This window comes from Oncorhynchus clarkii, chromosome 19 (assembly GCF_045791955.1).
Source record: "Oncorhynchus clarkii lewisi isolate Uvic-CL-2024 chromosome 19, UVic_Ocla_1.0, whole genome shotgun sequence".
NCBI classification, from domain to species: domain Eukaryota; kingdom Metazoa; phylum Chordata; class Actinopteri; order Salmoniformes; family Salmonidae; genus Oncorhynchus; species Oncorhynchus clarkii.
In genome coordinates this window covers 25,043,319-25,115,407 of record NC_092165.1, presented here as the reverse complement: position 1 = coordinate 25,115,407, position 72,089 = coordinate 25,043,319, and the positions used below count along the sequence as shown (strand labels likewise).

At 43.6% G+C, this 72,089-nt stretch overlaps 2 protein-coding genes across 9 annotated transcripts in view; both read left to right on the top strand.

Annotated features, from left to right (window-relative positions):
- LOC139374956 (forkhead box N3) overlaps positions 1 to 3,330 on the top strand; it is a 111,583-nt gene extending 108,253 nt beyond the window's left edge. For all 5 annotated transcript variants that reach the window (XM_071116233.1, XM_071116234.1, XM_071116236.1 and 2 more), the window contains exon 6: positions 1 to 3,330. This exon is cut by the window's left edge and continues 1,390 nt beyond it. The gene's annotated coding sequence lies outside the window, so the exon portion shown is untranslated.
- A 14,280-nt stretch (positions 3,331 to 17,610) lies between these two features.
- On the top strand, positions 17,611 to 69,680 carry LOC139374955 (stonin 2). 4 transcript variants are annotated; one of them, XM_071116228.1, is made up of 9 exons: positions 17,611 to 17,693; positions 23,971 to 24,160; positions 32,445 to 32,594; positions 35,912 to 36,121; positions 58,787 to 60,228; positions 62,277 to 62,609; positions 62,708 to 62,930; positions 64,800 to 65,002; positions 66,267 to 69,680. In XM_071116228.1, exons 2-9 carry the CDS (start codon positions 24,070 to 24,072, stop codon positions 66,354 to 66,356), a joined length of 2,742 nt encoding a protein of 913 aa, XP_070972329.1. In that variant the 5' UTR covers positions 17,611 to 17,693; positions 23,971 to 24,069; the 3' UTR covers positions 66,357 to 69,680. The 4 variants fall into 4 exon arrangements, with proteins under 4 accessions (XP_070972329.1, XP_070972330.1, XP_070972331.1 ...); XM_071116229.1 differs by lacking the exon at positions 32,445 to 32,594 and having other exon boundaries at positions 17,631 to 17,693; positions 66,267 to 69,671; XM_071116230.1 differs by lacking the exon at positions 35,912 to 36,121 and having other exon boundaries at positions 17,631 to 17,693; positions 66,267 to 69,671.
- Positions 69,681 to 72,089: the final 2,409 nt, after the last annotated feature.

Sequence of the window (72,089 nt, the reverse complement as noted above, 5' to 3'; positions counted from 1 at the left end):
TTCAAAAACAATGGCATTCTAATTTGCCTTAGAACTTCCGGTGCTAAAAAGGCGGCTATAAAAAAATATATATATAAAACCAAGTTTGCCAGCTCTGTCTTGTCTGTGTGCAAGGAAGCTGCCACAGAAAAAATGTTCCATGAAATTCTGGGAAATTGTTAGCTTTAGTGACTATTAGCCTAGCCAACCCCATAGAAGAGACACTCATCAGTAGCGTAGCCAAGCTCATAGAAGTAACACTAGGTAGTCAGTTTATGTGTGTCAGTGTTGGGACAGTGCCAAAGAGAAACTCTTGGTCAGCCCAGTGATGATGGTAGCACTTCCTTAGCTAACTGTCCTTCTGACCGCTAATCACATTTAGCCACCAGCGCTAGCTAGCGTGCCAATACGGAGGGGACAGTTATGTTTTCACCTTAATGGTTGACTGTAGGACTGTAAGTGGGATGAAGGACACTGGTACAAGTTAGATGTAGGAAAGGCTTAGTTTTTTTGACAGGGTGTTCTCTAAATGTAAACTAATTTAGTTCGCTAAAAGCCATAAGCTAATAGTCTAGCAAGCGCTTATCGGAGAGGGAAATAACTGACAATATGTCAAGATAACCTCAAAACTGCCTGTGTCCTTTTATGAAAGCAATCAACGTGAATCATTGAGTTATAATCCAGTGACATGATGTAGTGATATTTTTCCTGTGGCACAAACACCTGAATACCTTCATTGGTTGGAAAGGAAATGATGCTATGGAACCTGCCAATTATATTTTGTGTGAGAAGAATAATGATATGACTGTAGAGTTGTTAATTTTTGTGTTTTTTTCTGTTGTGTGTGTTTACTTACCCACTCTCATGACGTAATAAAGCAATTTCATCCAGTCAGGATAACACTGTATAAAAAGTTAAACTAGATTTTGATTTTCTTTTGAAGCAATGTAGCCAGCAGGATTTTTCCAAATCGTGTTGCATGGGTTCTGTAAAGAAAAAGAGAAAAAACTGTTTTCTATTCAGACAAAGTTCATGTTAGGTAAATAATGTATTTAGCATGAAGCATGAATTATTTTCATATAAGTATCCTAGCGAACAAAAAGGTTCTGCCTCAAGGTTCTGCGCCCATAGGTGTGGAATCCTTCTCTGTTGTTTTGTCTTTTTCTTTTTGACTTGATGATTTGTTTCCTGTCGTCCTTACTCATCTTTGTTTTAACAGTGGGCTTTGAAAAAATACAGTAATAACATCTTGTTCAGGGACAAAAAAACGGTCTGTGGGGCAAATCTCTTTCTGCAATATGAGGATAACTCGCTCCACCCGTGGATACAGGGCTAGATAGCAACTCCCTTCATCCATAGTTGACAAAACCAGAATGTCCCAGTGTTTGTATGTAGTCGCTAGATGGCCATGCTAGAAAAGACAACATTTTAAAAACTTATTGGCATGAAGATCAGTTATTTGTGGACTGAAAGCACCAAACTTTCAGCGTACCTCTGTCCTCTCCAGCATGGCCGTATAGTGACCACTGTGTCTGATGGGTTCTCCCTGATGGCTGAATGTTGGAGCCCATGTGATAAAAGAGAGGTTAGGTAGTGAGTGTCAGTCTTCTGTTCCCCTTCTCTGTGCCTGTTCTTCCATCACCTCTTTCTTTTTTAAGGTTTTAGCCGTCTTTGATATTTCAGGGTCTTCCATTTTTCAATGACACACGCGTTTAACCGAGTAAGTGTTTTTATGTTGTTGTTGTTTTGGGTTTATTTTGTGTCCCTCGCTGTGTTTTTGCCATTTCTACTCTAGCAACTCTTCAGGTCTTGTTGTCAGTATTATTAGGCAGGCTACCATAGACTCGTTGCACATGAAAGTAACACAAAGTAAATGGCACAGTACGATGGCAAGATAAATACAAACTCTATAGTGCATATGTTCACATTATCTCGCCAGATTGCACTAAGATATTAAAATAAAGATATTGTCTAAGTTCAGTGCCAAAGCCTGTAATAATTCCTTATCTACCTGAAATAGAGGACACACATATTTGATCTGTATGTCAAGACAAAAAATGACCAGTGAGCTGTAGCATTTCTATCAGATACCCTTTCTGCGTTATGTGCTACTGATTTTTGTTGAAACTTACCACATTACTTTGAATTTTTTTGTGCTACCGATCATTGCTCATTGGGATGATTTTCATTTATTAGTTGAATATAACACCCAATATCTCATAGTGCACGACTCTTGACCAGAGCTAACCCAGAGCTAACTAACCCAATGTGGCTCTGGTCAAAAGTAGAGCGCTATATGGGAAATAAGGTATCATTTGAAGGAGTCCTTATTTGCCCTGGATTAAGATGAGGTGATGAGCTTCTGTCAACTAGACTGCTTTCGTGTGTCAATCAATGTATCTTCAACTGATAAATATATGATATGATTTATTCCCATTGTTTGTTACGTTATCCTTTGAGGAATACTGCCTTCCTTGGACGGTAACAGTCACTCAATAACTCGTCCTCCAATCACAATCCTTCAGGTGCCACAATGTCGGAGGAGGACGACGTGTTCTCAAAATATTGAATATGAATTATTATTAATGAACTGTCAAAATTAGCCTGGCAAATAATGATATATTGATGAGTCAAAAAAAAGTGTTTCTTTGTTTCATTGTGTTTTTTGTTGATATTTTGTTTGGTTTCTGTCTGTTCAACTGCCATTTTTCAGTTTATTGTTTTGGAGGGGTTTTCTGAGGAGGAGGAGGAGGAGGAGGAGGAGAAGAAAGAGCAGTGGATCGTCAGTTTCAAGTTATTTGTAGTACACTTCACCTTGTAATCATGGAAACTGCATGGTACCTTATGGCACTTATGGCACAAATTCCAATAGAATCGGCTACTATTTGGTCTCGAAGGATCCGTAGTTGTGCTAATCGCTGAAACGACTGCCAGCAATTTCGTTATACCACTATTATTGGTAACAAAGAAACAAAATACCAAAAAGTCACCATGTAGTTTCTATGTAAATAACAGGCAGGTGGTGTTCTGTAAAAACATGCTACCGATCATTTCTGTGTCCTGTTTTTGAACCATGTAGTCTTGATGGCATGACCTTACAGCTGATCTGTTAATATGGAGACCGACCTCCGTAGGTGCGCTCTGTATTTCCTTGACGTGTATTCACATTGCCAAAGACCAACTACTTCATCAATTCATGTAAATATCACCTTGTCCATTACTATGACGAAAGTATGTTTGTTTAAAAAAAAATGGTTTTGTTTTTCCGAAGAAAACAAAAAGCTAACATAAAGTTTCTGTGTTGTATTGTCTTCCAGTTGCAATAAAAGAAAACCGCATTGCAAAAAGTTACTCCTGTGATCATGTTTCTTCACTGTTCCAGTGTCTATGCGGCTTCACACTTTTCAGTGTTAAATTGACATTGTAAAGCATGATTATTTGCATAATTCCCAGTGTGCTTTGCCTTTTGATTGAATTGTAGATGCCACCCGTGACTGTATTTGTTAGTGACATATGTTCATACAAATATTTACACATGTTAGGTTTGCTGAAAATAAACGCAGTTGACAATGAGAGGACATTTCTTTTTTTGCTAAGTTTACATGGATGTTGCATTTATTCATTTCCAGTCCTATGGCGTTCACCAAGTGTGAGCCTACGCGAATATGATATCATTAAGATACATTATTTAAGACGATACAATAAATACAGTCAGTGGCGGTCAGGACAGGTGGGGCAGAGCAATTTATATATAAACTCAGCAACAACAAAAAAAAGTCCTGTCACTGTCAACTGTGTTTATTTCCAGCAAAATTAACATGTGTAAATATTTGTATGAACATAACAAAATTCAACAACTGAGACATAAACTGAAGAAGTTCCACAGACATGTGACTAACAGAAATGGAATAATGTGTCCCTGAACAAAGGTGGGGGAGTCAAAATCAAAACTAAAAGTCAGTATCTGGTGTGGCCACCAGATGCACCAAATACTGCAGTGCATCTCCACCTCATGGACTGCACCAGATTTGCCAGTTCTTGCTGTGAGATGTTACCCCACTCTTCCACCAAGGCACCTGCAAGTTTCCAGACATTTCTGGGGGGAATGGCCCTTGCCCTCACCCTCCGATCCAACAGGTCCCAGACGTGCTCAATGGGATTGAGATCCGGGCTTTTCGCTGGCCATGGCAGAACACTGACATTCCTGTCTTGCAGGAAACCCCGCATGTAACGAGCAGTATGGCTGGTGGCATTGTCATGCTGGAGGGTCATGTCAGGATGAGCCTGCAGGAAGGGTACCACATGAGGGAGGAAGATGTCTTCCCTGTAACGCACAGCGTTGAGATTGCCTGCAATGACAACAAGCTCAGTCCGATGATGCTGTGACACACCGCCCCAGACCATGACGGACCCTCCACCTCCATATCGATCCCGCTCCAGAGTACAGGCCTCGGTGTAACGCACATTCCTTCGACGATAAACGCAAATCCGACCATCACCCCTGGTGAGACAAAACCGCGACTCATCAGTGAAGAGCACTTTTTGCCAGTCCTGGCTGGTCCAGCGACAGTGATGTCTGGTGAGGACCTGCCTTACAACAGGCCAACAAGCCCTCAGTTCAGCCTCTCTCAGCTTATTGCGGACAGTCTGAGCACTGATGGAGGTATTGTGCGTTCCTGGTGTAACTCGGGCAGTTGTTGTTGCCATCCTGTACCTGTCCCGCAGTTGTGATGTTCGGCTGTACCGATTCTGTGCAGGTGTTGTTACATGTGGTCTGCCACTGCGAGGACGATCAGCTGTCCGTCCCGTCTCCCTGTAGCACTGTCTTAGGCATCTCACAGTACAGACATTGCAAATTATTGCCCTGGACACATCTACAGTCCTCATGCCTCATTGCAGCACGCCTAAGGCATGTTCACGCAGATGAGCGGGGACCCTGGGCATCTTTCTTTTGGTGTTTTTCAGAGTCAGTAGAACGGCCTCTTTAGTGTCCTAAGTTTTCATAACTGTGACCTTAATTGCCTACCGTCTGTAAGCTGTTAGTGCCTTAACGACCGTTCCACTGGTGCATGTTCATGAATTGTTTATGGTTCATTGAACAAGCATGGGAAACAGCATTTAAACCCTTTACAATGAAGATCTGTGAAGTTATTTCAATTTTTACAAATTAGCTTTGAAAGACAGGGTCCTGAAAATGTGATGTTTCTTTTTTTGCTGAGTTTATATAATTGTTTGGCTGTGTGCTTATGGTCATTGTCCTGTTGGAAGGTGAACCTTCGGCCCAATCTGAGGTCCTGAGCACTCTGGAGCAGGTTTTTATCAAGGATCTCTCTGTACTTTGCTCTGTTACTCTTTCCCTCGATCCTGACTAGTCCCCCAGTCTCTGCCGCTGAAAAACATCCCCACAGCATGACGCTGCCACCACCATGCTTCACTTTAGGGAAGGTGCCAGGTTTCCTTCAGACGTGACGCTTGGTATTCAGGCCAAAGAATTCAATCTTGGTTTCATCAGGTCTGAGAGTTCTTTAGGTGCCTTTTGGCAAACTCCAATCGGGCTCTGATGTGCCTTTTGCTGAGGAGTGGCTTCCGTCTGGACACTCTACCATAAAGGCTTGATTGGTGGAGTGCTGCAGAGATGGTTGTCCTTCTGGAAGGTTCTCCCAGCTCCACAGAGGAACTCTGGAGCTCTGTCAGAGTGACCATCGGGTTCTTGGTCACCTCCTAGACCAAGGCCCTTCTCCTCTGATTGCTCAGTTTGGCTAAGCAGGCAGCTCTAGGGAAGAGTCTTGGTGGTTCCAAACTTCTTCCATTTAAGAATGATTGATGCCACTGTGTTCTTGGGGACCTTCAATGCTGCAGGAATGTTTTGGTATCCTTCCCCAGATCTGTGCCTCGACACAATCCTGTCTCGGAGCACTACAGACAATTCCTTTGACCTTATGGCTTGGTTTTTGCTCTGACACGCACTATCAACTGTGGGACCTTATGTAGACAGGTGTGCACTTTTCCAAATCATGTCCAATCAATTGAATTTACCACAGGTGGACTATAATCAAGTTGTTGAAACATCTCAAGGATGATAAATTTAAACAGGATGCACCTGAGCTCAATTTCGAGTCCCATAGCAAAGGGTCTGAGTACTTATGTAAATAAGGTATTTATGTTTACTTGTTTGTAATACATTTGCTAAAATTGTTTTCACTTTGTCATTCTGAGGTATTGTCTGAATACTTTCTAAATCACTGTTTAGGCCTTATTTTGAGGGCCTAGTTTACCCCTATAAAGTGGCCTGAAATGAATGATTTTACAGGCCACATGAGGCCTGCAAGTCACATGCTGGCTTGCAAAGTGATGTGTAATTCCTATTGAAATCCAACCAGAGTTGGGATATCCAACATTTGGCATTTCTATTCACCTGCATTCATGATTGTCTACCAGGGTTGGGAAGGCTAAGATTTTAGACTACCTAAACTAAAGCATCTAAACTGGATGTAACGGGTGCAATAAGTCCAAGTAACAGAATAATTTATGTTAATTATATTTGAGTAGCATAAGATTAATTAATCAATCAATGTACATTCAAAACAGATTTTGAAACAAACAATTTAAAAAAATCTACCTGCAATAGAGAATGATGGGAAATATGATAGTTGTCATTTTGGTTCAAGTCTGGTTTTTAACACTGTCGTTCTTTTACACCAATGATCGTTAATTTAACACTTACAGAGTTCACTTAACTCCTGGATAAACTCTACAGTAATAATGGCAAAAACACAGCGAGAGACATAAAATGAACCCAAAACAACAGCGTCATGAAAACACTTCCTCGGAAAAACTCTTGCATCATCAATCAACACTAGGTAACACTGGCCAATTGGTTGTGCCTTTATGTGTTTTCCACCCTTCAGTCCTACATTTTAGTGTCAGTTTCCCAGACTGTGGAAAGAGAAGATGGGAAGAGGAAAGAAGAACAAGGACAGGAGGAAGAGCGTAGAAGAGGAAGGGAGAGATAAGAGGTGAAGGGGGTGGTATGTACTCATTGTCTGATACACTGGGTATCACACAGTTCGCTATGGACCCGCTCCTGTAGAGGAAGAGAGGAAAAGGACAGGGAGGGAAGAGGAGAACAAGAGTATGCTTCTCTGTGTACACATGTTTTGAGACACAGTGGGTCTCTCACACTGTGTGACATGTTTTCTCCAGCCCCATAACTCACAGCCTGTTTGTGTTGCACTGCACACTGTGGACACACTAATTACAGACCAACAGTCCTAATCATAGACCACTATAAATCTCTCTCTCTCTCTCTCTCTCTCTCACTCTCTTCCTCTGCACACTTTCTCTCCTTTTCTCTCACTTTCTCTCCCTCTCTTACCCATGCGCCACACCCTCTACCAACCTCCATTTTTATGCAACAGCAGCAATAAAGGAAGGAAAGAAAGTGCATTTAACCAGTCGCTGTTCTACCACTCTCTAATATTTGGCTCCATGCATGGTTCTCCACCATGGTAGCCCAACCTATCATCCAACCTGGTTGTTGACTGTTTGTTCTGTCTGTTGGGCTCTTTTTACGTGTTGTCTGGGAAAAATCGATATAAATGCTCATGTTAAACAAGTAAACTTCTCATTGAGAATTCATTTTTATTTTACAATAGCAACCTAGCAGTACAATAGACCTGCAAACAGAATATTTGGAATATATCATTCATGTTTTTTTGTTAAGTGATCATCTGTCCACTTTCTGACAGTCAACCTCTGTGTCCAAAATCGCACCCTATTCCCTTTGTACTGCACTACTTTTGACCAGACCCCTATGTGGCTAACCAAATGAGGCTCTGGTGAAAAGCAGTGCACTATACACTGAATAGGGTGCGATTTCAGTATTCCAGACGAGCCGCTGACCAGTGTAATACTTCCTGCATGGTGATGTCATCCCATAGGCCCTGTCCTTCCCGAGAACGCTTGATTGGACACAGGTCACCGCCACCGACATGCTATCTGACACCAGTCCAATCGCTAATGACGTGTTGCTTGACTTTGATGATGGGGAAAGAAACAAGAGGTGGCGATCATTTGGGCTTATGTCTTACTTTCTTCCTGGTGCTCTGCTTGGCCTGGCTCTGCTCAGTTGTCATGGATACAAAACACTTGTTTCTGAGAAGGGTGGGGAAAGGTGACAACTGGTGAACATTACTCAAACGCTCAGCTATCACTGTTAACTCCTACCTGAAATGCCATGTTGACATTAAAGGGGTATGTTATGGTTTGAGTTAGTATCATCTCAGATGTCGTCTTTATTGCTGCTCCCTACACAGATGAGGATGGGGTTTTAAGTGGATACGTGTGTCTGCGTGCGCGCGCGTGTGTGTGTGTGTGATGCCAGATGTCTCATTGTTCACGCCAACACCCCACAATCCTTCACTACTGAGAACCCACACGGGAATCACCCCACTGCTTTCTCCCGTTGTTGCCAAGGTAGCATAGAAATGGAGGTGTTCATTACATCAACGAATCAATAACCCCCCTCAGATAGAAACACATACACACCCCAATCCGCAGACACCAGATAATAACCTGACAAATCCGTGCCCGTCCCCCTAATGCGTCCCAGGGTCCCTGTAACTCAGACACAAATACAGCAGCATTACATGAAAGCCCCAGTATTAGGCTGCCTGTGTTTGAATACATTTGCAAGTCTCCCTATCTGTGGGAAGAGGGCTTGATTTGCATGGGGCTGCAGGCTAGGGGGATTTGAGAAAAGATTGAAGGCTTTGGTGGCAGCCTTGAGGAACGTGCCATGACTTCATGTAAGGACACCGACTGGAGTCTGGGAGGGAAGGGAGGGTGTGTAATGGATGCTTCAGTACTGGCACTGTGTCACTGTAACTAGACAAGAGGCTTGTAGTGCAAAACAGGGGTGGGCAACTCTGGTCCTGGGGGGCTAAAGAAGGTACTGGCTTTTGTTTCAATAAATCAAAGTGTCATGGTCTTCACTTCGGGTGTGTTAGAGCAAGGCCTGCATACAAAAGCCTGAATACATTGAGCTGTGACTCCAGTGTACCCCTAAGGTTGTAAAAAGACAGTTGGTGTCTTCACATTGTGCCCTAAAAACATCACAATACACTATCTATGTTTGTTTACAGTTTGTTTTCGCTGCCATGGCCTGGCCCTGAAAGCTTTTCTGTTTGTGTGTGCGCGCTTGTGTGTGTGCGAGTGTGGTACTTGCATCTGTGTGTCTGTGCATGTGTGTCTGTACGTGCCTGTGTGTGTGGGTGTGTATGGTGTGAATCACGTTGAGGAATGTGACTGCATGGAGACAGAAGGTAATGAAGCTGGCATTCCATGCAGCCACTGCTGACAAAGCACCTGCAAATGCCAACCTATGTTACTCCCATTCCCTCGCTCTCGCTCTCGCGCTCTCTCTCTCTCTCTCTCTCTCTCTCTCTTCCTCTCTTTGCCTCGCTCTTTCTTCTCTCTCTCTTTCTCTTTCTCTCTCTCTTGCTCTCTGTCTCTCTCCCCCTCCATTACAAATGAGGCTGCAGTAAAGTTAATGTTCTGTGTCGGAGCGTCTAACTGCAGGTAACCCACTTAGCTTTCCGCTGAGCTAATGCCCTTGATCTTTCATTAGGAGTCTACCTACGGCACCTAGGGGAGAGGAGGAGCAGCCGAGCGAGGGATGAGACAGAGAGAGAGAAAGAAAGAAGGGGAGGGGGGAGAGCCCTTCCATACTCCTCTGCGTTTATTTTTCTACACCCTAGTAGTACTCATTCTCTTAACGGTATTAAAACTTTTGTCTTGAGCTTTCACTGTACCTATCTATATGTGCTATGGTAAGAGATGTGTGTGTTGACAGGGAGAAACTTCCTGGTGTTAATGATTGTTTTGTACGACAACACACTTTGTTTTGGTAGCAACCAACGTCCTGAAACCTGTTCAGTGGGCATGAAAGCTGTGTACCGGTAAAGGTGCCAACGATGTCCCCGTGTGTTCTCGTTGGTTACATAAACGGGAATGTTCTTATAACACAGTCACTACTACATAACAGTAATGATCCCTGTGACATCTGGATAGGTGTGGGGAGTAACTGGTAACATGTAATTAGTTACATGTAATCTGATTACTATTTTTTTAAACTGTAATCAGTTACCAGCTAAAATATTGTCATTATATTACCAATACTTTTGAAAAACTTGATGATTACTTCTGGATGACTTTTAAATTCAGAAAAGATGTTTGCGGAAAAAAATCATGATGACACCTTTCTGCTTTCTCAATGACATTCATTTCAGCATTAGGCACAAGTTTAAGTTTGTTCCATTTGAGCGAGTCTGACCACAAGTCAGAGACAGGTTTGGGTAGGTTACTTTCTAAATGTAATCCATTACAGTTACTAATTACCTGTCCAAAATTGTAATCAGTAACGTCATTTTTGGATGACCCAAATGTATGTAATTTGTTGCTTTTGGATTACTTTCCCCTAAAGAGGCATTAGAAGAAGACAAAAGGACTCATCAAACGCATTTGATGTATCATTATAGTGGTCTCTGACACGCTCAGGTGGAAGAAATTAAACTTGCACCTTTTTTCAATGCTGAAATTAATGTAATTGAGAAAACAGAAAAGTTAATTTTTTAAAACTTGGCATGTCAATTAAGAACAAATGTTTATTCACAAGGACGGCCTACCCCGCCCAAACCCTAACCCGGACGACCCTTGGCCAATAATGCGCCGCCCTATGTGACTCCCAATCACGGCTGGTTGTGATACAGCCTGGAATCAAACCAGGGTATGTAGTGGAGCCTCTAGCACTGAAATGCAGTGCCTCAGACTGCTGCGCCCCTTGGGAGCCAATTTATTTTTGTTGTTGTTGCAAACATCCTTTATGATTTAAAAAATAATCCAAGGAGTAATCATCTAGTTTTTCAAAAGTATCTATAATCTGATTACAATATTTTTGCTGGTAACGTAGCTAAATACCGTCACAGTTTTTTTGTTATCCAATTACATGTAACTGATTACATGTAAAAGTCTGTGCATTCCCGCCCGCGCCCACGCACGTGTGTGTTTGTATGAGGATAAAGGTATATGAGAAGACAATAGTGGTCACATCTAACACAACTTTAACTGTAAAGATGGCAGACAGCTGGTGTCCCTCGTAGGCAGCGGCAATGTCACTTTACAGGATTTTGAGAAACGACTTAGTCTCACCGGCTGTCCATAGGTTACATAGTATGCGTCCCAAATGGCACCCTATTCCCTTAAATAGCACACTACTTTTGAACAGGGCCCATGAGGCCGAGCAGGGCCCATAGAGCACTGGTGAAAAGTAGAGCACTACACGGGAAATAGGTTGCCACTGTACAGCAGTGGAGGCTGGTGGGGGGAGCTATTGGAGGACGGGCTCATTGTAATGGCTGTTATGGAAAAAATGGAAATGAGTCAAACACGTGGTTTCCATATGTTTGATGTGTTTGATACCTTTCCATTGATTCCATTCCAGCCATTACAATGAACCAATCCTCCTGTAGCTTCTCCCATCAGCCTCCACTGGTATACAGTATGTACAGTACATTTACAAGTGCATGTCTAGCAATGAGCTAATCAAGCAGCAACTTGGTAGATGTTGCCCTCAGGCATACATGGACTTTAGAATCTCAGATCAGCCTGTACTGCACCAATTTAAACTTCAGAAACCATGAGGAGAAACAGAAATCTGAGCATAGATCAGTATGAATTCTACTCCTCCCGCGGATGCTAACCATTTAAGGCACTAGATATCTAGCTTTGCCAGAGCAACTTGATCTTATTTAGTGTCGTGTAAGGAGCCAAAATTAATCTTAGTGGGTGGTCTCCTCCATTGAGTGTGTGTGTGTCTCTGTGTTGCTGTCTCTGTCTCCCTCCCTCTGTGTGTGTGTGTGTGTGTGTGTGTGTGTGTGTGTGTGTGTGTGTGTGTGTGTGTGTGTGTGTGTGTGTGTGTGTGTGTGTGTGTGTGTGTGTGTGTGTGTGTGTGTGTCTGTGTCTCTGTGTGTGTGTGTGTGTGTGTGTGTGTGTGTGTGTGTGTGTGTTTGTGTGTGTACTTGTTTGGCAGTGAGAGAAGGGGAAGTCACCCCTGAGCTCTTGCCTCTGTTCATGGTGGTAAATGTAGATTGCGTCTTCTGGCAGATAGGCTAACCTTGAGGGGCTCACCTGGGAGGCACAACACAGACAAAGAGAGGAGATTTAGTGTGTGTGTGTACATGCATGTGTGTATGTGCGTGCTTATGCACGAGCGTGGGTGCGTGTGTATCCAGGACTGTCATTTTCTCCACCAGTTTAAAGGCTGAGGGTGGAAATAGGTTTGCTCTCCCTTTCATGTGGATAGATAGATAGTAAGTGGTTCCCTGTAGACGTAAATCAAGTTCAAGTAAAGGGGGTCATTTTCTCCCTCCCTCTCTCTCTCTCTCTCTCTCTCTCTCTCTGTATGTCTCTCTCTCCCTCCCTTCCCCTCTCTCTCTCTCTCTCTCTCTCTCCCTCTCTCTCTCTCTCTCTCTCTCACATTCTCTCTATGATACCTGATGCATGCTTTTATCTGTCTCTTCCCTTCCACCTTCATGAGTCTCCATCCCATTTTTTTCTGTCCCTCCCTCCCTTTTCCTTATTTAACCCTCTTTGCCCATGCACAGCATCTATATCCACTTCCTCTCAAACAATAGTCTTGCAATATAGCTTTATTCAGTGGGGGAAAGGGGCAAGTGTCAATCGACATACAATTAATACATAACGGGAAAGATTTCCATGACTCTGGCGCTATCTACTGGCAAATGAGGAATGCACTCAATATTGCTGTTGAGTCCTTAATTTCAAACCCACCAGGTGCCTCTAAATATCTACTGAATTTGTCAGTAGACCTATGCTACTAATTTATGAAAAACACATCTAACAGCCTTATCGCACTGTCAATTGTGGCTCGGTGAAATACATACAAAATACATTTTGACAAAGGAAAAAAGGATGTTTAAAATATTTTGACATAGGGCAAAGTACATGAGGTCTGGGAATTTAACAAAAGGAAACACTGGCCTATAGGCTACATTTTAATCAGAAACTCACTTTATAGCAAAATAAAGACACCACAGTGACAATGAAACAGTACGATAATACACTACATGGCCAAAAGTATGTGGACACCTGCTCGAACATCTCATTCCCGAAATCATGGACATTAATATAGAGTTGGTCCCCCCTTTGCTGCCTCCTTTCTTCTGGCAAAGCTTTGCTGCGGGGTCTTGCTTTCATTCAGCCACAAGAGCATTAGTGAGGTCGGGCACCGATGTTTGGCGATTAGGCCTGGTTCTCAGTTGGCGTTCCAATTATTCTCAAATGTGTTCGATGGGGTTGAAGTCAGGGCTCTGTGCAGGCCAGTCAAGTTCTTCCAGACTGATCTTGACAAACTATTTCTGTATGGACCTCACTTTGTGCACGGGGGCATTGTCATGCTGAAACAGGAAAGAGCTTTCCCCAAACTGTTGCCACAAAGTTGGAAGCACAGAATCATCTAGAATGTCATTGTATGCTGTAGCTTAACATTTCCCTTCACTGGAACTAAGGGGCTGAGCCCGAACCATGAAAAACAGCCCCAGACCATTATTTATCCTCCACCAAACTTTACAGTTGGCATTATGCATTCGGGCAGGCAGCGTTCTCCTGCGTTCTCCAAACCCATATTCGTCTGTCGGACTGCCAGATGGTGAAGCGTGATTCATCACTCCAGAGATCGTGTTTCCACTGCTCCAGAGTCCAATGACATCAAGCTTTACACCCCTCCAGCCGACGCTTTCCATTGCGCATGGTGATTTTAGGCTTGTGTGCAGCAGCTCGGCCATGGAAACCCATTTCATGAAGCTCCCAATGAACAGTTATCAAATCAAATCAAATCATACTTTTCACATACACATGGTTAGCAGATGCTAATGTGAGTGTGGGTGAAATGCTTGTGCTTCTAGTTCCGACAATGCAGTAATATCTAACAAGTAATCTAACAATTCCACAACAACTACCTAATACACACAAATCTAAAGGGGTGAATGAGAATATGTACTTATAAATATATTGATGAGCAATGGCCGAGCGGCTTAGGAAAGGTGCAATAAATCAAATCAAATCAAAGTTTATTTTTCACGTGCGCCAAATACAACAGTGAAATGCTTACTTAAGGCTCTAACCAACAGTGCATTTTTTTTAAGTATTAGGTGAACAATAGGTAAGTAAAGAAATAAAAACAACAGCAAAAAGACAGTGAAAAATAACAGTAGCGAGGCTATATACAATAGCGAGGCTATGACAGTAGTGAGGCTACATACAGGCACCGGTTAATCGGGCTGATTGAGGTAGTATGTACATGTAGATATGGTTAAAGTGACTATGCATCCATGATAAACAGAGAGTAGCAGTAGCATAAAAGAGGGGTTGGCGGGTGGGTGGGGGCGGGACACAATGCAGACAGCCTGGTTAGCCAATGTGCGGGGGAACTGGTTGGTCAGGCTAATTGAGGTAGTATGTAAATGAATGTATAGTTAAAGTGACTATACATATATGATGAACAGAGAGTAGCAGCAGCATAAAAGAGGGGTTGGGGGACACACAATGCAAATAGCCCGGTAGCCATTTGATTACCTGTTCAGGAGTCTTATGGCTTGGGGGTGAAAACTGTTGAGAAGCCTTTTTGTCCTAGACTTGGCACTCTGGTACCGCTTGCCATGCAGTAGTAGAGAGAACAGTCTATGACTGGGGTGGCTGGGATCTTTGACAATTTTTAGAGCCTTCCTCTGACACCGCCTGGTGTAGAGGTCCTGGATGGCAGGCAGCTTAGCCCCAGTGATGTACTGGGCCATTCGCACTACCCTCTGCAGTGCCTTGCAGTCGGAGGCCCAGCAGTTGCCATACCAGGCAGTGATGCAACCAGTGATGCTCTCGATGTTGCAGCTGTAGAACCTTTTGAGGATCTAAGGACCCATGGCAAATCTTTTAAGTTTCCTAAGGGGGAATAGGCTTTGTCCTGCCCTCTTCACGACTGCCTTGGTGTGTTTGGACCATTCTAGTTTGTTGGTGATGTGGACACCAAGGAACTTGAAACTCTCAACCTGCTCCACTACAGCCCCGTCGATGAGTATGGGGGCGTGCTCGGTCCTCCTTTTCCTGTAGTTCACAATCATCTCCTTAGTCTTGATCACGTTGAGGGATATGTTGTTAGGTTGCACCACCCGGCCAGGTTTCTGACCTCCTCCCTATAGGCTGTCTCGTCGTTGTCGGTGATCATTCCTACCACCGTTGCGTCATCTGCACACTTAATGACGGTGTTGGAGTCGTGCCTGGCCATGCAGTCGTGGGTGAACAGGGAGTACAGGAGGGGACTGAGCACATGTAACTGATGTGAAATGGCTAGCTAGTTAGCGGGGTGCGCGCTAATAGCGTTTCAATTGGTGACGTCACTCGCTCTGAGACCTTGAAGTAGTTGTTCCCCTTGCCCTGCAAGGGCCGCGGCTTTCGTGGAGCGCTGGGTAACGATGCTTCGGGGGTGGCTGTTGTCTATGCGTGCAGAGGGCCCCTGGTTCAAGCCCAGGTAGGGGAGAGGAGAGGGACGAAAGCTATACTGTTACATTGATGCTGTTGACCCGGATCACTGGTTGCTGTGGAAAAGGAGGAGGTCAAAAGGGGGGTGAGTTTAACCGATGTGAAATGGTTAGCGGGGTGCGCACTAGTAGCGTTTCAATTGGTGACCTCAATCTGAGACCTTGAAGTAGTTGTTCCCCTTGCTCAGCAAGGGCTGTGGCTTTTGTGGAGCGATGGGTAACGATGCTTCGAGGGTGGCTGTTGTCTATGTGTGCTGAGGGTCCCTGGTTCGAGCCCAGATAGGGGCTAAGAGAGGGATGGAAGCACCCCTGAGGGGCTCCTCTGTTGAGGATCAGCATGGCAGATGTGTTGTTACCTATCCTCACCACCTGGGGGCGGCCCGTCAGGTAGTCCAGGATCCAGTTGCAGAGGGAGGTGTTTGGTCCCAGGATCCTTAGCTTAGTGATGAGCTTTGAGGGTACTATGGTGTTGAAAGCTGAGCTGTAGTTAATGAATAGCATTCTCACGTAGGTGTTCCTTTTGTCCAGGTGGGAAAGGGCAGAGTGGAGTGCAATAGAGATTGCATCATCTGTGGATCTGTTTGGGCGGTATGCAAATTAGAGCGGGTCTAGGGTTTCTGGGATAATGGTGTTGATGTGAGCCATTACCAGCATTTCAAAGCACTTCATGGCTACGGACGTGAGTGCTATGGGTCTGTAGTCATTTAGGGAGGTTGCCTTCGTGTTCTTGGGCACAGGTTGCCTTCGTGTTCTATGGTGGTCTGCTTGAAACATGTTGTTATTACAGACTCAATCAGGGACATGTTGAAAATGTCCGTGATAGATGGTATAAAGTACAGTATGCACATATGATATGAGTGATGTAAGATATGTAAACATTATTAAAATGGCATTATTTAAAGTGGCATTGTTTAAAGTGACTAGTGATCCATTTATTAAAGTGGCCAGTGATTGGGTCTCAATGTAGGCAGCAGCCTCACTGAGTTAGTGATTGCTGTTTAGCAGTCTGATGGCCTTGAGATAGAAGCTGTTTTTCAGGCTCTTGGTCCCAGCTTTGATGCACCTGTACTGACCTCACCTTCTGGATGGTAGCGGTGTGAAGTGGCCCGGGTGGTTGTTGTCCTTGATGATCTTGTTGGCCTTCCTGTGACATCGGGTGCAGTAGCTGTCATGGAGGGCAGGTAGTTGTGCACGCCGAGGAACTTAAAAACGTTCCACCTTCTCCACTGCTGTCCCTTCGATGTGGATAGGGGGGTGCGCCACCTGCTGTTTCCTGAAGTCCACGATCATCTCCTTTGTTTTGTTGATGTTGAGTGAGAGGTTGTTTTCCTGACACCACACTCCAAGTGCCCTGCTGTCTCTACGTTGTTGATAATCAAGCACACTACTGTTGTGTCGTCTACTAACTTGATGATTGAGTTGGAGGCGTGCATGGTCACGCAGTAGTGGGTTAACAGGGAGTACAGGAGGGGGCTGAGCACGCACCCATGTGGGGCCCCAGTGTTGCGGGTCAAGTTCTTGTGGTAACGTTGCTTCCAGTGGCAATTTGGAACTCACCTTGGTTCCAGAGGCAGTTTGGAACTCAGTAGTGAGTGTTGCAACCGAAGACAGACACCCTAAGCACTTCAGCACTTGGCTATCACGTTCTGTGAGCTTGTGTGGCCTACCACTTCCTAGCCAAGCTGTTGTTGCTCCTAGACATTTTCACTTCCCAGTAACAGCACTTGCAGCTGACCAGCCGGCTCTAGACGGGCATAAATGTTTCTCTATGGAGATTGCATTATATGCATGTCAGCAACGTGTGCTGCAATAGCCAAATCCACTAATTTGAATAGGGTGTCCACATACTTTTCGCCATGAAGTGTATAATAATGACTTCCTCTTCACACAGATAAAAAAATAAAATAATAGGTGTTTTATTGTTCACGTCGACGTGTGAGTATTTCACGTTAGGCGATTGACCAATCACAAGCCGCGAGGGCAGCGCATGGTGCGTGCCCAATCCTTCCGCGTCACCGGTCTCACTCTCCAGGTCTCGTTCTGGTCGACAGTCTGGCTCACTGGAACACGGAGAGACTGCAGCGCATATAACACCAAACAATATCGGTACGTAACATTGAATTATTTGTTTATCCCAAACCATTTTATATCACCTTTCCATGTAAGGCTACCGGGCTACGTTGTTGCCAAGTGTTGCTCTTTCTCGAAGTTAGCAGAGGCTCTGATTCGTTGTGTGTCTGTGATACAATGTTGCGTGCAAGTGCGACAGGGCAAATCGGGTCGGTCAGTTGATCAACAGGTTGTTGCAGAGAAAGCCAACTGCCGTGAGTGTCGATCGAGAATCTGTCCGTAACCTGGTTGGAGAGTGCGAGGAAGTTATTATTCTGTGCCAAGACTGTGGGCAAACTTGAGTCTCTTGATCAATGCTTGCAGGATTCTGTCAATAGTTGCAGAGGAGTAGCCTAAAGCATGTATTGGGTTATGGCCGCTAAATACATCCCACACTAACTGGTCTATATAGTCAATGGAATACACCAGACTACTTAGCCTACAGTTTAAATTGTGGAAATAGTAGGTTACGGTGATACATTGCCATAGCTCTCCTACATTGCGTTACCCTTATATGCCAACACAGGTAGAAAGTAGTCTGAAGCAAAGTAAACAGACTCACATACAGACCAACTGTAGTAGTGCTAGTTATTTACCATGTCCCTGTGACTTTATGTCAACATTGTGCCAGCAGTATGTTTACATAGCGGAGGGGGGTAGGGAGCATGCCACAGCAGAAATGATGAGGAGGGGGGTTCGGGGTCACTGCCGAATGCTATCACAACTATGTGACAGACTTACTGATGGAAGTGTGTGTGTGTGTTTAGACACTACCCCCACACAAACATATGGTTGACAGTGCATGTCTGGACCCTTGGCCTGGCAGTGGTGTGTGTGTCTCGGCTGGGCGCTGAGTCAGGGTTTGGAAAGCGCCCAGGGTTAGAACAATCCACCCCTCTGTTCTCCTCCTTCGTTGACTCCCTATATCCCTCTCTCCTTACCTATCCCTTCATACTCTCACCCCTCTATCCCTACTTTCACTCACATCTCTAATCCCTTGCACTCTATATCATCTGTATCATCACTCCTTCCCCTTATCCCTTCATTTACCCATTCCTTTCATTGCATATTAAATTATAGAAGACCCACCCCATCCAGCCATTTATACTGCATTCATTTCAATGGCCATGAAGGAACACAGAGCACAGGAGAGGAATCACTGAAGACAATTAAACCATAGCCATCTGTTGGATTTACATGGTTGTTTTGGTTAGGGTTCATGTCTACTTGCAAAAAATGTAGCCTACCCTTTTTGGCAAACAGATTTGAAGAGGCTTCCCAAGGAGAGACAGTCTTGTAGACCATTAGATATTTTTCAAGAATCAAAGTTCGGTCTAACCGTGTGTCGTCATTCATTGCGTAATTATTTTGGGTCAAAGACAGAATAGTAGAATAGGATATGAGTTGACATGAGTACAGTTTTGAATGCTTCACTACCTACCTGCCCAATGAGCTGAGAGAGCTGCCGAAGAGCAGTGGGCTAGTCTCTTACAATCACCTTGATCTCTTCAGTTATCTCTCTCCCTCTCTCTCTCTCTCTCTGTGTGTGTGTGCACGCGCGCAATTGTTACTGTTAGGCTACTACTCCGTTTCTCAGATATGACACCTTCTTTGTCACATCGAAATCATGCAAATAAGCATCAATTGTGTATTGTGGTGGATTTGGAACCATAGTGTCTTTTTGGAGTAAGTGTGAGGGTGTGGGCTTGATTGAAACCAAGCCTGGATGTTTGGTCTAGGCCAAATACACTGTCAGTTATCATTAGAGACGGGGTGTGTACTTGGTCTGTGAAGCAGACTGTTGGAGGGAGAGAGAATCCACCAGAGAGAGGAAGAGGAAGGAGCTGGAGAAAGAGGAGAGATATTGGCAGAACAGATGTGCATGGAAGGATACAACCAGCCATCCTCCAGAGAAAATGAGCGGGGGGGGGGGAATAGAAATGGAATGAGTCAGTAATGTTTATCGGGCAGTTACAGAGACTGTGTTTCCTTTTAACGTTTCCTGTCACTGTCGTCCCGCCCCCCCCCCCCCCCCCCCCTTCTCTTTATCCCCCTCTTCCACCCTGTATCTTTCTCCTACTCTCTCGCTTTGTTTCTCTCCACCTTGCTCTCTTGTATTTCTGCTGCCTCTTCCTGTCTTCTCCCCCCTCTCTCCTCTCACTTTTCTTTCCTTTGGAGTGTAATATGGAAAAACTGTATGTGATGGTTTTCGGCCGAATATGTATTTTCCTCTCTCCTGACCTTTCCTGACATTTTGAAGACTTATCTGTGACCTTTGCGGTGCATATCCGATGTGAATCCTCTATTACACACACTGTGACTGTGCCCTGGTACAAAAATATGTTTCCTCGCTATCCCCAGTATTACAGTGGGAACTTAGTGGACTTCTAGTATTTAAAGAGCAGGAAAACTCCCATGCTCTTGTTAATGAGGATTTTGATTTTGGGATTCGCAGGAAAACATGATTTCATATCCGGTGAAAGTGTTTCCTAAGTAGTGGGATGGGGTTGGGGGGGACAGGACAAACAGGTTGATTGTGTCCAACTCAAACGGGGTTAGGGATATTTCGTTTGAAAGGTTTTAGGTGGTTCACATCAGTAATGGTTAGGGAGCCACTGCTCCAGCAGACACACTGTGTATTTTGGATTTATTATGGATCCCCATTAGTTGTTGTCAAGGCAGCAGCTACTGTTCCTGGAGTGCAGCAAAATTAAGGCATTTATATACAATTTAAAAAACATTACATGAGATTAGATAACAGATTTCATAACACATTACGTGTGTGCCCTCAGGCCACTGCTCTACTACCACACACAGTATCTATAACACAAAATCCGTGCGTATGTTATCGTGTGTGTGTATGCGTGTGTGTCTTCACGGTACCCGCTATTGTGTAATGTGTATTTTTATCTATTTTTTAAAAATCTGATTTTACTGCTTACATGAGTTACTTGGTGTGGAACAGCATTTCATGAAGTCATTGCTCTATATAGTGCCTCCCATAGTCTGTTTTGGACTTTGGGACTGTGAAGAGAACTCTGGTGACATGTCTTGTGGGGTATGCATGGGTGTCTGAGCTGTGTGCCAGTAGTTTAAACAGACAGCTCAGTGCATTCAACATGTCAATACTTCTCACAAATAGTAACGAAGTCAATCTCTCCTCTACTTTGACACAGGAGAGATTGACATGCATATTATTAATGTTAGTTCTCTGTGTACGTTTAAGAGCCAGCCTTGCTGCCCTGGGAACCACACATGCGGAGATCATCCGTTCACCTACTCTGCGTCTCACAAGACTTGTCGGTTGGAATCAAAAATCTCAAATTTGGACTCATCAGACCAAAGGACAGATTTCCACCGACCCGTACACAGAGAACTAACATTAATAATGTCCATTGCTCATGTTTCTTGGCCCAAGCAAGTCTCTTCTTCTTATTGGTGTCCTTTAGTAGTGGTTTCTTTGCAGAAATTTGACCATGAAGGCTTGATTCACGCAGTCTCCTCTGAACAGTTGATGTTGAGATGTGTCTGTTACTTGAACTCTGTGAAGCATTTATTTGGGCTGCAATTTCTTAGGCTGGTAACTCAAATGAACTTATCCTCTGCAGCAGAGGTAACTCTGGGTCTTCCATTCCTGTGGCGGCCCTCATGAGAGCCAGTTTCATCGTAGCGCTTGATGGTTTTTGCGACTGCACCTTGAAAGTTCTTGAAATGTTCTGCATTGACTGACCTTCATGTCTTAAAGTAATGATAGACTGTCGTTTCACTTTGCTTATTTGAGCTGTTCATAGCTGTAATATGGACTTGGTCTTTTACCAAATAGGTCTTCTGTATCCCACCCCTACCTTGTCACAACACAACTGATTGGCTCAAACGCATTAAGAAGGAAATAAATTTCACAAATTAACTTTTAACAAGGCACACCTGTTAATTGAAATCCATTCCAGGTGACTACCTCATGAAGCTGGTTGAGAGAATGCCAAGAGTGTGCAAAGCTGTCATCAAGGCATCTGAAATATAAAATATATTTTGATTTGTTTAACACTTTTTTTGGTTACTACATGATTCCATATGCGCTATTGTCTTCACTATTATTCTACAATGTAGAAAATAACTCTTTAATGAGTAGGTGTGTCCAGACTTTTGACTGGTACTATACATTTTTCCACCAGCAGATTATGATTGATAATCTAATATGCTCCACTTAACTCAAACAAAACATCTCCCACAATCTTTTTATTATCAATTTGTCTCAGCCAATCATCAGTCATTTGTGGTGATTGCTGAATGCCCTTCCCTATAAGTGTGCTGAAAATATGTGTTTACTTTGAAATGACATTGTATCTGGTCATTCTTGGGTAGTGGAATTACTTTTGATTTCTTCCAGGCCTGAGGGCACACACTTTCTTGTAGGTTTAGATAGAATAGATGGCCAATAGGAGTGTCAATATTGTCTGATCCCATCCTCAATAATTTTCCATCCAAGTTGTCAGACCCAGGTGGCTTGTCATTATTGATAGACAGTAATATTGTTTTACACCTCTTACACACGAATTTTGCGGAATTCAAAATTGCAATGCTTGTCTTTCATAATTTGATCAGTTATGCATGGATGTGTAGGTAGTTGGCAATATCAGTGGGGTTTGATGAATAAGCCATCTGATTCAATGAATGATGCAGCCGAGTTCTCCTTTGATGAATGATGCAGCCGAGTGCTCCAAAAACTTTTACTATCATTCTTTATATAATTTATATTTGTTTCATAGTACAGTTTCTTCTTATTTTTGTTCTGTTTAGTCACATAATTTCACATTTTACAGTATGTTTGCCAATTGGCTGTGCAGCCCGACTTATCTGCCATTCCTTTGGTCTCATCCTTCTCAACCATCTTTCCATTCCTCATCAATCCACAGGGATTGAACCGTTTTTAGTAATCGTATTAATGGGTGCATGCTTATTATTAACTGGAATAAGCCATTTCAGAAATGTGTCAAGTGCAGCGTCTGGTTGCTGTTCATTACACACCACAGACCAGCAAATATTCTTTACATCTTCCACATATAATATGTTTTGTAGTGATTCCTATGACCTCTTATACTCTATCTTAGGCCAGGCGTTGGAACTTTGGTTTTCCTAGATATGACTACTATATTATGATCAATACATCCAATGGATTGTGATACTGTTTTTAGAGCAGATTTCTGCAACATTAGTAAAGATGTGATCAATACATGTGGATGATTTCATTCCTGTGCTGTTTATAAATACCCTGATAGATTGACTGACAATCTGATCCAGGTTGCAGGCACTGGTTACAGTTTGAAGCTTTTTCTTCCAGATACCGACTGTTCGCATTTGGTCGTCTATAGCAGCTTCCCAAAATAATGGGCTTTAGGTGTGGCAGGTAAAACTGTAGCCATATTTCTTCAACAGCATTAGAAGTTAAGAACTTAACTCAATGGGAACTGAAGTGGTTAAGTACTCATAAGAGCAGGAAACAACCACTTTAGAATCAAGGTTTTGGATTCTGTGGAAACCAACTTATTTCATAGCCAGCATCATGGTTACGTCAGATCTGTGGGCTCAGGGGCTGGTAGACTAGGGTTGAGGTCTGGGACTGGCAACCAGGGGCTGGAGAGCTGAGGCTTCCCGGATTTCAAAAGTTCCTGACACAGACACACTGACAGTGTCTTCCTGTCCTGAAGAGCACGACCCCCCATAAATAGAATGGACACGTATTGTCAACAGCTCGATGCCGACTTTTGTTATGGTGAACTGAATGCTCAGTCTGTCTCTGCTGGTTAGTCAACAGAGAGTCAGTCTATAGCATGCATCCCAAATGGCACCCTCTTCCCTATATAGTGCACTATGTAGGGAAGATGCTGCCATAGACTTCCAGAAAGTGTCTGTGTTGTGTTTGAGTGCAGCACATGGGAAGGGGAGTTTGCTGTCTTGTGGGTGAGACCAACATTGAATCTTTACCAAGAGTAGCTTATCAAACCAATATGCTTGTTGTCCTGTAGTTGGTGTCTAAGCAACTTTATTACAGGACTGCCTCTGGTACACACACTTCAAATGCTTAAACAGTCTGCTATGACTCCTAGGTGTCACACCTGATGTGTTTGAATGCAGCTGAGGGTTTCTTGGTTCTCAAACAAACCTTGGTCCTCAGACCTGTGTCAGCAGCAGGTGGCTGCCAAGATTGTGCTTCAGTTTATCATTCCTCCATGTTAACTCTCTCTCTCTTTGTCTCTCTCTTTTGTCTCCTCCTCAGCGTGTCCAGTTGTGCATGGATGCAGACAGGTTTGAGGGCAGGAACTAGTGGAATCTAGTGGAGTGTATATATACACACACACACACACACACACAAACCATGGCCACTGCCAGCAGAGTGGGCTCGGGAAGAGCTGGTTGGGTGGCGTTTGCAGATGAAGCCTTCGGGACGAGCACAGAGCATCAAGCAGGTACGAGTGATATTGTGAAAGTCATTTAAATCCTATACTGTAGGATGAAGTTTTTTTAATGTCATCATTTTATGCATAAATACAATTAAGCACATATTTACCTGGCAAGGAGATGTCGGGGTCAGCACGCTAACAGACTGTACGTCAATAACACACTTAGTGAATTTGGCAGGTATCCTTTAGATCCCTGAACACAACTCTGGACCATGACGCCAGTTCCACTGCATTTTTTCATTGTTCCCTTCCAATCAGGGACTTATTTAGACCTTTGACACCAGGTGTGTGCAATTAATTATCAGGTAGAACAGAAAACCAGCAGGCTCTGGACCTCGTAGGGTACGAGTTGAGTACCCCTGCTTTAGATTCCCCTGAGGACCTTTGCCGGTGTGTATGGATGTGTGTTAGGGTTGGGTGGTATTCAGATTTCCTTACCTTCATACCGGGATATACGGTATTACAGCAGTGCACACAAGGGGCCCTATTTCTTTCTTATGCTATCAAAGTACTAGCAAATTCCCATTGTGGATGCTATCTAGCAAGCGCAAGCAAGCATAACCTATTTAAAAGGTCAGACAACCTAGCTTAAAACGTTATACAAGGCTACTCACAATTGATCCAGTAGGGAATTGATTGTCTCTGCTCTAACCAAGAAGCGTGATCTTGTAAGCTAGCCACCTATAGCTAGCAAGTTAGCAAACCAAATTCATAGCTGGAGCCCTGAGCTACAGAAAATATGTTTTACACATCTTAAATAGTTAACTTATACGTTATAAGATATTTAGCTGGCAAACATTAATAGGGAATTTCAAGTGTAACTTGTTCACCTCTTGTGGATCCTCACGATTCTTCCATTTGCTCCATGTGCTCTTCGAAGTGCATATTTTCCTTTCAAGAGGATTCAACACGTATCTAGATCGATACGATACAGGTACGATACCTTTTAGTTTGAAAAGATTCGGTGTGATTTGGTTTGATTAGAGAACGACTCAATGCGATTTGGTTCAATGCGATGCACTAAGTTTTGTTGCTTAACTTGTCTGGGATATGTGGGACGGTAGCGTCCCACCTCATCAACAGCCAGTGAAATTGCATGGCGCCAAATTCAAAACAACAGAAATCCCATAATTAAAATTCCTCAAACATACAAGTATTTTACACCATTTTAAAGATAAACTTCTTGTATATCCAGCCACAGTGTCCGATTTCAAATAGGCTCTACGGCGAAAGCACACCAAACGATTATGTTAGGTCAGCACCTAGTCACAGAAAACTATACAGCCATTTTCCAGCCAGTGAGAGGGCTCACAAAAATCAGAAATAGTGATTAAATTAATCACTAACCTTTGATGATCTTCATCAGATGGCACTCACAGGAGTTCATGTTACACAATAAATGTTTGTTTTGTTCGATAAAGTTAATCTTTATGTCCAAAAACATCATTTGAAATTGGTGTGTTATGATCAGAAATGCATTGCCTCAAACAAACATCCGATTAACTTCTTAAGTCGACCCCCTACTTTTTCGAACATTCTGTTAAAAATCGCGCAACATTTCAGCGTCCTGCTACTCATGCCAGGAATATAGTATATGCATATGATTAGTATGTGTGGATATAAAACACTCTGAAGTTTCTAAAACTGGTTAAATAATGTCTGTGACTATAACAGAACGTGAACAGCAAGCGAAATCCCAAGAAAAACCTGGTCACAAAAACCACAGAAAAGTATTAATCCGCCAGTCTCTGAATTGTTTATTGCAAGCAAAAATATATAGCCGGGAGCTTGCAGTTCCTACAACTTCCGGGTTGTCATTTTCGTTGACAAAAATCCTTTGTGTAATGACAAATAGATCCTTCATTTCGTCCAGCATACAGCAAGAGATTTTTGGAAGAGAGAGAAAGGACGTTTTCTTGAGTAGCTGCTATTGAATACAGATCGCCCAGTGATCAATTTGATTGATTATTAACGTTTACAAATACCTAAAGTTGGGTTACAAAAGTAGGTTGAAGTGTTTTGTCAAAGAATATAGGCAAGTTATATAATTTTAAAAAATGACGTTGCGTTTTGGAACGGAGCTTTTTCCTGAACCAGACAGGCTATACAAATGGATATTTTGGGCATACATGGACGGATTTAATCGGGAAAAAGACCCAATTGTGATGTTTATGGAACATATAGGAGTGCCAACAAAGAATATCATCAAAGGTAATGAATGTTTTATATTTTATTTCTGCGTTTTGTGTAGCGCCGGCTACGCTAATTATTTTGTTTACGTCCCCTTCAGGTATTTTGGGGTGTTGCATGCTATCAGATAATAGCTTCTCATGCTTTCGCCGAAAAGCATTTTAAAAATCTGACTTGTTGGCTAGATTCACAATGAGTGTAGCTTTAATTCAATACCCTGCATGTGTGTTTTAATGAACGTTTGAGTTTTAACGAGTACATTTAGCATTTAGCGTAGCGCATTTGCATTTCCAGGTGTCTAGATGAGACGTCTGCGTCTCAGGTGGGAGTAAGAGGTTAAAGTGCAGAGAGCCACATCAAATTACAAAAATACTCATAATAAACATTGATAAAAGATACAAATGATATGCATGGAAATATAGATCAACTTCTCCTTAATGCAACCTCTGTGTCAGATTTCAAAAAGGCTTTACGGCGAAAGCACACCTTGCGATTATGTTAGGTCAGCGCTAGTCACAGAAAGACATCCAGCCATTTTCCGAAGGAGAGGTGTCAGAAAAGTCAGAAATAGCGTTATAAATATTAACTTACCTTTGATGATCTTGATCTGAATGCACTCCCAGGAATCCCAGTTCCACAATAAATGTTTGTTTTGTTCGATGAAGTCCATCATTTATTTTCTAATTACCTCCTTTTTGTTCGCGTTTAGCCCAGTAATTCAAATGCATAATGCGAGATCACTTGTTCAGACAAAATGTCAAAAAAGTTATTTTACAGTTCATAGATACTTGTCAAACAATGTATAGAATCAATCTTTAGGATGTTTTTATCATAAATCTTCAATAATGTTCCAACCGGAGAATTCCATTGTCTTTAGAAATGCAATGGAACGCAACTACTGCTCATAGGCGCGTGCGTGATCAGCTCATGGCACTCTGCCAGACCTCTGGCTCAAACAGCTCTCATTCTCTCCTCCTTCACAGTAGAAGCCTCAAACAAGGTTCTAAAGACTGTTGACATCTAGTGGAAGCCTTAGGAAGTGCAATATGACCCCATAGACACTGTATATTTGATAGGCAATGACTTGAAAAACCACAGACTTCAGATTTCCCACTTCCTGGTTGGATTTTTTCTCAGGTTTTTGCCTGCCATATGAGTTCGGTTATACTCACAGACATCATTCAAACAGTTTTAGAAACTTCAGAGTTTTTTTCTATCCAAATCTAATTATATGCATATTCTCGCTTTTGGGCCTGAGTAGCAGGCAGTTTACTCTGGGCACATTATTATCCAAGCTACTCAATACTGCCCCCCAGTCCCAAAGAAGTTAAACACATTAATTTTCCATTCTAAATTAAAATCTGCTGCTTATGATTCTCATGAGATGGGCCTTTCTGTGCTGGATCTATCTGATCTGACTTCTCTCTCTCGTGTGTCTCTGTGTGCCTGCCTCCCTCCCATATGAGAGACTAGCAGAGAGAGACTAACACCCCACTACCAATATCAGATTAGGGGTGGGGGGCAATTTCACCCCATCTCCAAATCAAATGTTTTTTCCTCTCGCTTCAGCCATGCAGTGCGCCTCACAAAAGTGACTGCTGTCCTCATTCTGAAATTATTACATTTACCCGGTATATCAAAGTAAAATATGTTGTAAGCCCTGTTCAGCAGGTACTGTACAGCCAGATGAGTTGCCTCTTATTTTATTCCGGTAAAACAACATTTTCAACAGCACGTAGAGTGCCTTCAGAAAGTTTTCAAACCCCCTGACTTTTTCCACACTTTGTGTTACAGCTTGAATTTAAAATGGATTAAATTTATATTTTGTGTCACTGGCCTACACACAATACCGCATAATGTCTAAGTGGAATTATGTTTTGACACATTTTTTCAAATTAATAAAAAATGAAAAGCTGAAATGTCTTGAGTTAATAAGTATTCAACCCCTTTGTTATGGCAAGCCTTATTAAGTTCAGGCGTAAGAATTTGCTTAACAAGTCACATAATTAGTTGCATGGACTCACTATGTGTGCAATGATGGTGTTTAACATGATTTTTGAATGACTACCTCATCTCTTTACCCCACACATACAATTATCTGTAAGGTCCCTCAGTCGAGCAGTGAATTTCAGACACCGATTCAACTACAAAGACCAGGGAGGGTTTTCCATGCCTCATATAAAAAAAACAGACATCGAATATCCCTTTGAGTATGGTGAAGCTGTTAATTACACTTTGAATGGTTAATCAATACACCCTGTCATTACGAAGATACAGGCATCCTTCTGAACTCAGTTGGTGAAGAGGAAGGAAACCGCTCAGGGATTTCACCTTGAGACCAAATTAAAACAGAGTTTAATGGGTGTGATAGGATAAAACTGAGGATGGATCAACAACATTGTAGTTGCTCCACAATACTAACCTAAATGACAGAGTGAAAAGAAGGAACCATATACAGAATAAAAATATTCCAAAACACGCATCTTGTTTTGCAATAAGGTGCTAAAGTAAAACTGCAGCAAATGTGGCAAAGAAATGTACTTTATACCCTGAATACAAAGCGGTATGTTTGGGGCAAATCCAACACATCACTGAGTACCACTCTTGATATTTTCAAGCATGCATCGTGTTATGGGTGTGCTAGAGTTTTTTTGGGGGAGCGATACAAAGAAACTGGTAGCGCTAAGCACAGTCAAAATCATAGCGGAAAACCTGGTTCAGTCTGCTTTTCAGTAGACACTGGGATACATTTACCTTTTAGCAGGACAATAATCCAAAACACAAGGCCAAATATACACAGGAGTTGTTTACAAATACTACATAGAATGTTCTTGAGTGGCCAAGTTACAGTTTTGACTTAAATCAGCTTGAAAATATCTGGCAAGGCTGGAAAATGGGTGTCTAGCAATGATCAACAACTACTTTGACAGAGCTTGAAGAATTTGGAAAAATTATGTGCAAATATTGTACAATCAGGTGTGCAAAGCTCTTAGACTTACCCAGAAAGACGCACAGCTGTAATCACTGCCAAAGGTGATTCTAACATGTCTTGACTCAGGGGTGTGAATACTTATGTAAATTAGATATTTCTGTATTTAATTTTGAATACATTTGCAAATTATTCTAATAACCTGTTTTCACTTTGTCATTATGGGGTATTGTGTGTAGAATGATGAGAGAAAAAAATGATTGAATCCATTTTTAATTCCGAATGGTATATCGCCCAAACCTAGTGTGATGAGTTGGCCTAAATGGATAAGGCTAAATTGATATGTTTCTAACAGAATAAATATTGTAATGAAATAGCAGGGAGCAGGTCTCGAACCCTCGACCTTCTAGCCCGAGGTGCGGCGCGCTATCGACTGTGCCGCAAAAGCATGCTTGTGCGGCTGAGTCGATTTCCGCGCTTATAAACCCACGGTCGTTATACTATGGAAAGCATATGCATAACCATGGTAGCCATTAAAAGGGAACAGTTTGGAGATTATGGGAAAATTATTAGACTAAAAATGAGGACCCAACAGTTCACCAGACAAAATATTTAATCCAAACATTGCACTGTTGATATTCTGTGCATTTTACATTTATTGGAATGTGCATTTTACATTTATTGGGGTACTTAGGGTAGGTGCCACATGAGACAAAATGTTTTAAAGGGTTTGAGTGAGAGGTCTAACTGGTATCTCCAAGTGGCCACCACCTCTGAAGTGTGCACAGCTCCTAAGTACATTCAATGCACGTTTATGACTCAAAGAAGCAGGGGTTGGGGTTTCGTTCCACTGTTCAACATAAAGTTCTGAACCAGTTCGAACCCACAAAAAAGTAACGGTTTATATCGTTCCTTTCTGTTCCTTTTTAACCTGTGAAGTCAATTATTATTATTATTTTTTACATTGAGCTCATTAAATGACTTCACCAATCAGTGTTGATAGAGCAGGAAAGCTAGTTGTTTACATGCATGATGGATAGGCAAGTGCAGCCTATGGCGTGAGATGCGAAATATTTTGCGTATGGGGAGATAGCGAGAGAGAGTTGAGGATGCTTGAAGTGCTGGGCATCTTGTTATGACAAGCATTATATGAATTAGGTCCACAGGATTAACCTAGGAGTGGCTTCTATTGAGAAGCCTCTCCTAGGTTAAGCTAGGTTGAGCTAGCTAGCGAATACGCTTGAGCTAATACGCTTGAGCTAGCTAACACGCTTGAGCTAGCTAACATGCTTGAGCTAGCTAGCTAACACGCTTGAGCTAGCTAGCTAACACGCTTGAGCTAGCTAGCTAACACGCTTGAGCTAGCTAGTTAACGCGCTTGAGCTAGCTGGATAACACGCTTGAGCGAGCTAACAAATGATGGCAGGGGAGGGTCAACAATTTATAGAGGGGGTCTAATGGGTGGGGAGTGACTAATGGGTGTGTTTCCCTGTGAGTCCTGCTTTTTATTTTACATCCATGGGAATTTAGACGTTTTTTGATTCTCTGAACAGCATATTGTTAGAATTAACTGAATTCCAACTGGTTATTGGGACAAACATGATTGCCATTCTGGTTGGTGGAGTGCTGCAGAGATGGTTGTCCTTCTGGAAGGTTCTCCCATCTCCACAGATAAATTAGGGAGCTCTGTCAGTGACCATCGGGTTCTTGGTCACCTCCCTTACCAAGGCCCTTCTCCCCTGATTGCTCAGTTTGGCAGGTCAGCCAGCTCGAGGAAGTCTTAATGGTTCCAAACTTCTTCCATTTAAGAATGGAGGCCACTGTGATCTTCAATGGTACATAAATGTTTTGGTAACCTTCCCCAGATCTGTGCCTCGACATAATCCTGTCTCAGAGCTCTAAGGACAATTCCTTTGAACTCATGGCTTGGTTTTTGCTCTGACATGCACTGTCAACTGTGGGACCTTAGACAGGCCTTTCCAAATCATGTCCAATCAATTGAATTTACCACAGGTAGACTCCAATCAAGTTGTAGAAACATTGGAAACAGGATGCATCTGAAGTAAATTTCGAGCCTCATTTTGAGTCTGAATACATATGTAAATAAAACATTTTATTTTACATTTATTTTTAAATCCTTAACCTGTTTTCGCTTCATCATTATGGGGTATTGTTGATGAGGATTAAAAAAAAAACAATTTTAGAATAAGGCTGTAACAAAATGTGGAAATAATGTGGGAATACTTTCCGAATGAACTGTATACCATGGCTTTAATTTAACTCATTTGATGGTAGAAATGTGTTCAACATCCACTGAAGTAGCTAGCAAGTTTACTAGATAGGACAGTAGTTGTCTTGGCAACCAAACAAACAGTCCTGCTAGTTTAGCTAACCAACCATCAGGCCAAGCTTCCTATTATGAAAATTGAAATTAACAATGCCAATAATGTTTTCAATTTGACATTTACTTGCAAAAGCAGCTCAAACATAGAACATGTAAGAATAAACTATATCCATATATTTTTCTACTGTGCAAATACACTCTGCGTCATAGGGAAATGATTTACACTCTAGGTGTACACTCTTTAAGCCAATCAGAAATGAATATTCAACAAAGCCATTGTATACAACAAAGCCCCCCCCCCCCGATTTTTTTTTTTTCAGAACAAATCATGTGGTCAATTAAAAAAAAAAATGTTAATGTGACACTGTATATTACATGAGTTTTATTATATGGAAATGTGACGTGCACATTTGGACTCACAGGTGTTTGGCTTGCTTGTATGACATCAACACAATATTTATTGTAGTCCTCTTAATTTACAGCATTTCCCTCACTCAGACGACAAAACATTTGCAGAAGTTGCCCAATTAGCAGGAGGATGGGGGCAACTTCTTGTAACGAGTGGTGCTCAAGTTCAGAAGACTGTCAGTCAAAACCCATACAGAGCTGTGAAGCGGAGGCCCTGAGCTCTGACATTATGTATAGCATGTTACTGGTACAGCCACTACATTCCAATTTAGGTGCTTATTAGTGTCCAAACCTGCCATTTTCAACCCGTATACGGGATGTAAAGGGTTAAACGAGGAATAGGGCAGAAATGTTGTCATAGAAAGACATTCCCTTGGTTCATTGTGTGTGTGTGTGTGTGTGTGTGTGTGACACATTAGATGTGGACAGCAGCTTGCAGAGGCCTAGCCCCGCCCCTTCTGAGAACTCTTCCAGTGTCGAGCTGTTAGCCCCTCCCCCTCAGCAGAACGCATGGGTCTTATTCGAAGAGAAGCCCTGGCCCTCGCCCAATCCGCAGTCGCAGGTAAAAGGTAATTACTCGCTCACTCGCTTTCTAGCTCTGTAGAATTCTGTACATTGTGAAAGGGACTCTCGCATACTCTGTATACTTGCAAAAATAACCTTTATTAAAAGTACACAGGTTTTGGTCACAGGTTCCCCCTATCATGATGATTTGGTCACCTCCTATTTCTCCTTCTGTTCTTCCTCTTTCCTACCGTCCCTCTTGTCTCCATCCATGCTTTGATCTCCTCCACGGTTTTCTTCTCCTCTGTTGTTTTTGCTTTGTTTCTCCCAGTCATCTTCGTCTTAACACGAATGTCTCCCTCCTCTTCGCTCTCCTTCATCTCCACCTCCCTCTGTGTTCACTCGTCCTACTCCTTGGTATTTATCGCTGCTTTCCTTCCTTCTCCACCCTCCTCTACTCTCTCCTCCTCTTCACCTCTGGCGTCTCCCTTGAAAACGACAGACCAAGATAGGCGTCTGTTGTCTATCCAGTGCAGTAGAGTATGCTGGGTAATGGCACCATACTCGATGGCTGCCACCCAGGAGTGTACAGAATGTGTTGCTCTCTCTGCTGGTCTCTGAAGTGGTGCACTAACACACACTAACACGACACAGTCAGCACCAACATACACCAAGGCTGAAAAGTAGCCATTATACCACACATACCCACATGGGGGTGGGGAGGAAAGGGTGAATCAGGGAAATTGATTGAAATCTCCAAATATTTGACCTTTAGAAAATTGAAAAACATGTCTTTTTGTATAGTGTACACGACCAACGTTAAAATCACAGAATCGTAATTGCAACAAAACATTTTAACCAAAGTTTAATAATTTTTTTGTGGTTGTTTATGGAGGTCATTCTTGATGACCAAAACTGCATTTAAACTAGCAGACAATCATCATTGGTATTGGGGGTATCTATGCCCCATACTCATTTGTAAAAGTCTTAGTTAACAAAGAGTAGATACTCCCATTGAGTCATTAGAACACTAGCTAACTGCATGTAACTGAACATTTTCTGGGGGGCTTGGTCATTACCTAATGCAGCAGCTATGACTGAAGCCAAACGAGCGTTGTCTTGGGGGTTGGTTTAATGTGTGTGTCTCTTGTGTGTGTTCACACATGGAAAGCGTTTATACTTTCAGTCGCTCACCCTTTCACACCGAAAAAAAATGTAAACTCAACACGCAACAATTTCAAAGATTTTACAGATTTACAGTTCAGGAAATCAGTCAGTTGAAATAAATAAATTAGGCCTTAATCATGGATTTCACATGACTGGGAATTCAGATCTGGATCTGTTGGTCACAGATACCTTAACAAAACAAAAAATAGGGACGTGGATCAGAAAACCAGTCAATATCTGGTGTGACCACCATTTGCCTCAGGCAGCACAACACATCTCCTTCGCATAGAGTTGATCAGGCTGTTGATTATTGCCTGTGGAATGTTGTCCCACTCCTCTTTAATATCTGTGTGAAGTTGCTGGATATTAGCGGGAACTGGAACACGCTGCCGCACATGTCGATCCAGAGCTTACCACAATTGCTCAATGTGTGACATGTCTGGTGAGTATGCAGGCCATGGAAGAACTGGGACATTTTCAGCTTCCAGGAATTGTCTACCTCTGCTTGTGACATGAGGCTGTGCATTATCATGCTGATACGTGAGGTGATGGCGGCGGTTGAATGGCACGACAATGGGCCTCAGGATGTCGTCATGGTATCTCGGTGCATTCAATATGCCATTGATAAAATGCAATTGTGTTCGTTGTCCCTAGCTTATGCCTGCCCATACCATAACCCCACCGCCAACATGGGGCAGTCTGTTCACAACGTTGACATCAGCAATCCGCGCGCCCACACGACGCCATGCATGCCGTCTGGCCGGTACTGTTGAAAGCTGGCATTCATCTGTGAAGAGCACACTTCTCCAGTGTGCCAGTGGCCAGCGAAGGTGAGCATTTGCCCACTGAAGTTAGTTATGACGGCAAACTGCAGTCCGGTCATGGTGAAGTTGACGAGTACCCAGATGAGCTTCCCTCAGACGGTTTTTGACAGTTGTGCAGACATTCTTTGGTTGTGAAAACCCACAGTTGTCCGGGGGGGCTGGTCTCAGATGATCATGCCGGTGGAGAAGCTGGATGTGGAGGTCCTGGGCTGGCGTGGTTACACTTGGTTTGCGATTGTCAGTCCGGTTGGACGTACTGCCAAATTCTCTAAAAGGACGTTGTAGGCAGTTTATGGTAGAGAAATTAAAATGAATTCCTCTGGCAACAGCTCTGGTGAACATTCCTGCAGTCAGTATGTAAAATTGCACACCCCCTCAAGACTTGATATGCCACACCTGTCAGGTGGATGGATTATCTTGGCAAAGGAGAAACGCTCACTAACAGGGTGTAAACATTTGTGCGCAACATTTGAGAGAAATACGCTTTTTGTGCTTATGGAACATTTCTGTGATCTTTTATTTCAGCTCATGAAACGTGGGACCAACACTTTACATATTGCGTTTATATTTTTGTTCATTATAAAATCGTTCCATACTCCAAGTCAATATTTACGTCTTAAGAAGGTATGCCCCTCTTATTATATAGCCTGGTCAGAAATCCCGATCTACGGTTTGCAATGCTCCCACGTAGGGAAATAGGGCCTGGAAGAAGAGCCCAGTGGCTTCAGGCTTCTCGGCGTGTGAAATGTGGGGAACCGGTGTCCAAGTACGCTACACGTAGCTAGCTATGTGTGTGGAAAACATTTCATCACAGGTAAGACATTTAACTTGTTTAGTATAGTCTGTAACTCCACTCACTACTTGTAGCTATATAGTCTGTTTGTGTTGTTGGTCTTGGCTAGCTCAATGTTCCGGCCGGTAGCTAGCTAGCACTCACTCGTGGCAGCTCGCACCGCCATAAATGGGGCATAAGGGAAGCCCTACAATATTATGTTTGCCTAAGTAGTGAGGAGGCTCGGGAGCAGGCCATGTTGAAAGGTCATCTGTAGACATGTTGTACTTTTCTTACATTTTGAAATGGACTAAAACAAGCAGACAATGTTTTTCTGAACTTTGTTTTCTGTTATGAGGAATCTCCTTTATATGAATCCGTATTTCTAAGGCATTCTGGTAGATTTTGTTATTATTGTAGGTTCAAGTACAGATAAATACATGGCCCTCCCATATTAATTACAGACGTGTTAATTAAAAACTCCACAGCCAATGATCAACAGCAAAGGGGGTTGAGTGACACTCCTATACATTGGTTTATTTATTTGGTAAAAAAAAAAGTATAGTGTTTGCGTGTTTATGATAGTGTGTGTAACCATGTGTCTCTGCCTCTTTGTCAGGTACTTCTAGACACAGTGTCTGTTCCACGGCCAGTTTCTGGAGTGCCGTCCCGCCCTCAGAGAGCAGCTGGACCCAATCAGAACCAGGCTCAGTCTGGACCACACAATCAGGGAAGAGCTCTGTGAGCATGGGGGCGTCATCTTGTGATCTTCCCTCCCTAAACGCAGAGGAACGGCACAATGAGTCGTCATCCCGACCCCAGTCACCCAGTGAGTATGCGCACACACACACACACACACACACACACACTCATATTGTGTGTATGTTTTGTTGGGAAATAGTTAGTTATTGGGAAAGAGTACTTGGCCTCTAAGCCTCTCAGGTGTGCTACAGAAAGGAAGTGGGCAATGGTAGTCATAGATTTCTGCCTACTTAAATTATTAGATAAGGTACACACACACACACACACACACACACATACATTGCGCTTACAAGACCACACCTTCCTCTGACTCTCTCCCTGTCTGTGACTCAGCTCAATTGCTTTCAGCCACTCCCTCCGTCAGAAACAGAGAAGGGGAAGGGAGAGAAGAGGTAAGGAGAGGGGAATGAATTTAGAGGAGAGCAGAGTCCAGCGGCCTGCTCCCTAAGGATGAGGGAGCTTAGAAGGAAGTTTGGTAGGGATGAGGAGGACATGACTTATACTGTGTGGGACAGAGAGAAGCTGCCTTAGATATACATGTTTTTCTATCCACGTTGAATTGATTTCCTACAGCAAGTCACACAGAAAAGTGAAGTAAAGCATGTGTTGGAACCGCTAGGAATAGTGTTTGAGGAAATGTTCTATGTGTTTAGGGATGTGGTCTGTTCTTGCTTGTATATTTCAACAGAAAAGAGAGAGACTAAGGGAGAAATCTCAGGCTGATGGGACACGCACGCGCAAGTTTCCATAGAGACAGGGTTAGAGGGGACAGAGTCTTGGCGAGTTGAATATTTCTCTTGATGAGATAAATGGGCTTGTCCTCATAGCCGGTCTCTCTCTCTCTCTCTCTCTCTCACTCACTCACTCACTCACTCACTCACTCACTCACTCACTCACTCACTCACTCACTCACTCACTCACTCACTCACTCACTCACTCACTCACTCACTCACTCACACACACACACATACACACGAATGCTGTTAATTAAATGCAGCGCACCATTCAATACCATAGTGCCCTCGAAGCTCATCACTTAGCGAAGGACCCTGGGATTAAACACCTCCCTCTGCAACTGGATCCTGGACTTCCTGACGGGCCTCCCCTAGCTGGTGAGGGTAGGCAACAGCATATCTGCCACGCTGACCCTCAACTCAGGGGCCCCTGAGGGGTGTGTGCATAGTCCTCTCCTGTACTCCCTGTTCACCTACGACTCAAACCCCATTAAGTTTGCCAATGGCGGTAGGCCTGATCACAGTGAGACAGCCTACAGGCAGGAGGTCGGAGACCTGGCAATATGGTGCCAGGACAACAACCTCTCCCTTAACGTCAGCAAGACAAAGGAGCTGATTGTGGACTACAGGAAATGGAGAGCCGAGCAATATTTGCTATTTATTTGCTATTTTTCTTACATTTTAACTCTGCATTGTTTGGAAAGGGCTTGTATGAGGCCAGTGGTGACTTTAAAACAGTTATAGTTTAATGGCTGTGATAGGATAAAACTGAGGATGGATCAACAACATTGTAGTTACTCCACAATACTAACCTAAATGACAGAGTGAAAAGAAGGAACAAAAGAAGGAATAAAAAATATTCCAAAACATGCATCCTTTTTTGCAGTAAGACGCTAAAGTAAATCTGCAACAAATGTGGCAAAGAAATTAACTTAATGTCCTGAATACAAAGCGCTATGTTTGGGGCAAATCCAACACATCACTGAGTACCACTTTTCATATTTTCAAGCATGGTGGTGGCTTCATCATTTTATGGGTATCCTTGTCACTGGGGTGGACTAGTTTTTTTTAGGATAAAAAGAAACAGAATAACACTAAACACAGGCAAAATCCTAGCGGAATACCTGATTCGGTCTGCTTTCCAACAGACACGGGGAGAAAAATTCCCCTTTCAGCAGGACAATATTGTAAAAAAACAATGCCAAATATATGGACTTGCTTACCAAGATGACGTTGAATGTTCTTGGGTGGCCTAGTTACAGTTTCGACTTAAATCGTCTTGAAAATCTATGGCATGCCTTCAAAATGGCTGTCTCGCAATGATCAACAACCAACTCGACAGAGCTTGAAGAATTTTAGAAAGAATAATGTGCAAATATTGTACCATCAGGTGTACAAAGCTCTTAGACTTACCCAGAAAGACTCACAGCTCTAATCGCTGCCAAGGGTGATTCTAGCATGTATTGACTCAGGAGTGTGAATACTTATGTAAATGAGATATTTCTGTATTTAATTTTCAATAAAGTTGCACACAAAAAGAATACATGTTTTCACTTTGTCATTATGGGGTATTGTGTGTAGGTGGGTAAGAGAAATACTTAATACATTTTGAATTCAAGGCTGTAACACAACAAAATGTGGAATAAGTCAAGGGGTATGACTACTTTCTGAAGCCACTAAGTATTCAATCTTTCTCTCACTCACCCTCTTTCTCTCACTCTTTCATGATATGTTCATTTTCTCTTCTGTCCCCCTCTGTCGCTCCCTTTTTTCCATTAATCCTTCCATAACTAAGCAGTAGTGTTAACAGGAAGTGGATTTGTCTGTTGATATGATTATTGTGAATACCCGTCTGGAGCACTAGAGACTCCCAACGTGGGGCTGGCTGTGTCTCAATAGTCTCCTCTCATGGTCTCCTTTCCTTTTAATAGACTGAGATGAGGAGAGAAAAACATTTGATTATTGAGATACAACTTTAATGTTGACTGAGAAGTTCTATATTATATGGAACAGACTGCCTTATCTTCTGTCTCTTCTCTGGAGTAACCTAGTCCTAGTATACGAGACAAGGGAAAGAAACACACACAGACACACACATTCCCAGCAAGAGGGGAAGGAAGCGTTGAAGTGGCTGCTTCTTCTTTCTTAATGAGGGGTTGTGACAGAACTTCTGTTGTTTTGGAGGGAAGGTTGGTATTTATGGTGGAAATTGGACAGTGGGAGAGGTGTGTGTATATCTCTGTCATTCTAAAATGCGCTACACTAGTAATAATGTGTGTGTGTGTGTGTGTGTGTTCAGCTGTGCTTGTCAGTTCAGCTAGGAAGGCAGCCTTAACAGGGAGAGACATAGTAGAGGAGACTAGAGATGCACAGTCTGGCTCACACTCACTCAATCACTTACTCACTACCACAATGGTTTGGGGCGAGTTCCAACATGAAAATATAGGTTGTCCCGTTACACCGAATCCACCACCCCTCCCCTTTAATTACCTTTTCCCTAGAGCACTATTTATTTTTTATTTAACCTTTTATTTAACCAGTAAGGGCGTCCTGGGCAAGATAGGCAGCACCAAGTCATTACACAATTACAGACAGACAACATGAAAAACTACAAGTAATCCAGTAAGAACAGTAGAATTCACAAGAGTATAACAAAATCATAAACCAGCAAATTATAAACATTGACTGGTCAGGGAATCAGCCTCAAAATCCTTCGTCTGTGATTTAAAAACACCAATCGGGACAAGTTCTTCCAGTTTAAAAGTATTGTGTAAGGCGTTCCAAGCCGATGGCGCAGAGTACATAAAAGCCCTTTTACCAAATTCAGTACGGACGTTTGGAACAGTTAGCAGGATAAAGTCCTGCGAAAGAAGAGATTACCCATCACATTTCTGAACAATAAAAATGCCCAAGTAAAATGGTAGTAAACCCAAAATTGCTTTGTAAATAAAAGTATACCAGTGACTGAGCCTACGAGTGACTAGAGAAGGCCAGCCAACCCTGGTATACAAAGTGCAGTGGTGCATAAGGGTTTTGCAGTTTAAAATAAATCTCAATGTGCCATGGTAAAGGGTGTCAATTGTTCTCAAACACTGAGCGAAAGCATTCATATATAAAATATCCCCATAGTCTAGTAAAGGCATACATGTAGCTGATACTAGCCTCCTTCTGGCTTCAAAAAGAAAAACAGGTCTAATTCCTAAAATAAAATCCCAACTTCAATTTTTTTGTAAGTTGTTGAATATGCAATTTAAAGAGGCCGTCATCAATTAAAATTCCAAGATATTTATGATGTTACAGTCTCAATCTCATTGCCCTGACAGATAGTAATAGGTGAAAGGTTCAGAGATCTATTTCTTTCTTTAGAAAACACCATTAGTTGAGTTTTGTCAGTATTGAGTATAAGCTTCAATTGACACAAGGTATGTTGAACAGTAGAAAAAGCAGTTTGGAAAGATTTTGTGACACACGAGGCACAACAATAAATAACAATATCATCAGCATAAAAGTGAAGTTGTGCATTTTGCAAATTTTTGTCTAAATTATTATATAAATAGTGAATAAGAGGGGACCAAGTACAGAGCCCTGGGGCACACGATTACAGACAGACAATTTAGCAGACATGAGCCCATCAACTTGAGTGCACTGAGTTCTATCAGACAGATAGTTAGCAAACCATGCAACTGCATGCTCTGAAAGACTTACACCCGACAATCTCTGCCTTAGTATAGCATGATCAACTGTATCAAAAGCCTTAGAGAGATTAATAAAAAGTGAGACACAGTGCTGTTTTTTGTCAAGGGCTTCAGTGATATCATTTAAAACCTTAATGGCTGCTGTAATTGTGCTATGCTTCTTCCTGAAGTCCGATCGGTATATTGATAAAATAGAGTTAGTGTATAAAAACTCTTTTAGCTGTTTACTCACAAGATTTTCATGTATTTTCACCAGGGGTGACGGCTTTTGAGATTGGGCTATAATAATTTAAAGAGTTGGATCTCCCCCTTTTTAAAAATACTGATTTCCAGATCTTTGGAATTTCATTACATTCCAGGTTCAGATTTGAACAGATATGTAAGTGGTTCAGCTATGAAAACAGCTGCCAGATTTAAAAAGCAGGGATCCAAAAGATCAGGAGCTGCAGGCTTTCTCTGATTTAAGGATTTCAGGGCTATATGTACCTCCTGCACTGAGAATGGCAAAAAGCTATATATCAGCGCAACAATCAGAACGGTCTCTCATTGTGTGTGATGGCAAATGTTCTCTGTGCTGTAATAAACACCTAACATAACGCTTCCTTTTGACTAGAGCTCAGAAAAATGACTTGTGTCATGCAAGAAGTAGATGTCCTAACCGACTTGCCAAAACTATAGTTTGTTAACAAGAAATTTGTAGTGTGAGAGTGGTTGAAAAATTAGTTTTAATGACTCCAACCTAAGTGTATGTAAACTTCCGACTTGAACTGTGTGTGTGTGTGTGTGTGTGTGTGTGTGTGTGTGTGTGTGTGTGTGTGTGTGTGTGTGTGTGTATATATATATATATATATATATATATATATATATATATATATATATATATATATATATATATATATATATATATATATATATATATATACTGCTCAAAAAAATAAAGGGAACACTAAAATAACATCCTAGATCTGAATGAATGAAATATTCTTATTAAACACTTTTTTCTTTACATAGTTGAATATGCTGACAACAAAATCACACAAAAATTATCAATGGAAATCAAATTTATCAACCCATGGAGGTCTGGATTTGGAGTCACACTCAAAATTAAAGTGGAAAACCACACTACAGGCTGATCCAACTTTGATGTAATGTCCTTAAAACAAGTCAAAATGGGGCTCAGTAGTGTGTGTGGCTGCCACGTGCCTGTATGACCTCCCTACAACGCCTGGGCATAATCTTGATGAGGTGGCGGATGGTCTCCTGAGGGATCTCCTCCCAGACCTGGACTAAAGCATCCGCCAACTCCTGGACAGTCTGTGGTGCAAGACATGATGTCCCAGATGTGCTCAATTGGATTCAGGTCTGGGGAACGGGCGGGCCAGTCCATAGCATCAATGCCTTCCTCTTGCAGGAACTGCTGACACACTCCAGCCACATGAGGTCTAGCATTGACTTGCATTAGGAGGAACCCAGGGCCAAACGCACCAGCATATGGTCTCACAAGGGGTCTGAGGATCTCATCTCGGTACCTAATGGCAGTCAGGCTACCTCTGGCGAGCACATGGAGGGCTGTGGGGCCCCCCAAAGAAATGCCACCCCACACCATGATTGACCCACCGCCAAACCGGTCATGCTGGAGGATGTTGCAGGCAGCAGAAAGTTCTCCACGGCGTCTCCAGACTGTCACGTCTGTCATGTGCTCAGTGTGAACCTGCTTTCATCTGTGAAGAGCACAGGGCGCCAGTGGCGATTTTGCCAATCTTGGTGTTCTCTGGCAAATGCCAAACGTCCTGCACGGTGTTGGGCTGTAAGCACAACCCCCACCTGTGGACGTCGGGCCCTCATACCACCCTCATGGAGTCTGTTTCTGACCGTTTGAGCAGACACATGCACATTTGTGGCCTGCTGGAGGTCATTTTGCAGGGCTCTGGCAGTGCTCCTCCTGCTCCTCCTTGCACAAAGGCGGAGGTAGCAGTCCTGCTGCTGGGTTGTTGCCCTCCTACGGCCTCCTCCAAGTCTCCTGATGTACTGGCCTGTCTCCTGGTAGCGCCTCCATGCTCTGGACACTACAAACCTTCTTGCCACAGCTCGCATTGATGTGCCATCCTGGATGAGCTGCACTACCTGAGCCACTTGTGTGGGTTGTAGACTCTGTCTCATGCTACCACTAAAGTGAAAGCACCGCCAGCATTCAAAAGTGACCAAAACATCAGCCAGGAAGCATAGGACCTGAGAAGTGGTCTGTGGTTATCACCTGCAGAACCACTCCTTTATTGGGGGTGTCTTGCTAATTTTCTATAATTTCCACCTGTTGTCTATTCCATTTGCACAACAGCATGTGAAATTTATTGTCAATCAGTGTTGCTTCCTAAGTGGACAGTTTGATTTCACAGAAGTGTGATTGACTTGGAGTTACATTGTGTTGTTTAAGTGTTCCCTTTATTTTTTTGAGCAGTGTATATTGAGCAGAACAGACATGCCTCTCTTGACATGTAGAGTTAAGGAATCATGTCAGTTCTAATCATGACATGTCTATGCAACAATCAGTGTGCAGTTGAAGTCGGAAGTTTACATACACCTTAGCCAAATACATTTAAACTCAGTTTTTCACAATTCCTGACATTTAATCCTAGTAAAAATTCCTTGTTTTAGGTCAGTTAGGATCAGTTATTTTAACAATGTGAAATGTTGACTTGACTTTGTTGTCCTTAAGCCATTTTGCCACAACTTTGAAAGTATGCTTGGGGTCATTGTCCATTTGGAAGACCCATTTGCAACCAAGCTTTAACTTTTTGACTGATGTCTTGAGATGTTGCTCCAATATATCCACATAATTTTCCTTTCTCATGATGCCATCTATTTTGTGAATTGCACCAGCCCCTCCTGCAGCAAAGCACCCCCACAACATGATGCTGCCACCCCCGATGTTCACTGTTGGGATGGTGCTCTTTGGCTGTTCTGGGATTGATTTGCACTTTTCACACCAAAGTACGTTCATCTCTAGGAGACCGAACACGTCTCCTTCCTGAGCGGTATGATGGCTGCGTGGTCCCATGGTGTTTATACTTGCGTGTTATTGTTTGTACAGATGAACGTGGTACCTTCAGGCGTTTGGAAATTGCTCCCAAGGATGAACCAGACTTGTGGAGGTCTCCAATTTTTTCTGAGGTCTTGGCTGATTTATTTGGATTTTCCCATGATGTCAAGCAAAGAGGCACTGAAGGTAGGCCTTGAAATACATCCACAGGTACACCTCCAATTGACTCAAATGATGTCAATTAGCCTATCAGAACCTCCTAAAGCCATGACATCATTTTCTGGCATTTTCCAAGCTGTTTATAGGCACAGTCAACTAAGTGTATGTAAACTTCTGACACACTGGAATTGTGATACAGTGAATTACAAGTGAAATAATCTGTCTGTAAACAATTGTTGGAAAAATGACTTGTCATGCACAAAGTAGATGTCCTAACTGACTTGCCAAAGCTTTAGTTTGTTAACAAGGCATTTGTGGAGTGGCTGAAACACTTAGGTTGGAGTCATTAAAACTTTTTTATGTAAACTTCCGACTTCAACTGTATGTAGCACCCACCTGAACGGAACAGTTTGTGTGTGTGAAGGGTGTTGTGTTTGTGTGTGAAGGGTGTTGTGTGTGTGTGAAGAGTGTTGTGTGTGTGTGTGTGAAGGGTGTTGTGTGTGTGTGTGAAGGGTGTTGTGTGTGTGAAGGGTGTTGTGTGTGTGAAGGGTGTGTGTGTGTGTGAAGGGTGTGGGACATAATTAAAGTGGGTAAAACTGAGTAACTAGTACTCAAAATTATAGCGGGAACAGATTAGCCATGGGATGTCCTGAGGTTCTCAGAGTCCCTATAGATCCCTGCAGGGGCCACTACCAACACCTTAAAGACTGACCTTTGACCTCAGGTTTGACCTTTTGACATTCAGGTTCACTTTAAAATGAGTGTGCGGGTGGGGGTGCTGCAAATATTTTCGATGGATACAGTAAGGGCACAATTTTTACTTTGTCATTTAGCAGACACTCTTTTCCAGAGTGACTGACAGGAGCAATTAGGGGAGGGTTTCCCAAACTTGGTGTTGGGACTTGGGACCCCAAGTGGTGCACATTTAGTTCAGTTGTGTCGTGCTAGGGTAAAAAACAAAATACATACCCCTTGGGGTCCCCAGGACTGAGTTTGGGAAACGCTGAATTATGGTAAAATGCCCTGCTCAAGGGCACATCAACAGATTTTTGACCTAGTCGGCTCGTGGATTCGAACCAACCTTTCAATTATTGGCCCCAAGCTCTTAACCGCTAGGCTACCTGCCGAAATTCACACACCAATAGTGTTAGCTGGCCCGAGAGTTCTTAGCAACTCTGAACGTAATCTGCACCGATTTTACAAATGGACTCGTGAAAAATGTCGGCTGTCAGACGTCTACAGCAGGTGGTCCCTAAAAGAGAGCGTGCTGAACGATCGCCAGATGAACGCGAGATCCACTTTCGGTGCGATGTAAGTCCCTGTCCCTGTTACTGACTGTACTGCTCAAGAATGGAGCGCATGGTTAACGCCTGATAAGGTACACACACTTGTGCACGCACACACACACGTAATATGCATGTGTAGACCCATGCTCATAGATCAACTACTACACAGGTAAGCAACCAGCGGAGGCGTAGATTAAAAGGCTGACAGACTGTTTAACTGACGAATGTAAGTAGTGAGAGAAAGGGGAGAAAAGGGAAGGTAAATAGTGAAGGGAAGTAGTTTGAACTAGAGAAAGCGAATTAGAAAGAGACATGGAGAGAGTGTGGGGAAAATGTGAAAAGAGAGGGGGGCAGAGATTTGAGGTAAATATTCCTGAAGAAAGGTACGAGAGAGAGGACCCGAACAAAGTAAACAGAGAAAGAGGGAGAAGTAGGCAGGCTCCTACCCGCTCCTACATGCCCCTGTTGAACTATGCAGGGTGGCTGCTGAGTCACATGACCTGACCTACAGCCAGCACTATGGAACAGCAGGGAACTCCTCTCCCTAGTCAGCCTTTCATCCAGCTCACGCGCACACACCCGACAGACCACACACTCCTTTACTGTGATACTACTTGGTGAGCGACACTTCATTTTCTTTTGCTCATCTTTGACTAGTTATTTTCCTTTGTCTACACTCCTTTAGTTACATCTTTGCAAGGTGTGTGGTGTGTATGTGTTTGGAGGGGGTAGTGTGAAGTGTAGTGTAAGTGTGTAATGTTTGGGTGGAGTGGTTTGCTGTCTTTGTTTGCAGTGTGTGAGTGAATGATCCTGCTGGGTAGCCTTTCCTGTGTAAATGTCCTTGACTTGAGAGTGTGAGAATAGAAGACGAATCAATTGTGAAAATCCTTATTGTTGTGTTCTTTGCTCTGCCACGTAGTTGCTGATATAACGGAAACGTCTCTGCTGTCTTCTGAGATAAACCGGAGGGAGAGAACAGGGTAGACGGAGGGAGTGAATGAGAGAGATCTGCTGAGAGAGAGTGAGTGGGTGCATGTGTGTTTCTAAATTCCCACTCTGTTAAGTCCTGATGAAGTTTTAGAGGGGTGCTCTCTCTCTCGTGCCACTGAGTCTTCATTGTGGTCTCTACTTGGCAAGACAGCCTGATCATCTGGCGCTTAGCAACAGGAGCCAGTCTTTTCACAGGGTCTTAGTCCACTGTTGATGAATAATGACACCCTCCCTCCCATCTCTATTGCTGTCTCGCGGCTGGTCGCTGAAGCAAGAGGTGTGTGTGTGTTTGTGCGCATGTGTGTGTACACTTTGTAGTCAATACAAAGCAAATGAAACTAAAACTAGTTAAAGGGATGTGATATCAGTTATTCAGCGACATGTTAGTAAACTGCGCGTGTGTGTGTGTGTGTGTGTGCGTGTGTGTGTTATATGTGCCCAAGTTCTATTAGCCGTATGTATGGGATACGCATGGTATACATCGTCCAACAAAGTACTTATGTGAAGGATCCTTCTCAACAATACAACAACAATAAAATATAAGAATATGAACATAAAGTAAATGGCTCAATAGAATAAACATTTTAGCATAAATATAATAACTCATAGTCCAATATTTACACGTGTATTGGGGAAGGGGAGGATTGGGGCAGTGTATAAACTGAGCATTACAAGAGTCTGGTAGCAGCAGTTACGATATATGTGTGGGTGTGTAGCATGAATGTATATGTCTGTATATTGTGTTCTGTTGGCTGTATTCAATGGCAGTGGATAATGTATGTGTGCGTGTCTGTGTGTTAGTAGACTACCATTTGGCAGCCGGTCAGGTGCTGTAAATTTCCACTTTCCCAGTAATCCTCTCCTCTCCCCCAGTCTGGCTGGTTACCTCTGTCTTTCTTTCCTTCTGTTTCTCTCTCTGTCTCAACATGAAGAGACTTGTCCTCCAGAGCTCCCGACTGCCACAGAAGTAGCCACAGCAGTTCACATACTTCTTAGGTGGTGTCGGCGGCACTCAAATATTGTCTCCCTCTTCCCTGTCCTCCCTTTATCTCCTCCTCTCTCCAGCCCACAGATACCCGATAAGTCACCACGGCTCAGCAGCTCACCCATTTGCTTTTGTTTATCCAAAGAAGTCTAAAGCCCCATTTGTTTTACCTGCTCCTAACATGTCCTTTGTCTTGATCTTGTCCACATTCTGATTGTGGCCACATTTTTAGAACGGTGTAGAGGATTAAAAGACGCATTGTGATCTGATTGTGATCAGGTCTTCCTGACCACCTCCAAAGGTAGTTGTGCACACGTTGTCTGGATATCTTACATGTGTAGACAGATCTGGACGGTGAAACAATTTAAATGATAGTTTTCCTGCCTTCTAAAATCATCGATATGTGTCTTAAAATGTATAGAGGTAGACCAGAAGCCACATCCCTTATTGGCAGATGAGTGGCAACCCTGATTAGAAGCAGCTGCTGGTCATCGGTTGTTCACCTGTGTTCCCTGTAAATGCTGTTTTGAATTAAAGAGTTGTACCTACACATTGAAGAAGGCTGGAAAGCCAAAACATCTGTGTATGCTATCCCTCCTGCAATGGAAAAATATACAGTTGGAAGTCGGAAGTTGACGTACACTTAGGTTGGAGTCATTAAAACATGTTTTTCAACCACTCCACACATTTCTTGTTAACAATCTAGTTTTGGCAATTCGGGTTAAGACATCTACTTTGTACATGACACAAGTAATTTTTCCAACAATTGTTTACAGACAGATTATTTCACTTATAATGTCAGGAATTGTGAAAAACTGAGTTTAAATGTATTTGGCTAAGTCGTATGTAAACTTCCGACTTCAACTGTGTATATATACCTTAGCCAAGTACATTTAAACTCAGTTTTTCACAATTCCTGACATTTAACCCTTGTTTAACTTGGGTCAAGCGTTTCGGGTAGCCTTCCACAAGCTTCCCACAATAAGTTGGGTGAATTTTGGCCCATTCCTCCTGACGGAGCTGGTGTAACTGAGTCAAGTTTGTAGGCCTCCTTGCTCACACACTTTTGTTCATTTCTGGCCACAAATTTTCAATAGGATTGAGGTGAGGGCTTTTGTGATGGCCACTCCAATACCTTGACTTTGTTGTCCTTAAGCCATTTTGCCACGACTTTGGAAGTATGATTGGGGTCATTGTCCATTTTGAAGACCCATTTGTGACCAAGCTTTAACTTTCTGACTGATGTCTTGAGATGTTGTTTCAATATATCCACATAATTTTCCTTTCTCATGATGCCATCTATTTTGTGAATTGCACCAATCCCTCCTGCAGCGAAGCACCCCCACAACATGATGCTGCCACCCTCATGCTTGACGGTTGGGATGGTGTTCTTCGGTTTGCGAGCCCCCCCTTTTTCCTCCAAACATAACGGCTAAACAGTTCTATTTTTGCTTCATCAGACCAGAGGACATTTCTCCAAAAAGTATGGTCTTTGTTCCCTTGTACCGTAGTCTGTTTTTAATGGCAGTTTTGTAGCAGTGGCTTCTTCCTTGCTGAGCGGCCTTTCAGGTTATGTCGATATAGGACTCGTTTTACTGTGGATATAGATACTTTTGTACCTGTTTCCTCCAGCATCTTCACAAGGTCCTTTTCTGTTGTTCTGGGATTGATTTGCGCTTTTCACACTAAAGTACGTTCATCTCTAGGAGACAGAACGCGTCTCCTTCCTGAGCGGTATGACAGCTGTGTGGCCCCATTCAGGCGTTTGGAAATTGCTCCCAAGGATGAACCAGACTTGTGGAGGTCTAGATTTTTTTTCTCTGAGGTCTTGGCTGATTTCTTTTGATTTTCCCATGATGTCAAGCAAAGAGGCACTGAGTTTGAAGGTAGACCTTGAAATATATCCACAGGTACACCTCCAATTGACTCAAATGATGTCAATTACCCTATCAGAAGCTTCTAAAGCCATGACATTTTTTCCCTGAAGTTTCCAAGCTGTTTAAAGGCACATTCAACTTATTGTATGTAAACTTCTAACCCACTGGAATTGTGATACAGTGAATTATAAGTGAAATAATCTGTCTGTAAACAATTGTTAGAAAAATGACTAGATGTCCTAACCAACATGCTAAAACTATAGTTTGTTAACTAGAAATTTGTGGAGTGGCTGAAAAACTAGTTTTAATGACTCCAACCTAAGTGTATGTAAACTTCTGACCTCAACTGTGTATACAGTGCCTTGCGAAAGTATTCGGCCCCCTTGAACTTTGCGACCTTTTGCCACATTTCAGGCTTCAAACATAAAGATATAAAACTGTATTTTTTTGTGAAGAATCAACAACAAGTGGGACACAATCATGAAGTGGAACGACATTTATTGGATATTTCAAACTTTTTTAACAAATCAAAAACTGAAAAATTGGGCGTGCAAAATTATTCAGCCCCCTTAAGTTAATACTTTGTAGCGCCACCTTTTGCTGCGATTACAGCTGTAAGTCGCTTGGGGTATGTCTCTATCAGTTTTGCACATCGAGAGACTGAATTTTTTTCCCATTCCTCCTTGCAAAACAGCTCGAGCTCAGTGAGGTTGGATGGAGAGCATTTGTGAACAGCAGTTTTCAGTTCTTTCCACAGATTCTCGATTGGATTCAGGTCTGGACTTTGACTTGGCCATTCTAACACCTGGATATGTTTATTTTTGAACCATTCCATTGTAGATTTTGCTTTATGTTTTGGATCATTGTCTTGTTGGAAGACAAATCTCCGTCCCAGTCTCAGGTCTTTTGCAGACTCCATCAGGTTTTCTTCCAGAATGGTCCTGTATTTGGCTCCATCCATCTTCCCATCAATTTTAACCATCTTCCCTGTCCCTGCTGAAGAAAAGCATGCCCAAACCATGATGCTGCCACCACCATGTTTGACAGTGGGGATGGTGTGTTCAGTGTGATGAGCTGTGTTGCTTTTACGCCAAACATAACGTTTTGCATTGTTGCCAAAAAGTTCAATTTTGGTTTCATCTGACCAGAGCACCTTCTTCCACATGTTTGTGTGTCTCCCAGGTGGCTTGTGGCAAACTTTAAACAACACTTTTTATGGATATCTTTAAGAAATGGCTTTCTTCTTGCCACTCTTCCATAAAGGCCAGATTTGTGCAATATACGACTGATTGTTGTCCTATGGACAGAGTCTCCCACCTCAGCTGTAAATCTCTGCAGTTCATGCAGAGTGATCATGGGCCTCTTGGCTGCATCTCTGATCAGTCTTCTCCTTGGATGAGCTGAAAGTTTAGAGGGACGGCCAGGTCTTGGTAGATTTGCAGTGGTCTGATACTCCTTCCATTTCAACATTATCGCTTGCACAGTGCTCCTTGGGATGTTTAAAGCTTGGGAAATCTTTTTGTATCCAAATCCGGCTTTAAACTTCTTCACAACAGTATCTCGGACCTGCCTGGTGTGTTCCTTGTTCTTCATGATGCTCTCTGCGCTTTTAAAGGACCTCTGAGACTATCACAGTGCAGGTGCATTTATACGGAGACTTGATTACACACAGGTGGATTGTATTTATCATCATTAGTCATTTAGGTCAACATTGGATCATTCAGAGATCCTCACTGAACTTCTGGAGAGAGTTTGCTGCACTGAAAGTAAAGGGGCTGGATAATTTTGCACGCCCAATTTTTCAGTTTTTAATTTGTTAAAAAAGTTTGAAATATCCAATAAATGTCGTTCCACTTCATGATTGTGTCCCACTTGTTGTTGATTCTTCACAAAAAAATACAGTTTTATATCTTTATGTTTGAAGCCTGAAATGTGGCAAAAGGTCGCAAAGTTCAAGGGGGCCGAATACTTTCGCAAGGCACTGTATATACAGTACCAGTCAAAAGTTTGGACACACCTACTCATTCAAGGGATTTTCTTTATTTTGCCATTTTCTACATTGTAGAATAATAGTGACGACATCAAAACTCTGCCATAACATGTAGTAACCAAAATTATGTAGTAACCAAAAAAGTGTTAAACAAATCAAAATAGGTTCTATGTTTGAGATACTTCAAAGTAGCCACCCTTTGCCTTGATGTCAGCTTTGCACACTCTTGGCATAAAATTAATTCTGAAACTCACAGGCAGTCAGTGCAGAGACTTCTTACAACTGGTGTAATATGTGCTCTCCATCTGGTCTTGGTCAGTATCTGTGCTGCAACATTCTGTATGTTTTGCAGTTGACCAATGCCTTTCTTGGGAAGACCAGACAGGAGAGTATTACAGTAGTCAAGCCTGCTTGTAATAAAAGCATGGATGAGTCTCTCTGTATCAGCCTGAGAGAGAAATGTTCGCAACTTGGCAATGTTCCTCAGGTGGTAAAAAGCTATTTTGTTCACATTCCTAATGTGTGATTTGAAATTGAGTTCAGAATCTAAAATAACAGCTCGGTTTTTTTACCTGGTGTTTTATCTTTATTGCCTGTGAATTAAGATGTGCGGCCAGATTCTCTCTGTGCTTTGTCTCCAACAATAAGTACCTTGGTCTTGGTTTAGCTGGAGGAAGTTGTGAGCCATCCAAGTATTTAAATCACTAATACAGTCTAATTTATCCGTGGAGCTAAAATCCTGTAGTGACACAGAATTGTGAAGTTGTGTATCGTCTGCGTCGCAGTAAAAATCAATGCTATGTGTTCTGATGACTATGTCAAGGGGCAACATATATATAAACTGAACAGTACAAGACCCAAAATGTAACCTTGTGGAATGCCACATGTGATTTGTATTTTCTCTGGGTTATGTTCACTAGGGGTGACAAACTCTCAACCGGTTAAATAGGTCCTGAACCAATTTATAACTGGACTGGAGAGGCCAACTCACCTCTCCAGTCTGTCCAGAATGACACCATGGTCAAGTGTCGAATGCAGCACTTAAATCCAAGAGTACAAGATCAGAGAGCGGTTTGGCATCTGTGTTGGCGCTAAGATCATTTACCACTTTAAGTAAGGTCGAGAGTTTGAGAGTTTGTCTATGCTGTGGTGTGCCTCAAAATCAGATTGGAATTTTTCAAAAATACAGTTGGCAAAATTCTGGAAAAAATATTTTTCAAGAATGGACGTTTGGATATTGCTAAAAGCTGAAGAATCAAGATGACTTTTCTTCAGAAGGGGTTTCACCATAGCAGTTTTTAGTGCAGTGGGGAAAGTGCCTGTGAACAGGGAGTGATTTATCAATGGCTTGTAATTCATCAGATATGCAATTAACAACTGTTTTGAAGTAGGTGGTGGAAGTAGCATCTCAAGAAGGGAGGTAGAAGGCTTACATTGTGATATCACTTTCCTGAGCATTTCTGTGTTAACCAGGGAAAATAACTCCATAGTGCCATCAAACTTCTCATCATGTCTTGCTTGACAGATACCCAGCCTAATGTTTTTTATATTATCTCTGAAATATGCCTCAAACTCATCACATTTAGATGTCGTGAAAAGTTCACACAGGTTTGCAGGGGTAGGATTTATCAGGCCATTAATGTTCGAAGCACGCACTCAGATTATTCTGATTTATTAGCGATCAACTTGAGCCCGTCTGGCATTTCTAATTGTCTTGTTATATATGCCAAGTTGCTCTCTCAGAATATCCTAATGGACCTGCAACTTTGACTTTCTCCACTTCCGCTCTGCCTTTCTGCAATTTCTCCACGATCATCCAAGGGGGCTCTCTGTTTGGATGTGTCCTTCTTTCAACTTTACTGGAGCTTCAATGGTTACCCTTTAATTTGCTATTAATGTTATTAACTAAATCATCACAAGGAAGGCAGAATAGGTGGAGGAGTATTGTTTACACACTCAGTAAAATCTGTAGCAACTTCAGAGGTCAGATAGCGGTTTTTAATAATGCGTTCAGATTTACCCTGTACAAGGTAGTAAAAATCCAGTGGTGATCAGATAAAGCAACATCAACATTAGAGGATATGTTAATAGAAAGCCCCTTGTTAATAACCAGGTCCGGTAGAAAGCCCCTTGTTAATAACCAGGTCCGGTAGAAAGCCCCTTGTTAATAACCAGGTCCGGTAGAAATCCCCTTGGTAATAACCAGGTCCAGAGTATGTCCGCGGTTATGGGTGGGTCCAGTAACTTGGGATTACGACGTGCATAGTGAGTAGTACAAGAAGGGATTCCTGTAGAGGGCCCAACAGCAGTGAATCCTGGGTAATGTAGTGTGAATGGGGTGAATAGACTACAAAGGCAGCAGCTAGTTGAAAGCCCAGTGGATTAGTATTGTGTTGGTTTGAATGGAGCCTTGTTGTATTGTAGGGTTAGTTAGCTTGCCTGGGGGAACTGAATTGTGAATTGTGAGCATGTCGGGTATGTATCTCTATGTCAACATGACCTTGGAGCCTCAACAGCCTTGCATGGCCTTGTGTGTGTCTATGTGTGTCCCTCTGCTTGGCAAATTAGTTTGCCACACTCGTACAGCAGAGTTCGGCCTGCATTGTCTGTGCTCAGAGGCCGAACATTTATCCTCTCTCTGTCTCTCTCTCTCTCCTCCATATTTCTCCCTCTCGCTCTTCTCCCTATCTCTCCCTCCCTCTCTTCTTCCTCGATCTCTTCTCTCTTCCCCCCTCTCTCTCCTTCATCTCTCTTATCCTCTCTCTGACTGATACATTCTGAGTGGAGGAATGTAGTGAGGGGAAAGAGAGAAAGGAGAAGACATTCAGGTCACTCACAAGGAGCCTTGATACTAATCTATAGAAAGAGAAACAGACGGACTGACTGGGATATCTCACTTTGTACTAATTGGTATATATGTTCAACTTTTAGTAAAGGTCTAAAGGAATTCCTTAGCAATTTTACAACAGTTGGGTTCCTTCAGGTCAAATGTGATTTTTTTTTTTTTCTCCGCTTTTCCTTTTGAATGTAGGCAGTCTATAGTATGTAGTAGAAGTTTAGAGAGCGGTATGGGGAAGACCTGTGGCTGCTGACACAGAAGAATTCGACCAAACACAATTTCCAGAGTCAGCGATCCTATTGTGATTGTACAATATGCGCACACGCACGCAAACATGCGCACACACACACATACACACACGCGCGCACAGTATAAACACTCAGCCCCCTCCTGTACTCCCTGTTCACCCATGACTGCGTGGCCACAGGTCAAACTCAATCATCAAGTTTTCTGATGACATAACAGTGGTAGGCCTAATTACCATCAATGACGAGATAGCGAGAGCCCTGGTGGAGTGGTGCCAGGAAAATAACCTCTCCCTCAACGTCAACAAAATGAAGGAGAGGATTGTGGGTGACAGGAGACAGCAGAGAGAGCACGCCCCTATCCACATCAATAGGGCTGCAGTGGAGAGTGTGAAAAGCTTCAAGTTCCTCGGAGTGTATGTCACCAACGACGTGAAATGGTCCATTCGCACAGACAGTATGGTGAAAAAGGCGCAACAGCGCCTATTCAACCTCATGAGGCGGAACAAATTTGGCTTGGCCCATAAGACCCTCACAAACTTCTACAGATGTACCATTGATGCACCATGTCACTCTAGATCACTCTATATCACCCGGGCTATATCATCATACTGTTTTAACCACTACATATGTAAATACTGTATTCTAGTCATGGATCATCCTATATAACTACTGCTGTACACAACTTTTCTATTCATATACTGTCTATACTGTCTAAACACACCATTCTATGATACAAAACATTAAGGACACCTACTCTTTCCATGACATAGACTGACCAGGTGAATCTAGGTGAAGGCTATGGTCCCTTATTGATGTCACTTGTGAAGTGTGAGGGGGTCCAAATACTGGGAGGGGGGGGGGGGGGGGGGGGGGGGTCCATATACTTTTGGTTATGTAGTGCATATGTATACAGCTCATTCGGTGAGTATTCAGAACCCTTGACTTTTTACACATTTTGTTATATTACAGCCTTCTTCTAAAATGTATTCAATTATTTGTTTCCTCTTCAATCTACACACAATACCCCATAATGACAAAGCAAAAACAGGTTTGTTGAAGTATTTGCTAGTTTATTAAAAATAAAAACTGAAATATCATATTTACATAAGCATTCAGACCCTTTACTCTACTTTGTTGAAGCACCTTTGGCAGTAATTACAGCCTTGAGTCTTCTTGAGCTACAAGCTTGGCACATCTGTATTTGGAGAGTTTCTCCCATTCTTTTCTGCAGATCTTCTCAGGTTGGATGGGGAGCGTTGCTGCACAGCTATTTTCAGGTACTTCTTTGTCTCGATCCCGACTAGTCTCCCAGTTCCTGCCTCTGAAAAACATCCCCACAGCATGATGCTGCCACCACCATGCTTCACTGTAGGGATGGTGCCAGGTTTCCTCCAGACTTGACACTTGGCATTCAGACCAAAGAGTTCAATCTTTGTTTAATCATATGAGATAATCTTGTTTCTCATGGTCTGAGTCTTTAGGTGCCTTTTGGCAAACTCAAAGTGCGCTATCATGTGCCTTTTACTGAGGAGTGGCTTCCATCTGGCTACTCTACCATAAAGGCCTGATTGGTGGAGTACTGCAGAGATGGCTGTCCTTCTGGAAGATTCTCCCATCTCCACAGGGGAACATTAGAGCTCTGTCAGTGATCATAGGGTTCTTGGTCACCTCCCTGACCAAGGCCCTTCTCCCCTGATTGCTCAGTTTGTAATGTGACAAAATGTAGAAAAAGTCAAGGGGTCTGAATATTTTACGAATGCACTGTATGTATGTCTCTCTCTCAATTCAATTTCAATTTAAGGGATATATTGGCATGGGAAACATATGTTTACATTGCCAAAGCAAGTGAAATAGATAATAAACAAATTTGAAATAAACAATAAATAAAAAATAACAGCAAACATTACACCCACAAAAGTTCCAAAAGTATAAAGACATTTCAAATGTCATATTATGTTCAAATAGTTAAAGTACAAAAGGGAAAATAAACAACATGAATAATGGCGGTATTTACAGTGGTGTTTGTTCTTCACTGGTTGCCCTTTTCTTGTGGCAACAGGTCACAAATCTTGCTGCTGTGATGTCACACTGGTATTTCACCCAATAGATATGGGAGTTTATCAAAATTGGGTTTGTTTTTGAATTCGTTGTGGATCGGTGTAATCTGTGGGAAATATTTGTCCCCAATATGCTCATACATTTGGCAGAAGGTTGGGAAGTGCAGCTCAGATTCCACCTCATTTTGTGGGCAGTGTGCACATAGCCTGTCTTCTCTTGAGAGTCAGGTCTGCCTACGGCGGCCTTTCTCAATAGCAAGGCTATGCTCACTGAGTCTGTACATTAGTCAAAGATTTCCTTAAGTTTGGGTCATTCACAGTGGTCAGGTATTGTGTGTATCTCTCTCTCTCTCTCTCTCTCTCTCTCTGACATTGCTCATTTTGCTAGTTCTTTATTTTTTTGGATGTGTGCCTATTGTTTTGTATTGCTAGGTATTACTGCAAGCATTTTGGTGCACCGGCGATAACATCTTCAAATATGTGTACACAACCAAAACACTTTTTATTGGATTTGAACACACAATCCAGGCCTCTCTGTCCATTTAAAGGCACAATATGTAGCTTTGGGCACAACTTTGTGTATTGGAATCTGCCACTATTCCTTTGAATCCTCCTAGTAGTTGTTTTCAATCAAATTCAATTTCTAAAGCCATTTTTACATTAGCAGATGTCAGAAAGTGCTACACAGAAACCAAGCCTAAAACCTCAAACAGCAAGCAATGCAGAAGCACGGTGGCTAGGAAAAACTCCTGAGAAAGGAAGGAACCTAGAGAGGAACCAGGCTCTGAGGGGTGGTTAGTCATCTTCTGGCTGTGCCAGGTGGAGATTCTAAGTATAAGTACATGGCCATAGGTGTCCAGCATGGTCAAATAATAATCACAGTGGTTGTAGAGGGTGCAACAGGAGTAAATGTTAGTTGGCTTTTCATAGCCAAGCATTCAGAGGTCGAGACGACAGCAGGTGCGGTAGAGAGAGAGAGAAAGTCAAAAACAGCTGGTCCGGGAAAAGGTAGCATGTCCGGTGAACAGGTCAGGGTTTCATAGCCGCAGGCTGGATCAGCAGTACGACAAGTTGGACTGGGGACAGCCAGGAGTCATCAGGCCAGGTAGTCCTGAGGCATGGTCCCGGGGCTCAGGTTCTCCGGGAGGGGAGGGAGAATTAGAGGGAGCATACTTTAATTCACACAGGACCCTAGATAAGATGGGAGAATTACACCAGCTATAACAGCCTAAACGCATGAGATAATGAACAGCATTAGTCACTCAGTTTCAAGAAATGGTTTCATACTATGTACAGTTGTGGCCAAAAGTTTTGAGAATGACACAAATATACATTTTCACGAAGTTTGCAAAGATATTTTTGTCAGATGTTACTATGGAATACTGAAGTATAATTACAAGCATTTCATAAGTGTTAAAGGCTTTTATTGACAATTACATGAAATTGATTCAAGAGTCAATATTTACAGTGTTGACCCTTATTTTTCAAGACCTCTGCAATCCACCCTGGCATGCTGTCAATTAACTTCTGGGCCACATCCTGACTGATGGCAGCCCATTCTTGCTTAAGCAATTTGTGGGTTTTTGTTTGTCCACCCGCCTCTTGAGGATTGACCACAAGTTCTCAATGGGATCAATGTTTTGTTCCCCGAGCCACTTAGTTATCACTTTTGCCTTATGGCAAGGTGCTCCATCATGCTGAAAAAGACATTGTTCGTCACCAAACTGTTCCTGGATGGTTGGGAGAAGTTGCTCTCGGAGGATGTGTTGGTACCATTCTTTAGTCATGGCTGTGTTCTTAGGCAAAATTGTGAGTGAGCCCACTCCCTTGGCTGAGAAGCAACCCCACACATGAATGGTCTCAGGATGCTTTACTGTTTGCATGACACAGGACTGATGGTAGCGCTCAACTTGTCTTCTCCGGACAAGCTTTTTTTCCGGATGCCCCAAACAATCGGATACTGGATTCATCAGAGAAAATGACTTTACCCCAGTCCTCAGCAGTCCAATCCCTGTACCTTTTGCAGAATATCAGTCTGGCCCCTGATGTTTTTCCTGGAGTGAAGTGGCTTCTTTGCTGCTCTTCTTGACACCAGGCCATCCCCCAAAAGTCTTTGCCTCACTGTGCGTGCAGATGCACTCACACCTGCCTGCTGCCATTCCTGAGCAAGCTCTGTACTTGTGGTGCCCCGGTCCCACAGCTGAATCAACTGTAGGAGGCGGTCCTGGCGCTTGCTGGACATTCTTGGGCGCCCTAAAGCCTTCTTCACAACAATTGAACCACTCTCATTGAAGTTCTTGATCGTCCGATAAATGGTTCATTTAGGTGCAATATTACTGCCAGCAATATCCTTGCCTTTGACTACTTTTTGTGCAAAGCGATGATGATTGACAGAGGAAGAACAATTATTCCAAGCACCACCTTCCTTTTTAAGCTTCCAGTCTGTTATTTGAACTCAATCAGCATGACAGAGTGATCTCCAGCCTTGTCCTTGTCAATACTCACACCTGTGTTAACGAGATAATCACTGACATGATGTCAGCTGATCCTTTTGTGGCAGGGCTGAAATGCAGTGGTAATGTTTTTGGGGGATTCAGTTAATTTGCATGGCATAGAGGGACTTTACAATTAATTGCTAGTCATCTGATCACTCTTCATAACATTCTGGAGTATATGCAAATTTCCATCATACAAACTGAGGCAGCAGACTTTGTGAAAATTCATATTTGTGTCATTCTCAAAACTTTTGGCCACGACTATATATTATGCGTATGATATGGTTTTATAATGCAATTTTAATTTATATATTTTAAATATCTGTTTGTTTTTGTGTAGATTTGTCAGTGTTCCAAGAGGATGAAGGTATAGAGATGGATTCAGTCAGCTGGACTTCCAACACCAAACTCCCCGGCACCCAATCAGAGACCCCCGTTTCCTCTGGACGCTTCTCCTCCTGGGTGACCTTCGACGATGACGAGGAGGACAAGCCCCACCACCTGGAGCAGCCATCCCACACACGATTGGATGATCTCAGCCACTTCCAGGATGCCAACAGTAACCTGATTGGTTCTCCTCCCAACGTTTGGAAGCAGAACGGGAACCAGCAGAACCAGAACCGCCACCTCCTGGATCTGACGCCAGACGGAAACCCTCCTAGATCCCTTCTGATTGAACCTAGAACCGCTCCCCTGCTCCCCGGTAGGACTAAACCTTACACCAAGAAGAACCCTTTCCTGTGTGAAGAGTTCAATGACATCCAGCCCTCTCCCATTAACCCCTTTAGTTCCTACTTTGACTGTAAACAGGAAGTGGCATCAGAGACGATCCAGAGTAATGGCTCCGCCCACCACCTGGAGAGCTCTCCCTGTGCCTTCTCCTTTAGCTCTCCTTTCTTCCAGTCTTTCAGCTCCCACAGCCAAGAGGCCAAACGAGAGTCCATTCTCGTCTTCTCCTCCGAGTTTGAGCCCACCAGAGGAGGAGGGGAAGAGACAGTCAGCCATGTCACTCCTCCCTTAGACAGACTAGACCTGGATCAGCTGAGAAACCTCCAGATCACAGACCCAGACGATCCAGGCAGCCCTACTTTGCCTGATGACTCAGTGGAGGATGCGGAGGAGGCGAAGGAAGATGGGTTGGAGGGAGAGGATGGGGGCACCCCCTACCTCCCAGATCACATGACCCCCCAAGATGGCTGGGCCATGCTGCTCCGTATACCAGAGAAGAAGAACATCATGTCGTCACGCCACTGGGGGCCTATCTATGTCCGTCTGTCTGACGACGGCGTGCTCCAGATGTTCTACGAGAGAGGTCTGGAAAAACCCTTCAGGACCCTGAAACTGGACCCTCGCTACGAGGCGGCTGAGCACCGCCTGCAGAATTACGAAGAAGCCGGCCGCGTCCACACGCTCAGTGTGGACCTCGTCCAATACCGCGAGAGGAGGCGAATCCAGCCGAAGTCACCCGTCACCCACCAGCCAATCCGTGAGCAGCTGGTGAAGCTGGGCACCACCTGTTACCAAGACTTCCTGAGTTTTCGTCATGCGCTGGTGGAGGTGCTGAGGCGGTTGCCGGCAGTGACGGGTGGGGCGTTGACGGGGTCGCCCATAGGGGCGGGGCTGACAGAGGAGGAGGTTCAGGTGGAGGTGAGGGACGAGTTCTACGGGACGGTCGCTGCGGGAGATGGGAGGATTCTGAAGCAGCTTGTGATGACTCGTGTGCACGTGCTGGCCTTCCTCTCTGGGTCGGCAGGCTGCCGCCTCGGACTCAATGATGTGCAGGTAAAAGAGAAGGAGAGCGTGTTAAAACAGACGTCCAGTTACGAGTGAAAGGGGAGGGTGGTTCATGTTGGGTAGCTTATAGGTGTGTGAAAGAGAGATTTTTGTAGGGATCACATTGGAACCATTGGAGGCTGCTGAGGGGGAGACGGCTCATAATATTGTCTGGAATGGAGTCAATAGAATGGTATGAAATGCATCAAAAACGTGGTTTCCATGCATTTGATGCTATTCCATTGACTCCATTCCAGACATTGAGCCGTCCTCCCCTCAGCGGCTTCCACTGAATCATTCGTATGAGAGGAGGATTTGGATGGTGAGATGTGTACACATCAGTATATTGGCCCTGGAGTTCTGCAGACACTTATTCAGACAAAGGTACAAACATTGAAATGCATGTACAGTTGAAGTCGGAAGTTTACATACACCTTAGCCAAATACATTTAAACTCAGTTTTTCACAATTCCTGACATTTAATCCTAGTAAAAATTCCCTGTCTTAGGTCAGTTAGGATCACCACTTTATTTTAAGAATGTGAAATGTCAGAATAATAGTAGAGAGAATGATTTATTTCAACTTTTATTTCTTTCATCACATTCCCAGTGGGTCAGACGTTTACAGACACTCAATTAGTATCAATTGGTAGCATTGCCTTTAAATTGTTTAACTTGGGTCAAATGTTTCGGGTAGCCTTCCACAAGCTTCCCACAGTAAGTTGGGTGAATTTTGACCCATTCCTTCTGACAGAGCTGGTGCAACTGAGTCAGGTTTGTAGGTCACCTTGCTCGCACACGCTTTTTCTGCCCTCAGGGATTTTGTGATGGCCACTCCAATACCGACTTTGTTGTCCTTAAGCCATTTTGCCACAACTTTGGAAGTATGCTTGGTGTCATTGTCCATTTGGAAGACCCATTTGTGACCAAGCTTTAACTTCCTGACTGATGTCTTGAGATGCTGCTTCAATATATCCACCTAATTTTCCTTTCTCATGATGCCATCTATTTTGTGAAGTGCACCAGTCCCTCCTGCTGCAAAGCACCCCCACAACATGATGCTGCCACCCCCGTGGTTCACGATTGGAATGGTGTTCTTCAGCTTGCAACCCTCCCCCTTTTTCCTCCAAACATAACAATGGTCATTATGGCCAAACAGTTCTATTTTTGTTTCATCAGACCAGAGGACATTTCTCCAAAAAGTACAATCTTTGTCCCCATGTTCAGTTGCAAACCGTAGTCTGGCTTTTTTATGGCGGTTTTGGAGCTGTGGCTTCTTCCTTGCTGAGCGGCCTTTCAGGTTATGTCGATTAAGGACTAGTTTTACTGTGGATATAGATACTTTTGTACATGTTTCCTCTAGCATCTTCACAAGGTCCTTTGCTGTTGTTCTGGGATTGATTTGCACTTTTCGCTCCAAAGTACATTCATCTCAAGGAGACAGAATGAGTCTCCTTCCTGAGCGGTATGACGGCTGCGTGATCCCTTTATACTTGCATGCAATTGTTTGTACAGGTGAACGTGGTATCTTCAGGCGTTTTGGAAATTGCTCCCAAGGATGAACCAGACTTGTGGAGGTCTACAATTTTTGAGGTCTTGGCTGATTTCTTTTGATTTTCCCATGATGTCAAGCAAAGAGGCACTGAGTTTGAAGGTAAGGCCTTGAAATACACCCACAGGTTCACCTCCAATTTGACTCAAATGATGTCAATTAGCCTATCAGAATCTTCCAAAGCCATGACATCATTTTCTGGAATTTTCCAAGCTGTTTAAAGGCGCAGTCAACTAAGTGTATGTAAAATTCTGACCCACTGGAATTGTGATACAGTGAATTATAAGTTAAATAATCTGTCTGTAAACAATTGTTGCAAAAATTACTTGTGTCACGGACAAAGTAGATGTCCTAACCGACTTGCCAAAACTATAGTTTGTTAACAAGAAATTTGTGGAGTGGTTGAAAAACGAGTTTTAATGACTCCATCCGAAGTGTATGTTAACTTCTGACTTCAACTGTATACATGAAAGTATTAAACCCCCCTCTCGATGTTGTTCGTCTAGGTCAAAGGTAAGGAGGTGGTCTCCAGACACGACATCATCCCCAACACCACCACCCGCTGGATCCGCTTACGTGACTGCGAGCTTCATGACGAACACGCAGACGAACTAGAGTTCCTGTCGTCACGCCAAGTTGTCTTCACACCGCCACCCTGCCGCCGCTTTCAGCTGCTCGCCTTCCGCACGGCCTTCGCTGAGAAAACCCTCCCCTTCACGCTGCGCACTGTTGCCTCCGTCCGCGGCGCCGAGGTCACCCTGCAGTCCTGGCTGCTGATGTCACAGGGGTTCTCGTCCAATCGGGACACGTTGAACCTCATCCCCTGCGAGAATGTGGCGGTAAAATAATAATAGAGTATTGTGCCTCTTGCAGTTTTGTTATTGAACTTCACTTCCCTCAGTCATTTGCTAACATTGATTATCATGCTTACCCCTAGATCCGCTACCCCATCCCTGAGATTTGGGCCAAGAACTTCCGTCGGGACGGGGTGATGGGGGAGAGGTCACTGAAGGCGAGGTTCAACAAGGGTGCCAGCTTCGGCACGGCGAGTACTTCCGGGTCAGAGCCAGTGATGAGGGTGACCCTTGGCACGGCCAAGTATGAGCAGGCTTTTAAAGCTGTGGTGTGGAGGCTCAGCCGCCTGCCTGACAAAAACTCTGGTAAGAAGTTGTTGGGGTCAAACTCAGTAAGAACTATTCCTATTCTCACTGCAGAAATGCAAAAATGCACAGCTATTTCACTAGCGGTGCACACACCTTTGGTAAGGAGGGAAGGAGTTTGAGGCGATACCCTGCTATTGTCACTGTGAAAAGGGGTATATCTATATTTGCTTTACCAGTCACACCTGACAGCGGAGAGATGGCTCATTTCAGACACTACGGGTAGGTTTCCCGGACACAGATTAAGCCTGGTCTAAAAACACATGTTCAATGGAGAATCTCTATTGAAATAGCTCTTTATCTATTTCACTAGGCGTAATCTGTGTCTTCATGTGTGGAGGATCAGGTCCATTCCCTTGTATTCTCATTCCTCCGACGATCCATTTGAGGTTTCAGTGGAGCTGGTTTGTATTTCACCCAGCTCAGAGGGACAGGACATGGGGGATGTCTCTATTTCACCCAGCAGTGAGAGATTATGAACATTGATCTGTTTCTGCTGTCATTACACTGTGCAGACTGTCAATAGTCCTTACCCCAGGCACTGTCAATATCCTAGTGTGCGTATGTGTTATAATGTTGTTTGTGTGTGTACATGCAGGCATGTATCCGTGAATGATTGCGTGCGTCTGTGCCTGTGTGTGTGTGCGCCCATGCACGTGTCTGTGCGTGTGCATGAGTTCGCCCTTGTGTGTGTTCTCCCTGGTCCCAGTCCAGTGTTGGTATGTCTCTGTCAGAATGCGGCCCCCTTCAGGCCTTTCAATAGGCTGTCAGCATGGCTGCCTGTCCTGAGTACTGATTGGCCAGTCAAAGCCCTGGCTGTCACCATGCATTACCTCACAAACCCACAGGCCACAGGCTTCTATTGTAAATACATGCTCTGCCACGGGCTGCTCCCCCCACCCCCACCCTCCCTTCTATTGTGGGCCCCTCTTTTTTTTTCTCTCCCCCTTTTTCTTCTTTCTCTCTTTACCCTCTGCCTCTCGTCCCCCTCTCTCACTTTTCTTCCCCTTTCCCCTCTCTTTAGCCCTTGCTTCAGCTCCTCTCCCTCCTCCTCATCTCCCCCTCTCTACTTAACTGGGCCAAGCCTGCCCTCCATTTTCTCTCTCTCTTTCTTTTGTTTGCACCGTCTTTTGTCTTTCTGTCTGCCTTGCTTTTTCTTTCTCTCTCCTCCTTTGTGTTCCTTCTTCTTTCTTCATGCTCATTCGTCCCTTCGTTATATGTGTGCTACAGTCCACACGGTGATGCCAACTTTGGGGCTGTAATTCCCTGCGCCACAAATGAGAGAAGCATGGTGGTATGCTGGTTAACATTTCACTGCTACAGTCCTCTACTCCAACTGTACAACAGAGGATATTCTTTCTGACCTCTGACCTCACGGCACTTCCTGTTTTGACCCCTCTTGGTGGCCTGTCCGGTCCGTGCTCAGTGTCATGATGTTCTTGGCACAACTCTCACCCTCTCTGTGGCCCTGTCCAGAGACAACTGCTAGCCCCTTCCCCTAGGGACTTCATGAAGACCGGAACGAATTGGATAGGCAGAGCAATAGTTGTGTTGTCACCTGATAAGTTTGATGTAGATTTCAATGTTGCTTACAATTATCCAATCTACACGTGTTTAGGGGAAAGGATTTGCTCTCCCTTTCTGTCTGTCTGTCTGTCTGTCTGTCTGTCTGTCTGTCTGTCTGTCTGTCTGTCTGTCTGTCTGTCTGTCTGTCTGTCTGTCTGTGTGAGCGCGGACCCACCGGGAGGACAATCCTACTCCACCCAGAGTGATCGCTGATGATGAACGTGTGTGTTTGCGTTACGTGGTGTGTGTTGATGTGTTCGTCTGCATGTGTGTTTAATGTACGTTTGTGTCTCCCCCTGGCAGCGTTGGGTCACCCCCACACCTTCTTTTGTCGTCTGGAGCTGGGTTCGGACCGGGAGGTGCCAGCCTCGCTGCAGAGCCACCTGGAGGTCGAGTTTGACATGCCCGCCGCCTCTGCCTCCAAAGCCACCGTCCGCTCCCTCTCTGTAGAGGACAGGGCAGACGCCAAGAAGTGGATCAACTACAAATCACACTACTCCTACCAGGTAATAGACCAGGGTGTTTGTGCGTGGAGCTGTAGCCTTTTGTGAATGGGCTGACATGGTAAAATTACATACACATACGTTGGGTGTTTTCCATAACCTTCTGGCTCAGCTGCGGGAGCTGTTTTCTGTTGTGTGTTTGCCCGTCCAAACATGTAATTATGCACGATGAGCAACCCCCTCTGGCTCCCACTAACAGTAGCTAACACGGTAGTCGGCACAGTTGCTGCCTATCAACACAAACAACAATTTAACGCAGGGCCTGTATCCACAAAGCATCGAGGAGAGTAGGAGTGCTGATCTAGGATCTGTCCTTATAGTCTTATTCATAATGATCTATAAGGCTAAACTGATTATAGGTTAGCGCTCGTACTCAGAGACGCACAGCACAATAGCAGGATAGCCATGTTATTATACAGTGAGCTACACTATAGTAGTAATAATAGCAGTGGTTCGGTTCTCCTAGAAGTATTTTAGGTCACAAGGACCATTTCAAATGAAAGATTTTTAAACAAGGTCAATATCCTTCACATTGGTTAATATAAAGTACATTGTAGAGACTGTGTGTAACAGGTTAATTCCCACGTGTACGCTTAGTAGAATGCTTCAAGAGCACAGTTGAGCGTTAGACAGATGACAGCTGGCAGGGATCAGCTACTAGTGGTCCTATAACTAGCGTGGCTAGCTAGAGCCGAGTCCAACCCGGGGATCTATATCTACATCCAGGTCAAGCCAAGGCATCAGCCAGGGTCGACACCTCACCAGAACAACCTAGTTTACGTGGTAGGCAGCGCTACGCCACTAACCTCTGCTCAGACCTTCCGCAACCTCCGACTTCTCTCTTCTCTAAACGGAGACATAGATGGATTGCCTTGATTGTGTGTGGGAATGTAGCATACTATTTATCTGTCTCATCACTGATCTCACTGTACGGGCTATGATCGCCACCTTGTGGCCAAAGACAATTGCACCTTCATTTAAGTAGACGGTATTGCTCACTGATCTCTCACTGTTCTTATACAATACAACACAACTCTATGTCCATTTAGTTACAGCAAACAATGGAAATGTGTCTTCTGTTCCGTTCTCAACCCCCCCCCCCCCCCCGGACAGCACACATCCCACATACAGCTGAGACGAGCACAGGGACAAGCTGCATTGCAGTTCTTGTTTTGAGACTTTTTTTTAGTGCTTATAAGCAGTAGGCCTCCATAGGTGTTCTTGTGTTTTTTGCCTTTCTGACCATGTCGCCCCTCCTGTCCCCCAGGTGCCTATAGAACAGAAGACAGGCGGCCTCTCAGAGAGCAGCACCCCTACACTGGACCAGGACCAGCCTGGAGAATGTGCACAGCAGTGAACACACACACAGACAGATGGATGTAGAGAGGGCGGGAGGATTTGATGACTGCTTTTTTCACAGGAGAAGGGAGAAAAGTCACTTTTTGCACTTTGAAGAACTGTACCGGAGGACTAGTTGGCTGATGTTTGTGCATAGATTGGATGTAGACTGAATGTACACTGGACATAACTGATTCTCGATAGGACATCAACTTGACATAGAATGGGTCTAGTGGTCGTAGACTGGACATAGACTAGATCTACACTAGACCAACTGGTTATAGACGGGTCGTGGACTGGTATGACTAGATGTACTGCCACCGGACAATTTATTAGGTACACCACCCCATTCACAAACATGGATCGCTCCTACAGACAGTGAGTCACGTGTCCATGGCTTGCTATATAAAGCAGGCATTGAGGCATTCAGTTACTGTTCAGTTGATTGTTAGAATGGGCAAAACAAGTGACCTAAGCAACTTTGAGTGTATTATGATCGACGGTGCCAGGCGCGCCGGTTCCAGTATCTCAGAATGTCCAGCCTCCTGTGCTTTTCACGCACAACAGTATCTAGGGTTTACAGAGAATGAGGCGACAAACAAAAAACATCCAGTCAGCAGCAGTCCTATGGGCAAAAACAGCTTGTTGATCAAAGAGTTTGAAGGAATCAGCAAGAATTGTGCAAGTTAACAGGCGGGCCACAATCAGGCAAATAACGGCGCAGTACAACAGCGGTGAGCAGAACAGCATCTCGGAACGCACAACTCGTCAGTCCTTGTCATGGATGGGCTATTGCAGCAGACGACCACGCCGGGTTCCACTCCTATCAGCTAAAAACAAGAGGAATCCGCTCCAGTGGGCACGCAATCACCAACACTGGACAATTGAGGAGTGGAAAATCATTACCTGGAACATTGAACAGTGAGTTCAGTTTACTTGAGTGGCCTAGTCAGTCCCCAGACCTCAACCCAATAGAGCATCTTTGGGATGAGATGGAACGGACTGTTCACAGCATGAATATACCGCCATCCAATCTGCAGCAACTGCGTGATGCCATCGCGTCCACATGGACCAACATCCCTGTGGAATGTTTCCGAGACCTTGTAGAATTCCCCAAATAATTCAGGCTGTTCTGGAGGCAAAGGGGGGTCCGACCCGGTACTATATGGGTGTACCTAATAAACTGGTCGGTGAGTGTAGATTCTGCTTTGTTGTAGACTAGATATAAACTGGACTAAACTGGTTGTAGAATGGATATGACTAGATGTAAACTGGATATAGACTGGACTTAGACTAGTTGTAGACTAGGGAAACTCATTAGACTGGAGGATCTTGCTTTGTTCTTTTGTTTATTTTCTTAAAAATGCTGATTTGGGCAGACGTCTTACTGAGGGAGAGCTATTAGTTTTATATGATGATTAATTTATTGTGAGTGGATCGGCTTGGCCTTGTGGTCTTACCCCATTGGGGTACAGCAAGGGCAACGTTACAGATCGTTCAGATAGAAATGCATTGCGCAGAACAGATGATTGTCTGTGAGAGTCAAATATTGCGGTATGATGGGGATTAGTCTGACATTGTAAAGCCTGGCATTTCAGTAAACCAGGACATTGAGATAAGTGAAATAAGTGCCAGGAGTACAGTCATTACAGTCTTAGTGGATTTCATGCACTCTTGAGGCTAATCGAAGCACTAGCTAATGTGCTTCTACAGTACGTGTTTGCTTCAGTGTTCATTGACCTTCCACACAATTCTCAATCAATATATTTAAGAGGCTTATATTAGTTTACATAGTAGAGACAAAATGGCTCTTCAATATGCCACCTAGATAAAAAAAAAAATATATCCTTTCATGCAGCGTAGACCTTGAAACTTACTAGTACTATGTATTTTCAACAGTTGTTTTTTTTTTTTATTTCCCCTACAGTGTCAGTGTTGGTTCAGTATTCGACTGAATGCTCTTGTGTTCAGTCAGGTGTTAGGTAAGCATAAATGCTTTCTGCTTTTCTCTCTCGCAAAGTTGAATGTTCTTCCAAAAGGTCTTACAGGTACTTCGGTCCTGTCATTTCACATAGTCGTCTTAACCAGTCTTTCCGTAAGTTAACAACACTCAATACTGCAATTGGTGATGATGATGATGCAAAGTTCTAATACGCTAATGACAACATACTGTAGTTTGGCTATTTTGGCTGTACTTGGAAACTGCAGCATTTTTTTTTTTTGAAATACATTTTTTGTTTTTATAAATGTGCTTTACATGTACAATGTGCATCCATCCGTATTACTAACATTGACTCAATGTGAACAAGTTACTGTATGTACAAAACATAACTATATTCTGCAATGGACATCACCTGCAGGTCTAAACACTGATGTCCACTTTTTTCTAGCTGCTCCGTTGTGTAGTTGGTCACAATTGTAGGTTACTGTTGTCGTTCAGTTGGTACATTTTGTGCAAAAAAATGCTTCTTTATGAAAATGGCCTTTACTTGAAGCATCTCAAAACGTCCCTTAGCAGAGGGAATTTTGTTCTCGAACAGCGCAATAAATCAAACTCAACAAATGTACTGATAAGTGGGGGAGGGGGGGAGGGGGGGTTGTTGTTGTTTAGGACAATGCACAATGTGTTCTTGTAGCGAGGAAACATGAAATAATTAATTGTAATTATATAGAGAGTGAATAGTTTATATATTTTTTCTTCTAGATGATTAACAAGTTTTTCATGTAGAATTTTGTCAAGTGAGTGGAATGTTAGAAAATAGGTCTTAACGGGATCTGGGTTACCCAGTTTACCATCTCTGAGAAAAAAAGAAAAAAAAACATGGAAATGGGTACATCCAGATCTGGATGGGAAACTAGTCCAGAAAATCATATACAATAGAACATTTGAATAATTTGAAAATATGTTTTCAAGCTCAAGATATCTAGACCTCTTTTGAGACCTCATTTGATTTTCGAAGAAAAGCCTGTTGTATAAGCCCAGTACATTTCAATGGTTTTCCAAGAAAACTTGAACTCCTTAGAAAAATAACAACAACAACATTGTTATTTTTATTCTTTATGACAAAACACCATATGACTGTGCTCTGCTTCTGTGTACCTAAAAAGATGCATTGTGGGTCATGGGATTAGTCTATTTTGGTAACATGGTTTTGTGTTCCGTACATGGCAACTGTTTATATCATTAGCTGCAACCTGTAAATAATCCATTCTGCAACACTAGACGGATAAGATCTGTACCTTTGACAGATCCAATTGGAGTACTCAAGAATGCTAGAGGTATATTTGCTGAAAATGATACTTTAAACTGGAAAAAGGAATTAAATATATTTTTCTCTTTTGAGTATTGCTTTTTTTTAAAAAACTAACTCCAGGAGACAGACAGTTTCGACAATCCTAGAATACACACTAGCAATTCTTGCGAATTCCTTTCTCTGCTGTTGCTTTGTTCTCTGTTGCATTGTTCTTCACACAATCTGTGAGTAGCGACATTTTCTTCTTATTTACAATGACGGCCTACCGGGGAACAGTGGGTTAACTGCCTTGTTCAGAGACAGATTTTTACCTTGTCAGCTCGGGGGATTTGATCAGTTACTGGCCCACCGCTCTAACCACTAGGCCACCTGCCACCCCACTAGGCTACCTGTCGCCCCACTAGGCTACCTGTCGCCCCACTTGGTTACCTGCTCCAGTTCCAGTTTCGGTTACTGGCCCACCGCTCTAACCACTAGGCCACCTGCCACCCCACTAGGCTACCTGTCGCCCCACTAGGCTACCTGTCGCCCCACTTGGTTACCTGCTCCAGTTTCGGTTACTGGCCCACCGCTCTAACCACTAGGCCACCTGCCACCCCACTAGGCTACCTGTCGCCCCACTAGGCTACCTTTCGCCCCACTAGGCTACCTGCCACCCCACTAGGCTACCTGTCGCCCCACTAGGCTACCTGTCGCCCCACTAGGCTACCTGTCGCCCCACTAGGCTACCTGTCGCCCCACTAGGCTACCTGTCGCCCCACTAGGCTACCTGCCACCCCACTAGGCTACCTGCCGCCCCACTAGGCTACCTGTCACCCCACTAGGCTACCTGTCACCCCACTAGGCTACCTGTCGCCCCACTAGGCTACCTGTCGCCCCACTAGGCTACCTGCCACCCCACTAGGCTGCCTGTCTCCCCACTAGGCTACCTGTCGCCCCACTAGGCTACCTGTCGCCTCACTAGGCTACCTGCCGCCCCACTAGGCTACCTGTCGCCCCACTAGGCTACCTGTCACCCCACTAGGCTACCTGTCACCCCACTAGGCTACCTGCCACCCCACTAGGCTACCTGTCGCCCCACTAGGCTACCTGCCGCCCCACTTGGTTACCTGCTTCAGTTCCATTCTAGTCCAGTTCCAGTCAACTCAGAAGTTCTATATGCAACATGAATAAAACAAATTACACAAGATATAAATGATTTCTATTGTCAAATCTGATTCCTCAATTCAACATTTACAAACTGGTTGGTCATCATAAAAATAAATGTTTTATTGTCATACCGGCTAGATGCAGTGAAATATGTTGTTTTACCGGGTCATCCATAGTACGAGGTTCGGGAACCACCGCCCCCAATCAACTGGAGAACCAATAGAATCCAGCCTCTGGTTCTCATTCTCCCTGGTGCGTGGCAACACCTTGGATTCCTCCAGTTCGATGACCTGCTCCTTGGTGTGTCTATGTTCTCTGCTTCTGAGGAGCGCCAGGATTTGGGTTCCAGGACGAGGGACCCCTTTGCTCCTCTTGCCCCCAGCGGAGTTGTCCATGACGCGCTGTGCTCCTCGTTAGAGCTGGGCCTGGTGTTAACACAGACCCACACGGCTCAGCAGCATCAGGACATCCCCGTGGAAGGCAGAGGAAGGGGGAGACCAAAAACCATTAGAGAGATGCATGAGGGAACTACTTGAGAAGAGCTTGTTGGATCTAACCTGAATGAACAAGTACCATCAATAGAGACTGCTCTTTCTGAACTTTTAGAGAGTCCATAAGAAGGAGATGGGCGCCAGACACAAATTGAAGATGTGCACGGCCATATGTTTGTGAACGTAGCACACGCGCACACCACAAACGCCAACACATTCTGCGCAAGCAGGGCTACCACGTAGACCATGGCGGGCGGTCGAGTCTGTGTCCATGAGCAGACCGATAACTCTCTTGTAGCTAACACCATGCACAGCAGCCAGCCAGCTAGCATTAGCACCGCTACATGGCGGTCAGCGTGTAGACTGACAGCTCGCTGGCGAACACTGTGAGCGCCCTGGCCAATTGGCAGCCGGCGTCAGTCGATGGCGTAGTGGTGGTACTGGGAGCGCATGTAGAGGTCCACAGATGATGTGAGCAGGAGGTACACACCCATGTGGAGAACTGCCAAGGCAAGGTTGCATAGGTGGGAAGTGGATGATTTGTCATGGCTGGTCAGCAGGATGAACAGGACCAGGAGGTTAGCAAGGACGGCTAGCAGGCTGACCACCGACACCTGCATGAACCCCAGGCTCATCACGATCTCACAGGGGTTGAAGGTGTCCCAAAGGACCTCCTTGGATCGCTGAGTTTTGGCAGAGCTGGTCAGGTTGCAAATTATAGACTCCACGTGTCTAGAATATTAAAGATCCACATGAGCATGGTCCCATACAAATACACTAATAGGTTAAATACAGTCGCTAGTGAAAGTCTACAAACCCCTTGCACAATCTTCACGGTTTAGAAAAATGTCCTAATTA

Bases quoted from the DNA above. Each gene is read 5' to 3' on its own strand.
- LOC139374955 (XM_071116228.1), top strand. From the start codon at position 24,070: ATGGCCACTGCCAGCAGAGTGGGCTCGGGAAGAGCTGGTTGGGTGGCG. The intron at 60,229-62,276 runs GTAAAAGAGAAG...TTGTTCGTCTAG, and splicing joins TCGGACTCAATGATGTGCAG to GTCAAAGGTAAGGAGGTGGT. The intron at 62,931-64,799 runs GTAAGAAGTTGT...TCCCCCTGGCAG, and splicing joins CCTGCCTGACAAAAACTCTG to CGTTGGGTCACCCCCACACC.